Genomic DNA, 72,089 nt, shown 5'->3' with positions numbered 1-72,089 from the left:
CGACCGGATTAAGGTTGGTGAGGGGTCCGTTAAAACGACCGGATTATGGTTGGTGAGGGGTCGGTTAATACGACCGGATTATGGTTGGTGAGGGGTCCGTTAAAACGACCGGATTAAGGTTGGTGAGGGGTCCGTTAAAACAACGGGATTAAGGTTGGTGAGGGGTCGGTTAATACAACCGGATTAAGGTTGGTGAGGGGTGTGCTGCTCCGTGCTTGCGGTTATGGTTAGGTTAGGGTTTGAGGTAGGTTGTCGTTCGGACCAATGGTATGTCGGACCAAACGCATGGACCCGTACAGTTAATATAAAACGCATTATTCAGGCACATTTCAGCCACCTCTTTTACCCATAATAGGACCACTCTACGCAACGTCATCAAACAGCGACGCGCACCTATGGTAACATCATTCTACAGGCCACAGATTTCTGCATTACACCTTTTTTCCCTTTTCTTTCCTGTGGCGCTAGAGCGGCCGGTCGAGCTTCCAGTAAAAGTGAATGCAATGTCCCCAATGTGAGTGTTTCTGATTGAGCGTGGTCAGTGTTACTCAGCGATAAGAAGTTACTAGTTACTGTTAATATTCAATATAATAATATTACATTGATTTGTATTATCAAGAGTAACAAGTTATAATTTCATTGTATTCTCTCTCTCTCTCTCTCTCTCCATATAAACCCGCCACCAAAACTGAAACTAGGGTTTTTTGACCCCAGGGGCTCACTGGGGACAGGGAGGAACTCCTTATATGGTCAGCACACTCTATAGTAGGGAGGATTATCCAAATAAAAAGAAAAAATAAGTGATATTTGAATCACTGAATATACCTTTAACTATCTGAGTTAAAGACCCATAAGGTTCCATTTGGTTACCAACTACTAATTATCTAGCTGGGGATCCCCTGGAACCCCCTCAAGAGCCCCGGGGGTCCTCCTTGGACCCCTCATTGAGAAGTTGAGAACCAGTGGCCTACATCATAAGGGGCAGCTGTTCCATGCCAGGACCTGAGATCCAGTCTGGGGAACACAAAGAGGTCAATGCAGAATTATGGTCATACTGGTCAAAGTTGTTATGTTATTATCCTAGTCTAATAATAACGAGGCAGAGGGTGAGGTAGTTCAGTTTACTTCAGTAGCCAGCATGACAATGACGTGACATGATACACTCTGGTGTTCTGTATATCGAGCGTTCTCATTGGCTCCTAGTGTTAACCCTTTACACAACATCTCCCCCTTTTAAGTAAGAAACATTCCTTTGTTATTTCAGCAATAAACATTCAACAAAATACTTCTTCTTTTCAATATATCCTGAACTTGGAAATCTAAGTAACTTCACATGAATTCACACATGGCAATAACTGTACTTTTGTTCTTTGTGCTTCTTACAATAAATCAACATCAACATTTCAAATCAACATCAACATCTCTTCCTTCTACATCCCACTTCTGACACCATGTTATGTTATTATCCTAGTCTAATAATAACGAGGCAGAGAAGTAGTGCATTTTAATAATATTCTTAAAAGTTGACGTGCATGACAGATAATTAGAATGAAATAAATGCAATTTAATTTAGTGCTACACACAGTGACATTTAGATTTACACGAATAGTGCTCAGTGCTTGAAGGATTATAGAAAGGAAAGACAGAAGCAGGAGGCTCAGGCTAATGCTAATAATGACGGTTACCAATTTAATTTCTAACACCAGCTATCAATTATGACGACTCTAGAGTCTGGAGTCTCGGGACATTGAAATAATGTATAAATAAAAAACACAAGGGGGGTATTTGGACTACTTTTCTGTAGCTAAAGTTAAAGGTACTAAAGGTGCTAACTACGTACATGTTTGTAGACAACCGTCTACAAACGACCGTCAATTTACCTTTTAGCATTGCTCCGGTTAGTATGGAGAGCCTCCGTCCCCACCAGCTATGGGATATTTAAATCCAGCTCCATTGAGCCTCCATTATAACAGGATTTTCAAAGCGCTGTATCAATAAAGCTTTGAGCGCTGTCCATGGTGAGCCGTCGCGCATCCTGACAATCCTAAATCATTTGTGAGTTTGTATCGCATGGCTGAGCACATGTAACTGTTTGTAATGATAGCTAAGGGATATGAGCTATGGCTAAAGAAGACTGTGTTCACAACAACAGCCCCCACCTCACTGAATAACCCTGAAATTAAACAAGGAGCGTACGTGACGTTACGTGTGCTTATGCTACCACCTAGCAGCAGTAATAAAGTGAATAGTACATAACTACTTGAAAATAATATATATATATATATATATATATATATATATATATTTCTTTTTTGTGGCTTTCGCCTTTATTTAAAAAATGTTTATGGAGGGACAGACAGTAGGCTGACAGGAAATGGGGAGAGAGATGGGGGGAAGACATGCAGTAAGGGCCGTCGGGATCGGGAGTCGAGCCCGCGGCACACTGCCAGCCAAGGTGCCTGGACCACTGAGCCATGGCCCAGGCCATGAAAATAATATTAATGAAAAACACGAGGGGGTATAGTCTGGGCTAGAGGGGTATATTAGATTTTATACCCTGGGGAATAAACTGGACTAGCCCAGAATATACCCGTGGATATAAAAGGGGCTAGCCCCAAGTTGCTATAATAATATGGCTGGGGCTCCATTTTCACACCAGCGAGGAACTTCAACGTCCCAGGCACAAAAACAAGTAGCCTACCTCTAAGTACCTGGTACTAGGTAATAATGGAAAGGCTAAATAAAATGAGGGCAGAGCTGTGGCATAGTGTGCCAAGCTGAGCCCGGACTATGCAATGGAAAGATGCCATTAGTGTCAACTCCTTTGGACAACATTCTACATTTGGAGGTATAGTGTGCATTCTGCATTGCAGTGTATCCAGGAGGTGTTTTTGAATGACATTAGTTGACACTAGCCAAAATATGCTGAGTTGGGATTTTGGCTGCTGTATTCATACTGTACATTTCTCTACATAGTTTCTATTCAAATTCTGGCTGGTGTGAACATTTTTTTCACCAACAAGGTCTAAAAAAAAAAATACTACCTGCAGTGCTGCAGGCTAGCTGACTAATACAATTTCCTTTCCTGGTGCTATTCCGCTCAGAAACTGATCCTGGCTTGCATTCTTGACTTACATTCAGATTCAATGACTCAAAACTGAAGCCAAATTAAGTTGTGGTTTCAGAATACTACAGCACAATGTGCTGAGCTATGAAGTTTAACCGCAGCAACACTTTCTGAGAAAACTCAAGGGGATATGTTGGTCACACAGACACACATTTGTTTCAAATAATTGAACAAGCCCATATGATGTGAGTCTAGCCTAATGTATAGATGATGCACAACTCCAGCTGTGCATCCATTAAAAGTGGAAAAGCCAGCTGCCACGTCTCTCTTTCATGTGTTTAGTTAGACATACCAACAGTCAGACACACCATGAGTCAGACACCTTAACCTAACCCTAACCTCACAGGAATAATTGCTTTGAAAATACTATGTTGTAAAGAAAAATCAATAAACATATGTTTTAAAAAAAACATGACAATATTGTCTCCTCCTCTTTCTTTCATATCCACCAATCACACTCCCACTGCATCATGTCTAACAACGATGCCAAGCAAACATTTTGGACCTCCTCCTTCACAGGAGGAGAAGCCAGCAGCCTCAAACGTGTAACAGGCATGGTGACATAAGGCGAGGGTGGTACATTTGGAAGTAACCCATTAGTCAAGACTCCCACTGCAGCACTTTGCCTTCTTTTCTTTTTCCAAGTATTCCAAGTAAAAATAGCAGGGCTGCAGATGGATATTTATAATGAGATGCTCTTGCAGGCGAGCAAAACGAGCAGTCAGGGTCCAGTCAAGTAGAATACAACTCTACACTGGGGCGTCCGAGGGGCACAGGCCAGGGGGTAAGGTTCCTGCCCACTGGGGTGTCCGAGGGGCGCAGGCCAGGGGGTAAGGTTCCTGGCCACTGGGGGTGTCCGAGGGGCACAGGCCAGGGGGTAAGGTTCCTGCCCACTGGGGTGTCCGAGGGGCGCAGGACAGGGGGTAAGGTTCCTGCCCACTGGGGGAGTCCGAGGTGCGCAGGACAGGGGGGAAGGTTCCTGCCCACTGGGGGTGTCCGAGGGGCGCAGGACAGGGGGTAATGTTTCTGCCCACTGGGGTGTCCGAGGGGCGCAGGACAGGGGGTAATGTTCCTGCCCACTGGGGGCGTCCGAGTGGGCCGAGTGGCGCAGGACAGGGGGTAAGGTTCCTGCCCACTGGGGGCGTCCAAGTGGGCCGAGTGTTGCAGGACAGGGGGTAACGGCCGGGCTCCACCGGGCGCGTCAGCGTCGCGTCTCCGTCACCGTCAGGGAATGTTCCCTTTTTAATCAATGAAGGGTGGCTCCACTGCCCGCGTTGACGGAGACGCGACGCGTGCATTAAAATTGAACCGGTGCGTTTTTTGACGCGACGCGACGGAGACGCAACGCGTCCGGTGGAGCCCTGGCGTAAGGTTTCTGCCCACTGGGGGCGTCCGAGTGGCACAGGCCAGGGGGTAAGGTTCCTGCCCACTGGGGGCGTCCGAGTGGGCCAAGTGGCGCAGGACAGGGGGTAATGTTCCTGCCTACTGGGGGCGTCCGAGTGGGCCGAGTGGCGCAGGACAGGGGGTAATGTTCCTGCCTACTGGGGGCGTCCGAGTGGGCCGAGTGGCGCAGGACAGGGGGTAATGTTCCTGCCTACTGGGGGCGTCCGAGTGGGCCGAGTGGCGCAGGACAGGGGGTAATGTTCCTGCCTACTGGGGGCGTCCGAGTGGGCCGAGTGGCGCAGGACAGGGGGTAATGTTCCTGCCTACCTGCTCCAATGAACACTGTCCAAGAGGCAATTGATATTTAGCCTATTTATTCTTTTGTGATGGGTTCCCAGATTGGGGACCCCTATACAAGATTTGTCAAAACTATTAAAAATCTTTGAAAAACGTACACTGGCTAACGGCAGGCCCATGTCCACATGACAATATGGCACAACACAAAAGCAGACGCAGACACTGCCAAAAGCAGCATGGCGGAACAACAACTCATCTAGGATCCTGTACAAAATGAAAGGAAGGGACGTGACTGGACGCCAGGGATGCAGCATGACACTCATGGGTGTCAAATCTCGCACCGGAAGTTTGATGAAATACATGCAGTGAATGGAGCAGGCTGGACCAGCTGATGAACAAACACTATTAATGAACGATTTGTTTGTTATATAATCTTATATAATCTTATATAATCGGTTCAGGAATATAAAAGAAGACATGACACAGGTTGAGTGACAGTCTCTCTGGACCTGAAGTGGGGGCCCAACATCGACACCCTCACAAAAAAGGCCCAGAAGAGACTGTTTTTTCTGTGACAGCTGAGGAAATTCCACCTCCCAAGAACCTTGCTGGTTAATTTCTACACTACCATCATAGAGTCCATCATTACCCTCGCCATCACTGTTTGGTAGTGATGGCGTACAAGGCCAAGCTGCAGCGGGTGATACGATCAGCAGAGAGGGTGATTGGCTGCCCTTTGCTCCCCCTTGAGGCCCTGTTTAGGAGTAGGGCTTTGAGGAGGGCCAGGAAGATCATGGCTGACCCCGCACACCCAGGCCACAGTCTTTTTGCCCCGCTTCCCTCAGGCAGGACGTTGCGTTCCCTAAAGACTATGAAGACCCGACATTCAAACAGCTTTTTCCCCATGGCTATCCAGACCCCCAATGCTGCTGGTCCCCCCCCCCCCCCCTGACCCCCTTCTATCCTCCCTCCATCCCCACTCAGAGTGAATATGGACTGACTTGTACTGTCTGACCTGAACACTTGAACTCTCTGCACTTTATATTTATTCACTATTCATTGCACTGTTGTTGTCTCCAAGGCATGGGGAGAGAGTATGTTTTGCACTCCGTCCGTGTGTGTGTCCGTCCGTCCTTCCTTCCGTCCGTCTGTGTACAGCTAATCTCCGGCACCGTTAACCCGGTCGATGCCAAACTTTGCACACACTCTCCCTGGATGCCAACGATGAACCTCTGCCCCCCATTTTCCAGAACGGCCTGTTATAGCGCCACCATGAGGCAGCTTTTCACATTTTTTACCTAAAACTGCACCATCTGCGTGACACGTTGCATGCACACTCCCTAGAGGCCAAGGACAAACCTTTTACCTGCATTTTCCGCATCTGCCTTTTATAGCGCCACCAGGAGGCCGACTTTTGTAAAACACATTTTTTGATAATACTCCTCCAGATTCTGTCCAAAAATCTCACAAATCGTTACACAGTATATCTATGGTCATGTGCTCAAGTCGGATCTGTCTGATATTTCATATTCCATCCTAATTGCCTATAATTGGCTTTCACAGTTTGCAAGATTGCCCCGTTTTGAACAATAGCCTCAAATCATGAACGCAGCATGCAATTTACGTGAAATCTTTCACACATTTTCTTACTAGGCTGAGGAATATATCCCACCCTTTTCACATTGGCCTGTTATAGCGCCACCAACAGGTTGATTTTTGCAAAACACATTTTTGGAACAAAATGCCTCAAATCGGTACACATGATCTCTGTAGTCATGTGATCAAGACGAGTCTGTTGGATTTCTCAGATTGTACACTGATTGGCTAAGATTGCCTTTCAAAGTTTTCAGGAGTGGCCCGTTTTGTACAAAATGCTGCACATGTCCTGCTCATCCAGAATTCTATCCTCAGAGATGCTATGAGTGATCTGGCTCTGCATTTCCTCAACAAAATGAAAAAAAAAAAATCCTCCTAAACATTTTGCCAAACATCACACATACTCCTATCCTCCTGGTGGAGACCTGTGCCCGGAAGGGCACTTTTTCTAGTTTTGTCCTGTTTTGCACTTGTGCTAATGTTGTAACTGCACTCTGCTGTCCACCAAACCAAATTCCTAACATGTTTACATGTCATGGCAATAAAGGCTTCTGATTCTGATTTCTAATAACTTTCGATGTGCACAGTACATGATTTTATTGAAGCATCTAAACAGCGGCAGATATCGTTTCTGTCTCTGAGGTATTGAGAGATTTGGTGGCCAGACAGGAAGCGGTGGACAGTCTCGCGATACTTGGAACGTTCAGAAACGTACTTTGTTCTCTTTAGATGCCTCAATAAAACACAGTGGACACATCGAAAAGCAACACAGCATGCAATTTTCCATACAATGGTCTCAATCATTCAGAAATAGTGTTTGTTCATATGCTCGACCTCTCAGCTCCATTGCCTCCAATGTATTCCACCAGAGTTTCAGCAGCAGTTTGCCACAGAGTGTGACGAATCTGCCGGCTTGAATTGCAGGGTAGAGAAAATGACGTTGGCGACCTTTCCTCGTAAGCTTCCTTGTACATGGTAACAGAGTTAGCCAATGACCTTCCTGTGGCACTCCCACAGAAGACAGGCAAGACTGTCACACTGCATGAAAAGGACTTGGGAGGGAGAGAGGCCAGTGGGCAGACAGATGGATAATAGAGCCACGGTATGACCAGAGGATCTGTGATGTGTGGCCACAGCACCAGCGGCAGCGCTGCAGGTCGGAAATCTTCAAGGCCTGGAGAGGCTACTCTTAGCAAACATCTCTTGTATAGCTTTTCAACGCTTCATAAAGCTGTGCTAACACCAGTGCATTCTCCTGTTACTCTTAAAACCTGCACGCACGCACACACACACACACACACACACACACACACACACACACACACACACACACACACACACACACACACACACACACACACACACACACACACACACACACACACACACACACACACACACACACACACACACACACACACACACACACACAGAGAGAGAGAGAGATCTCAGATGTAACACAAGTACTGTTCTGTCCACAAACGACCCATGACGATGCGCTGAATATTTTTTTAAGCATGCAGCAGCAGACCTGAGTGAGAAACTCACAGTCCAGTGAATGGAGGAGCTTCAGATAGTCCCTGGTGAGGAGCATTTACAGGAAAAAAGTGCCAGAAAGGCTGATGAAGAAGAGCTATGGTACAGGACCAGAGTGGGCCAACTGAGCCGTTGCCAGAACCAGCATCAGTGTGGTGCATCAGGGCTCCACTTCAAGGCCCAGTGAGCCGCCATCTGTCCCAGGGCTGAGGAGGCCAGGCCAGGAGAGAAGCTCCCAGAGAGCATGTCAGTGCCATATGCTGCTGGAACTACAGAGACCTCCTCCCTAGAATGGCATGGAGTGGTATGGTCTGGTCTGGATTCATACTGGCCCGGTTGCCCCATCACTTCTGGACAGGATTGAGGTGGCAGGAGCGTAAACCCAGAGTTCTGGTTCGTCCTGGCATGGTGTGGACAAGATTGGTCTGTTTTTCTGTGCACGTGACTGGACAGTATGGTAAGCTCAGCTGGCAGTGAAGCAAACCCACACTCTCTGCTGTTGCTGCATACTATAGACATAGCATGGGCTGGTATGGTCTGGATTATTGCTGATTGTTCTAGATTTGATTAAAGATAAAACAGGCGTGGGCATCATTGTAGTTGTATTTAATTGAAAAATATTGACTAAAAATATTAGTCTGGTTGCCTATCAGGGCAACCAGACTATTGTTATTGTAACTGAGGATACTTTGCCGCGCTACTCCTCCCACAGTTTTTGCCACACTCGAGCCATATGTCAAATCGACCGGCTTCAGCGGGAATCTTGTATTTTGCTAAGAGATCCGTTGTATAGTTTAATTGATATTAATTAATTAGTTCTCCATAGACTTATAATGGGAAGATCAAAGACTAATTAAGGCTCCAATTTAAGTATTTTTTCCCTTGGAGACCATAAGCGCCATATTTACAAGACTTGGGGGGAGGTTCATAATAATTATGAAAATTAATTGAAAAGGAATTACATCAGTCGGCCTCATGGTGGCGCTATAACAGCGCACTTTACGTTTTTCCCTATAACTCTTGAACCGTAAGTCATAACATCAAAATCCTTTCCCATCTTTTCCACAGATTCCTTGGGTCATGACACTTCTCCCATATAGGCCACGCCCATTTCCGTCAGGAAAGAAATTCCACCAAATTAGAATTTTCAGATTGTGTCCAAATCTCACAAAAATTACAGGTACAGATGATCTCTGGACCTATCAGATTAAAACATCACGGGCAGAATTTTGATAGTGCCTATCGTTCGGACGTAATCGGCTTCCGAAGTTAGTGGGAGGGGCCTATTTTACAAAAAATGCCACAAATCATGAACCAAACGTCCAATCCACCCAAAATTTGAATCAGATGTCGTGGATGGTTTAATCAACCAAGAGCTAAAAGCAACTCCATTGTCATCCATAGGGGGCGCCGCAAATTTAAAAAGTGTAACCGTTTGTTGCAGAAAAATGGTTTTTGGGGGGATAAATCCCTTCCAAATTACTTACACATGATCACAGGGGTGACGTGACATTCTATTTGGCTAGCAAAATTAGTGGGAGGGGCCTATATGAGGGATTGCGGCAACCACACAGGGGGGGGGGGATGTTCAATTCCTACTTTTTAAGTGTATAAAAGACCTTTTAGGATTAAATACATTATTTGTAAAAATATGCCTACATTACAAGCACCATAGGACTGGCATGTACTACAACTCACAGTACCCTTGGCAATACTGCCAAGTGCCAACCATTTTCCAAAGCACCCCAGCATACCATAGTTTTTAACGCTGTGGCTCTGTAGGAGGCGTGCCGTCTACATGTCTGTCTGTCTGTCTATTGTCCAGGGATAATCCCAGGCCGAGGAAGGTCAGATCAGGCTGAAACCGTGCCCAAATATGGAGTCATACAGTTAGTCATAGTCAGATGTCTGAGATCCACATTGCAGCTATGCTGTTGTTGCTCCCTGTTTTTGTTTTGTTTTTTTCTAGGTTGCCACCATACAGAATGAACATTTACTAGAAGACTTGATGATACCTACAATAAGTGAGGTAGGTAAACCAACACAGGAAAAAAAAGGTGGCATCATGTTTGGTTAAAGTTACTTTACCGCATTCTTTTTGAGGGGCCCTTATAGCCCCTCCAATGCATGGGCTTTCCGAATTTACGTCATAGGCAGCCAAGTCTATGGACTTTAATGTTTGTTTAGGACTGTAAGATTCAACGTAAGACGTCATATGGCTGATATAAATACTGCCCTCGCTGCTACGATTATGACGATTCTTACAATTATGAAAAAATAATTGGCGATTACGTAAAGGTTTTCAACAAATAATTTGGAATGAATTGATGAAAAGTAGGACTTGTGTTTAGACATAACAAGGCATAGCAGTAAAAATGTAAGATATGCAGGAATATACCAGGAATGTTAACAAGGCAAAATGATACAAGTAGATGTAAACCAGAAAGGAAACACAACGACAGACAGAGAATATCACCTGGACACACACAGACAGACACACAGACAGACACACAGACAGACACACAGACAGCTTGGCAGGTAAAAAGAAAAACAGAGAAAAACAAGACAGCCAGACAGACGGGTAAGAGACACTGAAAACCTTGGAAGGACAGAGTGAGTTGACAAGGACAGAGTGAGTTGTATACACAGAAGGAAGGAAGGAAGGCAGACAGACAGACAGTAAAGTAAGGCTGCGAGACTGCAGCAGGTTGTGTGATCTGCCCACATCAGAGACAGCTCTTCTCTGTGTGAAGCTCCGCAGGAAGCATTCCTCCTCCCCTGCCCTGCTCTACAACTCCCACTAGCGTCTGCACCACCACTCACCACCCTGGCTGCTGGAGTTAGACACATAATGTACTAGCACTGTCTGCCTCTTCTTCCACGCATCGCTCTCTGTCTGTACAGTAGCTGGCATGATCTCACTTTCTGCCTGCCTGCCTGCGTGTGTGTGTGTGTGTCTGTGTATGTGTGTGTGCGTGTGTGTGTGTGCACACGCACGTGCGTGTGTCTCTCCCTCTCTCTGTCATTTATTTTCTGATTCAATGGGCTTACTTATACTTGGTATGAATCCCGCCATGAAGCATTAAAATGTATATCTGTCATGTCAGGAGCCACCCCTGCATCTCTCACGTCAGGAAACACTATAGGCTCCTTCCCTCACATTCTACAAATCTCTCTCTCTTTCTGTTCTCTCTGGTCACTCGCCCCCTTCTCTCCTCTTCCTCTGTCCGTCCGGCGTCTGTCCCTGTCCCTGCATTGTCCGTCTCCCACTCACTTCTGTCCTTCCGTCAGACAGTCTCTGTAGCGCTCCCTCCCTCCTCTGTCCGTTCTCTTTCTTTACCGCCTGTTCCTCCAAATCTCTCTCTCTCTCGTCTCTCCCTCTCTCATCCTCGCTGTAACAGACATATTACCATGCCTGTCTATGATTAACGTCTGCATGATAAGACCATATTTCAAGCCTAGGAACACATTTTCTCCTAGCTGAGACATAAAACAAACAGCCCCAGGCATGCGTGGGTAAACATGGCTTTACATATTGCACACACTCCAGGATTAACAGTCGACAGTCAGACATAATCTTGAGGCCCGCCGCCTTGATTTATTATGGACAGGGCCAATAGAGAGGGGGGGGGGGGGGGGGGGGGGTAAAAGAAAGAGAGAGATGCAGAGGCAGGTGGAGAAAGAGAGAGGTAGGGAGGTGGAAACATGAGAGGGAGGGAGACAGTGAGACAGAGAGGCCGTAGGTGGAGATTTGAAAAAGAGGGAGAGGGGGTGCCTGGTGGCTCAGCCAGTTGGTGCACATTATCATTATGCCCCTTTGTGAGTCGTGAAGCCCCGAGTTGGAATCCGACTCCTGTCTGGTGTCGCATCTCTCCTCTCTATGCCCTTATAGTTTCCTGTCTCTGTAATAAAGCATAAAAAATGCTCCTAAAAATATATATTTTTTGAAGAGAGAGGGAGACAGAGTGACAGAGGCTGTAGGTGGAGATTTGAAACAGAGAGGGAGAGGGGTGGGGGGGCGTGAAGTCAGATGCACAGTGCCATGAAACAGCAAGCACGAGGTCAGAAAAAAAAGAGAAGAGAGAAAAATGAACGCAAGAAAAAGTGCAAAAGAAAGTGAGTGAGCGAGAGCCAGCCAGATAGTATGCCTACGTGCAGGAGGAATATTGTTGTGAGAATGTGAGTGGGATGTGCTGCAGACAGACAGAGATGCACGTACATACACAGTGTTCTACACCACAGATCGGCTTTTATAGTCCACAGGGTTTTATAGCACACACACCCCTGGTGGTGGCACTAAGCTCATTCAGCCTCCCTGACAGATTTATGGTTATTCCACCCACCCCCACATCCTTGTGTGTGTGTGTTCAACTTGCCACCCCAGACAGGACTGTCACAGTTGGCCAAGTGCCAACTTTGAACAGTCAGCAAGATGAGACAGCAGCACGGGTGACATCGCGCACACGCGCACACGCACGCACGCACGCACGCACACACACACACACACACACACACACACACACACACACACACACACACACACACACACACACACACACACACACACACACACACACACACACACACACACACACACACACACACACACACACACACACACACACACACACACACACACACACACACACACACACACACACACACACACACACACACTTGGTGCGTGTGTGGGGGACCCTGCTTCAAATCCCAGGTAGATCAGGAAAGTTATGGATTGTAGCTTTCATAACTCGGGCATTAAACTAACATTTCATCAAGCAGCCACTGTGCCTGACAGAGGTCCAACAATTGCCCAGACGCTTTCAGTATAAATTACCAACAAAATTTAGAATTTTAGACAACAAATACACTTTTGAGATGATGGCTGGCTTGTTACCTGCCAAAGTGGCTTGTAGAATAGACAAACCTACCAGCCACAGCCAATATCTACAATAATTTGGCTAGTGGCTCCGTCTCTCTTCGCACGCACGCACGCACAGTACTGCCAGTGTGGGACATCATTTGCCAGGATGTGAATGGCAGGAGACAAATTCAAATGATTTGCAATCAAATAGGATGGCGCCTGGCAGCAACAGAGTGTAGAATACTTCTTTGCCATAGAGGCATCAAGCCAACTAGTCTCACATGAGAAGTTAACACAGTGGATCCACCAAAGGCATGGGATAAACTCCCATCTCCCCTGGATTCATGGAAGTATGGGGTGAATTCCAGTCTTATGTTTATGTGCAATGCAAAGATGAAAGCCTGTTTTACTGAAAATGCCATGCCAATCAATACAGCACAATTTTTAACATCCATCCATCCATCTTCAACCGCTTATCCGTAGTCGGGTCGCGGGGGCAACAGCTCCACCAGAGTGCTCCAGACTTCCCTCTCCAGAGCAACATTAGTGACTTCCTCCTGGGGGATTCCGAGACGTTCCAACTTCCAAGGCCAGTGAGTCGATGTATTTCCTCCAACTGCGCCTTGGTCTGCCCCGGGGTCTCCTCCCAGTGGGACGTGCATCGAGGACCTCCCTAGGGAGGCGCCCGAGAGGCATCCTAACCAGATGCCCGAACCACCTCAGCTGACTCCTTTCCTTTCCTTTTTTAACATGGTACAGTACAGTGTTGCATGTCATTACAATCCAGAAGATGCAAGATGGAGTAAACTCTAATCTTTTTTCCCCCTGCAAATGACATCCATGTTGAATTGCCAATTGCAATATGTCATTACTACTTCTCATGTGAATCTGTGTTCACAGAATCTGTGAAGTAGGGCCAGATCAATAAGTTACAGCAACTTGCTAACTAAACGCTTCACAAAAAGTCTGGAAAGTTAACTTTGGTCGATCAATTATTTCTCCCCTTCAATAATATCAATTGGTATTTTATATCATTTTTATCATTGATTAGTCACCTTTAAAAGAAGGTACGTATAACTTGTAAGGAGTATGCAATCGTGGAATGAGCAACATGCCTAACTAGCTACAGCTCAAAACGAGAGCGATTACCAACATAACCCTTACAATATAACGTCATGCTACTCATGTGTATCACTTACCTGCTGTGGTAGCTACTGTAGCTTTTGGACATGCAGCTTTGTTTGTCACAACTCTTTGATTTGACGAAGACATTTGAGGATCCTTGCTAAATGTGTGTGCATATTGGCCCCTAATATCATAATTTTCTTTACACCCTAGTATTGGTATCAGCATTGGCCCCAAGAATCCATTATCAGTTGGACTCTAACGTGAAGTAAGCTACACTTCTGCCAAACCCTCCTATCCACTGAATAATAGCCCAAGTTTAGCTCATGCTCTATCTCTCTAAGGCAGCTGTTCTTATACCTTTTCAGCCCAGATCCCAAATTTAATCATCCAAGTGTCGCCCTGGGATCCAGGCTCATTAAAGCACACTGGTAAACTTGTCATGCAGGGAAGGACTAGAGTCACAAGAATGGGGTCATAGTTTCAAAACTCAACCCAGTCAGGAAAAGTCTCTTCCTTAATAAAAATCACTTCAAGTTCAGGCAGAGTTCAACCTCCACCCCACTCCTAATTGTTTAAGTTGTAGCCTATGGCATACATGGCCCAGTCATATTCCACATCAATAATGCAGAGACCGCAGCCTGCTAACATCTCTGCCTTTAGGTAGAGGGTCTGCTGAACAAGACATTGAAACAAAAGGGAGGGTGAACCTATCTCAAATGTGTCATGCTCCAACAATGGAAACACATGCACACACACAGAGTACAACACACATGCACACTGAAACACACAGACACTCACTTAATATTAAATTCACACGATACATGAACACACACACACAATGGCTGGTTCTTACCATCACAGGAAGAATTTCTAGAAAAGACTAGAGTTTGTGCTCAGCCACACACACACACACACACACACACACACACACACACACACTTTAGTTCTTTATTTGAATCCACAAATTACAATACATTTTACAAGGAAACAAATATGACAGGGTCGACAGTTCATGTTCACTCAAGGATACACATGGTACCTCCTCCTCCACACAGACAAACTGCCTATAACAGCCGAAACAGAACAGTATTTGGCAAGTTGTTTGGCTTTGCTCTTTGTCATGCAAGCTATTCTTAGGCCACTCATGGTCAGTTTATGCACATGGCATCGATACCCAAGGTTTGTTATAATTCCAAGTAATGGTTGATACTTAGAATGTTTATCTTGGAATGCCTAGTCCATGTACAAATCAAAGACACAGCCCACCTCCAGAATCAGGACCTACTTGTGACTGGTGTCAACAAAAACAACATCAGGTGTATTTGGAATGTTAGCAAAGACATTGCATGCACAACTAAACTAATCTGGTAACACTCTTGAATGTTTATACATTGCTGCACTAGATGGCACATATTTTCGAACTGCATCAGACACTAGGTCAAATTATGGTTGTGGCGAGCAATATACAGATTTTTTGTATGCACTACATCCATTTGTTATGTGTGCGATGGATTCTAGGTGTTGTTCAGAATCATGATGTTTTATACAGAGTGGAGGGATACCAGATTGTACTTGGTTGGTCTCACACACACACACACACACACACACACACACACACACACACACACACACACACACACACACACACACACACACACACACACACACACACACACACACACACACACACACACACACACACACACACACACACACACACACACACACACACACACACACACACACACACACACACACACACACACACACACACACGACCATGAGCAGAACATGGAGTAGTGTCGGTAAATCTTTAGAAAATCTTTGAGGGTAATGTTAAGGGCCTTTGCAGCCAGTCTATTGAATTACCACATAAGAGTAGAGAGAAGCTCTCTGTACTGCATTCCTCAGTAATGGTCAGTCCAATGGACACTCAGGGTATCTACACAACCAGCCTACTCTACCTCATCACTTCAGTGGAAAAAAGGCTGCTATTTACCTTGATTCCTCAATACTAGGAAGGACAAATTCTGTTGTGTTCCCATGGATGAGTCTACATAGTTTGAAATACACATTTGGATTTTGAATGGGTGCATGAAAAAACAAATCTAGTAATCTACATGAAATTAATCCATTTTGATTAGTATTAGATGTTTCTCCACCGAATGTTTAATTTCTGCTCGGTTGTGTCATGGTGTAACTGTTGTGCACCGAAAATAGCTGATCTACAAGCTCAGCAGCTGAGCTGTGTGAGTAAATATTGAGGTATGTAAGTTTATTGTTGGTATCATCAGCCTAAAATGGTATCATCTTATCTCAAATATTTTGTCTGAAGTAGGAAAAGGAGACTCATACAACAGCGTATGCAAATACCATCGATGTATTAGAATTAGTGTGTGTGTGCGACTGTGCGTGCATGCATGCGTGTTTTAAGAAGCAGGGCATGAATGTGCTTCTACTAAAGCACATTCATGCCCTGCTTCTTAAAATCTGGCAAGAAGAGGAAATCCCCATACAGCTTAGAGATGCCTTAATTGTCTCCAACTTTAAGAAGGGAGACAAGGCAGACTGCGGAAGCTACCGTGGAATTTCTCTCCTGTCCACCATAGGGAGAGCCCTCGCTCGGGTGCTGGACAATAGACTCACCCCCTGTCAGAGAACATCCTTCCTGAGTCTCAAAGTGGATTTCGTCCAAACAGAGGCACTACTGACATGATTTTCACTATTCGCCAACTGCAAGAAAAATGCCGGGAACAAAATCAAGCACTATACATGGCCTTCATAGACCTCACCAAAGCCTTTGACTCAGTGAACCGTCAGGCCCTCTGGCTGGTTCTGGCAAAGATTGGCTGCCCAGACAAATATGTTCGGGTACTGAGACTGCTGCATGATATCATGTCAGCCACAGTACTTAGCTGCAGTGGAGACGAAACTGAACCCTTCCGGGTGGACACAAGAGTCAAACAGGGATGTGTCATCGCTCCAACACTATTCTCCATCTTTATTGCTGCTATCCTCCATCTCACAAGCAAGCATCTGCCCCAGGGAGTCAACATCATGTACAGAACTGACAGCCAACTCCTCAACATCAACCGCTTCAGGGCTACGGTATCCATCATGGAGCTGCAGTATGCGGACGACAACGCCCTTGTAACCCTCTCGGAAGAGGACCTACTGTACAGTCCATTCTATCTGTGTTTGCGAAATCATACAAACAGCTTAGTCTGGCCATCAATATAAAAAAGACCCAAATCCTCCACCAACCACCACCAAACAGCAGTATACTGTGCCTGTCCTACCCCCCCAACATCTCCATCGACAAGATGTGGACCACTTCCCATACCTCGGCAGCCTCCTATCCTCACAAGCTGCCATTGATGATGAAATACACCACCGCCTCAGTTGTGCCAGTGGGTCTTTCTCAAGGCTAAGGAACAGAGTCTTTGAGAAGTGCAATCTCCAGCCAAAGACCAAAATCTTGGTGTATAAAGCTGTGGTGCTCCCCACCCTTCTGTATGGGTCAGAAGCCTGGACCACATATAGCAGGCACCTAAAGGCACTTGAGACGTACTATCAGAGGTGTCTCCGGAAGATCCTCAGGATCAGCTAGGAGGATCGGCACACTAACACCAGCGTCCTGGAGGAGGCTGACGCTCTTACCATCACGGCCACCATTGCCCAAAACCAACTCAGATGGACCGGCCATGTTATTCGCATGCCTGACTCTCGCCTCGCAAAACAAGTCCTGTATTCCCAGCTTGTAGACTCAGAAAGGAGAGAGCATCCAATAAACAGGTCCAACCCAAACCCACCACTACATTCACCTGTCCACACTGTACCAGAGTAATCGGGTCCAGAGTCGGCCTCCATCACCATCTGACGACCCACAAGGTCCAAGGAGGACGACAGTCATACTCGGATATGAGTGACCGCCGATGATGATATGTAATATAGTGAATATGTTATTGTTTCAATTTGTGAGATTTCTTTTTTTATACTGATTCCAGTATAACAATAAAAAAAACGAAAAGCAGCGTTACGAGGTTGTCTGGTAACTACATGAATATAAATTATGACTCTCTCCCTTGCATTTTCATCCACACAGGATTGCACTGAATTATTGAGTTGCTGCTTAGGCTTTGTTGTTAAACGAGTCTAGGCAAACAAGGACGAACTGTATTAAAAGCACTCTAGCAATAAGTGAAAGAACTGTTTGATTAAACTGTTTAAATGTGTTCTGTGAACCTTAAAGCCCGATCAAAACACGATCAAAAAGCTGTCTCTGCCACTTAGGCCTACATTGTTGTCGCTTACAGTGCTTTAATATACAGTTTTTAATGATGACAATATACTGTTCAATTACTGCAAGTGTTGTCTAAGAGCCAGGCTGAGCCTGGCTAAATGGATAGAGATTGGAGAGCGATATTTTCTTTTCGGAAATCTGATTCTGATGTGAGGAATGTGATCAGTGTATAATGGGGGAAAGAAATTATTACCCTATGTGAGCAAGTCACAAATGTAGGACAGTCACATCTCCAAAGCAGATCAATTGTTAACGTAAATCTAAAAAAAAAAAAAAAAAAAAAGTTCACAACCAAGAGGTACATAGGCTACACTAATGCAGCTTAACAAGAATAAATCTACCAAACGTAAGTAAATAAATAAAATGAATTACCACAGTTGAAAACATTCAAAGTGTCTTTTGTCCTAAGGCCTCTTTCAATTGTGGGAGGACTTCACGGCCGAAGTGGTGACGAGCCAACCAGACTCGTCTGGAACCAGGCTATAAATGCAAATAACAATAATGGGCGGGACAAAAAAAATGAATACTGAGAGGGACGAGACTAATATCCATACACTGCACAAAAAAAAGAAGCCTCGCGTAGCGATACTAATATCACTGCATGGCATGCAGTGATATTAGTATCGCTACGCGAGGCTTTTTTTAATTTATCATTGCTGTAGTACTTTAGGCTAAACATGACACATTCTCTCGTTCTCCAATACTGTAAAAATGTGTAGAGAATAAATAAAAAGTTTCACCATTTGTCAACTAAAATCTGTAAAGTTTTTCTAGAACAGTCTGCCCACACTGCCATTTTTTTACATTGCTGCTTAGACATAAAATAGAAATCACACCTGTGTGAAGTGAGGGGAACTCTTATCATCATAAATCATCATACATCATCTCATTCCAGCCAATCACAATTTGCATCCTTACTTTTGTCTTCAATGTTTGTGTTTACAGTACACAAACACTCATTCCAATCCATATGTTGATCCTTCCCCATCAATCCTTCCTCTGAGAGGTCTCCCTTTTGACTGATACCTGTCCATTCAAACTCTAGACGGGCCTGCCCCAGGAAGTTATTAGTGCAGCCGCGCCCGGCAGCCGGCGAAAACTATAGTTCTCAAGTCTCAACAGGCCCGAAAAATAAGGTGCCCTCATCAAACCCTGTGCACTCAATACACTGCCACCGCTGCCACCCTTAGATCTCCATATATGGAGATGACCTGTTCTGACATTCCATATGTTGATCTGACCTCATCAAACCCTGTACACTCAAGACACGCTCCATATATGGCCAGTGCACGCGACCTCAGGCGTCTTACTGGTAGTTTCTTTGGCATTTATTGCTTTTGTTTTACTTCATGTACTTCTACTGCTGTTAATTGTGACACTGTTGTGGTTGTGGCACCATTTTTAGTGTGCTATGTGAAACACTTTGTGAACTCTGTTTTGGGAAGTGATGTACTGAACAAATAAATGAATTATTACAATTGATGAATAATACGTCAAACGACGCAGCTGTAAGTCTTCCAAAATGTCCTATCAAATTCCTACAGCGCACTGAGCGTAGTAATCTAAACAGGTCAACCTTTATTTGTAAACCCAAGTGTGCAAAACCACAACGGTCAGTGCTGTATCATTTGAGCCTATAGTGCTCATCCATACCACACCACAATTCTTACAAGATGGAGACTGGCTACTGGCACTGCAGTACAGTATATACACTGTGTGGCTACTGGCTATACAGTATATAGCCAGTAGCCACACATATGAAGAAACAGGCAAAGACACACACACACACACACACACACACACAGTGGTGCAGGTTGGCACTCGTCTTTGCCCGTCTCGCGCCTTCGCTCTACCAACACAATACTGTCACATGTTGGCATGTCACATGGGCACCCAGACAGACAAGGCCGTATTAACAACAACTGGCTGGAGTTCGGGTTGCATCGATGTGTGTTTGTGTGCGAGTTCACATTGAGGCTCAGGCTGCTGTGTGTGCGTATGTGTGTGTATCCGAGTTCAGGTTCAGGCTGAGCCATCAGCGGCAGACAGGCCCTGTCATGTCTCTCTCGTCTGTCTAACACACACTCAGCCTCTCGCCCTGGGAGGTGAGAAGGCGTTAATTGGCAGAGAGTGAGACACACGCAAACGTGTGCGCAGACTGACGGTCAGTTAGTCTCGCCTACGCGCACGGAAAGGAAAGGAAGATAGATGGACCTACAAAACATATTCTCAGTATACTGGTTGTCTACTGTGTGAAGGTCTACACTCTACAGTGATCCGTTCCTCTACCTGGGTACGGTGAGGGGGAAGGGTGCAAGTGACGTGATGCAGATGGACCGAAGATATGGCATGGCAGACCAGACAACATTGCTGCTGCTAATAAAAAAGCATTTTCTAGCTGCACACTTTCATCCTGAAGTCTTATTTATTCATTATTTTTTCATGTGTTTTTTGTGTTATGTTTTTGGTGTTCAGAGTAATACTCTTCTGTTGCAGTTTATCCTGATCATAAAGCACTCTGGGAAAATGAGAGCTTGCCCTTCGTGGGGGGCTCCTGTTTCAATAAAGACAACACCGTGCAGCCCTGGGTTCATCTAGCCATCTGCTCTATAGACAAACAGTCATTAAAAGCTGAACAGTATCAGCTGAGTATCATACTAGAATGGATTCCAAACAAGTTATATTAATATCATAGAAATATAGAAACATTTGTCTAGGATGTAGTTACGTGGGCAGATGCACAGCACACTCAGTCATAAAGGCTATTAATATGGCAAAAGTGGAATGTATAAGTCATGACCCGTTTATAAACACTACAATACACTACGCTTTTGAATCGTAGGGCTGTCACGATTACACATTTAAGTTGACGATTAATTGTCAAATAATTGTGATTAAATTGGCCATGTATTTGGCATTGGAAATTGGAACATGAATAGAAATTACATTTCCGTTTGACTTTTAGGCTCTCTAATAAAAAGGTGCACATATGACAAATAACTGAAATATACCAAAAAATTACTGGCATTTTTATGAATGTTATACTATAATAGCTGAAATAGCTGATCTACAAGCTGTGAACCGATCTTCCCAGATTTTATTTTATTTTATTGATTGAATACTTTATATTAGCCAGAAATGTAAACAGCACTTGGTGCAGTAAGACATTAAGGCTGAAAGGATACCACAAAAAAGTCCAGGGGACTCCATTGTGGTCCCGACTCCTGGACCTACTGTATTGAATTGAATTGTATGTATTCAATTAATGATGGCCTCCTATGCAGTTGTTTGTGTAGCATGGAATGTGATGATTTGATTGGCTGATGTATGAGGATGTATGATAAGAGCACCCCTCACTTCACACAAGTGTGATTTTTTCCATTTATTTTCAGGCTGATTTTCTTGGCAATTCTTACCAGCTGTGGGCAGTGGCAGTGCAAGTATGAGTGACATTTTTCTTGTGTGTAGTTTGTTTGTCCCTTTGTCCTGCTAGCAAATGGTCCCCAGGGATGGTAATATGGTATCAATCAGTCTATCTGTCCATCCCAAACAAGATATCTTAAAGATTACTGTCTGGATCGCCATGAAACTTGAACACATTCATGCTCCCTGGATGAAGAACCTTATTGATTTTAGTGACACCATGACCTTTCTTCTAGCATCACCATCAGGTCAAATATGTGAACTTTGCACACAAGATATCTTGTGTGCAATTAGGTAGATTTATTAGGTAGATTGCAGGTCTTACCCTATTGATTTTGGTGACCCCATGGTATTGGTCGTTGCTCTAGGTAGGAGCTCAGAAAAGACACTTTGCATCTATTTAAATATAGTACTTAATTTGATTGAACTTTTAAGCTCTTGCTTTTGTTTACAATATAACAAATATTCAAACGTGATAATAATGTGTGGACAGGATAGCGGTCTTCATGTGGACCCTACTAAGGGCAAGATAACTTGATGAAAACAGTCAAAACTTTTAACTGTCTCTCTACATACTTGTGCACATGAGCTATACCTATTATTTTTTGTATTATTCAGCCTGTCCAAACCACCTTCAGGAAAACAACTTTCGTTGCCAATACCACAGACTCTGAGGGAAGAAGGGGGAGATGCATAAAAGCATCCTGTCAAGAACAGGACAGTACCTACAGTAAACAGTGCAACAGCCAAGTTATCTGACAACATTCCAAACTCTACTCTCTACTCACTAACTTGATTTCTGTCAGGATTGTGTGTGAGAGAGGTAGTGTGAATGTGAGAGTGAGCAAGAGCTCCAACTCTAGGGAGGCAACTAGACTCGGACACAATGAGAGATGGCATGAGTGAAACAGAAGGAGGGGGGTGCACAGGGACAGACAGGGAGACGGGGTGTTGGACAGACGGATGGCTGAGACAGTGAGCTGAAAACAATGCTGGTGCTTCAGTGCTAGAGAGAGTCTCTTTCTCCCCAAGGTCTCTCATTGAATCTCTGCAGTACAAACGGAGGCAGGGTACAGAAAATCATGGAGCAGTGATGTAACAGCCACCAGCCGGCTAGCCTGCCAGCCAGCCAGTCTAGCACAAGAAACAGACAACACCATACACAGTCATATTGAGTTCAATCCACCAGGTCTTTTAAAAAAACAGTACTGATAAGTCTGTTTGGTGCAGTCGCACTAAAATGAAAGTTAAGGCCGGCAATTTAAGGTGGCCTATATTTTATTAAATCAATCTACACAGTCATTGTCAGAAATGGTGTCTATAACAGAATCACAAGAGCTTCACCATAAATGTATAAAATAATACCAGCTCACTCCGAAATTACAATTTGCAAGGTGAATAGTGGAGCAGCAAAGTGCACCAGGCACAGGGTACCAAATGACTTGATAATGACTGATGATGATGCTGATGGTAGGATGCCAGCCTATGAGCAGCCTATGACACGGACTGTCTGCTCAGCTCTCCTAAACGTAAAACACGAGTGGCACGTCTAGTCGAGTAAGATTTATCATCACATTTATAAAATGTGCTTCCTTCCTACAGTATATAGCTAGCATGCTGCTCATCATCATCAATCACAGGGTAGTCAGACCCAGTTAGCAGACAACATACATAGCTGCAGCTGCCTACTTATTGGTTGCTGCTAACAGCTGGGGAGGGTTAACGTTATATCTCTAAAGATCCAACGACACAGCGCGTGGTTAAGGTAAACGTCATATGCGGTAGAAGAGGACGTGGGTTAACAGAGACAGACAACCAGCGAGCTACGTGAGCGCCGGTGGATGGATGGGAGCCTCTGCTAGCACGCTTGCTACTATACTAGCTCCGCTAGCTTAGCGATGCTGTCTGGCGCAGCTTCCAACTCAAAACAGCAACTTTGTCCGTCTGGCCCAAAAGTGAGATGAGACAACGCACCGCTGTGCTAGCGGTTAGCTTCCACATCCAGCACCCCCCCCCCCCCCCCCCAACCTGTCAGTGGTCAGAGCATTCACCAATACAGCAATGCACGAACGGGGAAGAAATGTTGGCATCACCATACCTGTAAATGCAGTTGCTAATAAGCTCTTGTGGCGTGTCTGCGAAAAGTGTTGTGTTGCTAGACGTCAAGTCCAACTGCACTACAGTGGTTTCCAGTCTAGGCACCAAAACGTGAAGCGCTATACCCCAGTATACTGTACACACTCCATCATACGGAACACTTGATCAATCTTTGGCGACACCTGCAGAGGGATTACAGTATGGCGCGCATCATGCACATTACAGAGACCCCCATTAAACTTCATGCTGTAATTGTTTTAAACTAGACATAGTCACGTGAATCAATCGACAAAAAAAAATCTAATTTTAAGGAAATGTAATGGTAATACACAACTTATGACAACTTTAAATATCCCATGACCGGATAATGGTTCATATTAATTGCCAATGACCAGACTTGCTATACAGCTATAGAGCCTAATCTGGTATTAAGACATTGCATTACATGAAGAAAATAATATCGTGGATGCCGGATGGACACAATGTATTTTACGACACTCATACAGAAATCATCCAAGGACGTCTCAAAACAGTGTCCAGTACAATAGCGTTTTGAGCCCCCCAAATTATGACCTCAACAGCTTCAATTTATGAATCAAAATCACATATTGTTGCAGTCTCACTCTCATGTCTTATTCAGTTGTACAGTAGTTTTTCTGTCTTGACATTAAAAACAAATACTGCAGAAATTAGACTCTCCTAAATCCCAAGAATTTAATGAACATTAGGTCAAATGAAATTGATAAATACATACGCGCGCACACACACTCAACATTTTAAATGACATCGACATTAAAGACATAGGCCATTGGAGGCACACAATTAGAATGCCTTGATGAGAAAATCAGAAACAGCATGAGGTTTATTGCTTTGGTCTTGTTCAGTGTGTGTGTTATGTGTGCTATATTATATATATATATATATATATATAAATATATATATAACACACAAACACACACACACACACGGAACACGACCAAAGCAAATATAAATAAATATATATGACCACAGGCTTATCAGGTCCATAATTAGGCCACCATATGCTATCTAGGCACAGACACTGCAGTCTAAAGGGTTGAAGTCCACACTAGATAAATCTGTTAATGGACTTTGAGGAGAGACCCCCCCCCTAACAATGATCCTATTGCCCGATGGGCAAGGTTTGTCAGAAATGCACACAATAATTTCTATCCATCTGTATTTTAACTTTTTTACAGAGAGCTAGACGATGACATTATGAATTGGGTGAAAATACAAAAGAAACACATTTTTGCTATTTAAGACAATTTTTATTTACTAAAGTAATTGCATTTCAAATGTGTAAATAAGAATAGACAATTGTGCAAATTCTACTACAAAACATACATTTAAAATAGCTGTCATTTGTAAAAAGGACATGTCAAGGGCATTGCTTATTCACACTGAACTTGCTCTGGAAATTCATAAATAGGAAAAGAATGTGCAGGTCACCAAGTGTTTAAAACAACCACTTTCTTTGCACATTGTTTGGCAAGCCACATTTGAATGGATTCTTGAAATTGTAGGACTAATAAAATACATTTATTTCCACTTTCCTACTCCAATTCCTGTTCCCAAATGGATTTTTGGATGTGGTTCCGTCACCCCAGAGCAAATATGGGCATTTACCCCAGAGCCAGAAAAGCAAATGGAGATATGATTGTGTCTGACTGGAAAAGTGATTACGGTATCCATCATGTTTTTTTGCCATGGTAACCACACTGTGCTGGCTTGGCGAGCTACTGAACAAAGACCCCACAGGGGGGGCGGGGGGGAACTCTTTTAGCATGTAATAACAATCACTAACCATCTTAATTTTTCAGGGAGCTGTTACGATCATGACTCAATTACTGTAAGTATATCTGGACTGGCTGGTAGAGGTTTCACAGGTTGCCAGGATACAAACATGGCCCTGACAGACTGCCATGCAGGTGGGCACCATTTTGACAAGAGAGCATTGGCATAGAAACAATGCCGATACAGTGAAGCAATAGGGGACTGTACACGTCTGTGAGATGTGGTGTATATAGACTGCAGTTGGTGGCTGAAAACAGATTTATCTCAGAAATTAATGTTTATTTAGGGACCGGAATAATGGAATCATCTTGCAAACTAAGCTAGCTTTTCTGAATACCCCAAAATCTCCACAGTTGCATTACCAACCATGAGTCATTCCTGTGAGACTAAACTGATGTAATCCTCAATGTATCACAACTGGTGTTGCTGGTGCCTAAAGCCAAAAATAATTCAAGATAACGCTGCATTGATAGCTTTAATCTTTAAATCAGTTCTTCTCGGAAAGCATCTAGTCGTGTGATGGGTTATAAATTCTCCTCAACAGGGGCAAAGGCAACGACAATGCTGCCTTTTGACCCGACTCGGGGCTTAAGCAAATGCCAAATCTAGAGTCAAGTGACAAAAATCATTAGCTCTCTGAAATGCCAGAACACTGCAGACTAATTGTGGGCCAGTCAAACAAAATCATTCAGCTTCAGGCACAAACAGACCAATAATTGTACACGGGCTGGTTGAGGACACTTATTTAACTAGCCAACGTGGATGGAGAGAGGCAGCCAGGCAGACAGGTCAGGGCACTGGCAGCACACAGAGTCCCAGGCTGTTCCAGCTAATCAGCTCTAGTCGACATTGTTTGAATGTCCACACATAAGACATGGAGGGGGAAGGTTTGAGTTCCGTTCTTCATGCGACTCGGCTTTGCAGTGTAACTATTTTTCGTCTTCTTCTTCCGTCACTATATCTGTCTTATGATGAGTCTTACAGAGGAAGGCACCCACCCAAAGCTAGCCAGCCAGCAGGCAGAGGCGGGTGGTTATTGGTGAATTCAAGGTAAGGCCTCACCGGTCAGCTGAATAACGAGACTTCCACTTGTTTCTGACTGGATGAGCAGCAAGCCAGCGTGTCCGCCTGCCATGCTCGGCTTGAACTGGACTGGCAGCTTGAGATAGTGCTGTGATCTGTGAGGTGTGGGAAAAGAAGAGTGATAGTGAATGAATGAATAAATGTGTATAACCACGCACATGCATGCACAATCGTGCTTTCATGGTAAACAAACACTGGTGAATGCCTTGACACACAAAGATTAGATTAAGCGCTTACTGTTCTATACTCAATGGAAAATAGCAATTGGATGTTTAATAAGGTAATGTAAAATTAGCATCATAATATCTTTCCACAAAGCTGTACCCCTCCTGTACCACAGACCGACATCCACAGAGCAGTGCAGCTGGGTACCTGTGGCTGCCAGGAAGCACTTCCCCAAGGCCCTAGTTAAGCAGAGCACCAGCACTCCCAAGGGGTGTGTGTGCTTACAAACAGTCTCCTCAGGACCCAACATTTTACAGGACACCTCACAGGGGGATTTAGCAGCAAGAGAGTGATATCACACAAACGCCACACCAAAACGGTATTTTGACCGTGTGTATCATTTATAAATGATTATATAACTGCATAGGAGTTGCTAAACAAAACCTTCTGTGAAACACTATAGACATGAGGTCTAATTTGCAGAGAATGATCTAGCCTTTACAACCCAAGGCACATGTGGGATGTAAAAATCACACCCGTGTGAAGTGAGGGACACTCTTGTCGTCGTACATTGAATAAAAAAAATGAATATACTTAATTTGTCAACTTATGTTATCTTTTAACCATGATAATGTTTAAAAAAAACCTCATCTTTTCACCATGATCAAGTAAGATGACAACTGAATATATGCGATATATACTGTGTACTGTATATATAAGCCCCGAGCTGAATTAAAACAGTTGCACCGATTTGCTCAGACACATATGACTTATTCATTGTCAATGGCATTTAATGTTTGTGTTAGGACAAAATAGCCGATTTGCTCGTCCACATATGACGTAAATTCTCCTTTCATTGTCAATGGCAAATGTGACACGTGTTGGGACGAAAAGCTGTATATAGGAGGGGCCCCTCAAAAATGGAGAGAATGTGACCAAAATAAGCTATTAGTCATAAATCAATTATGGCTACTATTGTTCACCAAGGCATAAATCAGGTAAAAGGTAAAGAACATGTTCTGCCAGTGATAAGGTCCACTTGACTCACCTTAGGGCATATTTGGAATGCTTGACGTAGAAAGGCTCTCTAGGTTTTACAAATGTCAGCTGCAAGTCAATTACAAAAGCCAAACGTCAAACATCAAATCCATGCAAAGCATTAAGACAATGAGTGATTAGGGGTTACTATATGTATCATTCAAAATCCATCATGCCACGCCATCAGTAGTTTCAACTAAAAAGAAAAAAATAGCATCTAGTGAACACAGATCACTGCCTTCAATGGCTCCAAGTGGATAATGTATGCCTCACCTCATGTGTGTCAGAGGAGTTGTTGCGGATGTTAACCTTCAAGGTGCTGGACTCACCCACCCGTATGGCTGGGAAGGTGTACAGGTCCTGTTGGGTAAACACTCCCCTCCACGGTGCTTCCTCCTGGCTAAGGAACCAAAATTATAACAGCTGATTAAAAGACAGGTTTCACAACCTGATCAACAACACCTGACCAATAACCTTAACTGGGTATATACTGTATATTGCTGAAAGCATATGACATCGTAAAATATTTGTCCTAGTTGCCCCTATTTATTGCAGTAATTCTGTGACAAAGTGGCATATTTTCAGATGCAATTATCACACAGACTAGCATATCAGTACCTCACAATTGTATCTGTTGTTATTAGTTAAGCACTTCTTACCCAGTCTTGACACCAGAGGCTTCAGATCTCTTCCTGGTCTTGACTGTGGCCTCGGTCTTCACCAGAGAGCAGTCTCCTTCCTGCGGTCCATTAACTGGATCCGTCTTAACCCCCTGCAGACAGACCACAATAAAGATTGAGGAACTGGGCTAATAAATAATATAAATCATAAATAACAAGCAGGCAGTAAGATTTGAATTTGTGATTAAAATGTTGGCAAGCATTGTAGTACGTATATATCATATATTATGGTCACACTTTGTGACCGCAACTTATATTATGCATGTTAACATTATATTAATAGCAAATAATCTCCAACCAAAAATATTTTGCACCCCTCGATGAGCATTTTACATGCACAACTAAAAGAGCCATTTTAACCTACTTTTGTAGAGCAATCTATTTGACATTCAACTCACTGTGTATATTCTTAAGCCAACATGCTCTATTCCAACATAACAAACCAAGCCTGTAGCTCCTATCTCAGCAGGCCCATCAAAGAGTCAGCTTTGCTGACTTGTTAAAACTTCAATTAGAACAATGTGATATGCATTAGTACTACTCTACATTCCATTGCTGGCGGGAAGAAGCCAGCCATCTCCATTTTTCAACTTTTAATTAATCACCCTTTACATCTGTGTAGGTTTTACAAATATTGAACCAATGAAAAGTATTAAAAAAAGCAATTAAACCTCCTAACTCATTGGATCCTCAAACTGTCTGATATACCTATACGGAGTTAGGCAGTTTGTCCCCCATTGATTAGAATGACGAAGTCTGACGGGGGGGACAAATTAATAGAATGACGAAGTCAGACGGGGAACTATCTTTAATAGTCAAAAACCTTCTAACTCACTTGAGCTGTGTTTGGGTAAAGGAATGGTAATATAAAGGTAATACACATTCAAGTATCTGACAATGTATAGTCACAGCAGAGATAGGAGGATTTTGTATAATTATTGTTGAATCTAAAAACACAAAAAGTGGAGATAAGAGGCTTCTGCCCGACAGCAACGATATATACAGTAGCAACATACATTTTTTAATTTTGTTCCCCTACAGAGAACAGTTTAGAAGGCATTTGTAGAATTGGCCTCAGGCCTAAATGGGTTACGGTAAGGAACTAAGGACGGGGAACATGTTCACCATGAAACTGAATGGGTTACGGTAAGGAACTAAGGATGGGGAACATGTTCACCATGAAACTGAATGGGTTACGGTAAGGAACTAAGGATGGGGAACATGTTCACCATGAAACTGAATGGGTTACGGTAAGGAACTAAGGATGGGGAACATGTTCACCATGAAACTGAATGGGTTACGGTAAGGAACTAAGGATGGGGAACATGTTCACCATGAAACTGCCAACCGTAGCATGGTGTGGTTTTCAGAAGGAAGGGCGCGCAAAACAGCAACACCACGTATCTTGTTTATGAGAATGTAAACCAAAGTGCTGACCGTGCCACAGAGTTGGAAGCGGATCCTGGTCTTCTCCTGGGGATCAGACAGAGGATGACATTCCAGGTCCCAGAATTGTGCATAGTCCCCTCTGTCCCTGGGCAGGAATATGAAGGGAACCTGAGGAGAGTATTTAATAGGAAAACAGCTCAGATACTAGACATCGGCAGTTTGACCTGTGAACCAAGCAATTGACGCTTCAGCAGTATTGAGGGGTCCTAGAAGTGAAACTGTAATTAAAGAGAGGGGTTTAAGTAATTCTTTATCTTTTAACATACTTAACAAAGATAAGAAACTGGTTGGGCATTCTATCATTTCAAACTCTTCTAAATGGGTTAAGTAAACTACAGAAAAGAAAGTTTGATCAACTACAGACCTGTTGTACCCTATACATCGTTAGACCTTCCAATCCAGGAGCTACCTCTGTGTCTCATTAGTTGTTGTAAATTGCTATACATGTAGCTTCTTTTCTTTTCATTTTTTAAATATAATTTGAAGGTTTTTGGAATGTGCCTCAGGTCTAAATGGGTTAATAAACAAGCCAATAATGATGTTGGATTACCTGCATCTTTTCCCTGTTTCCCAGCATACCAGAGACTCTGGAGCATCTGAAGGCTGTGTAGGTGGCACGGTAAACATCTTCACTATTGTCAACCCCCTGAGGAGAGAGAGAGATGAACCACAGCTTAACTTCAGCCACAACAGAGCTGAAGCCACTGATGCCGTCAACCACAGGTCAAATACTAGATCATGTAAGATAAATTACCCGCCATAGGGCCATAGCTAGTGAGGCTATAAAAGCAGAACAAAAAGACAAGTAAAAAAGAAAAGTAAAAACAATAAAGGGAGAAGAAAACTGCAATGTCACTTCCATAATGGACTCCAAGTGTGAATATAAGGCATTAAAAAAAACAAAATAAATACAGTACCTTGACATATGGAGGTGCGAATGATGACAGGTACCACCTCACTTCCTGTTCTCCATTTTCCACTTCAAGCTGGGATTCTGAAGAAGTATAACACATCCATCCATTAAATTCTTAAAAAGGAATATATTTACTGCAGAGAACTATATGAAGACACTAAAAGGCATGTCAGTTTTTATTAATCTCAAACAAATATACTGTGTGATTTAGTTAATATATATGATTAAGATTTTGGTTTTGTCAATCTGTCTGAATCTGCGCGTTACAATGAGTAAATAATGCTATTAGTTGCAGAATTGTGACCAAATTTGACTGAGGGACTGCCATTGGATTTTTTTAAAATTTTAGTTTTGTCATATGAAAGCAGGGAATCATAGCTTCAAATTGACATATTGGTTGTTCAGTTTGACCCACCAGTTTTGGAGATATGGCTTGTAGAGTAATGTCTTAAAAACATGCCATGGAAAACTGTGCAAAAGAAAAAAATGTAGGTGATTCTTCATGCATCCAACGTATCCATGTCTGCCTAAACCTACCTGAGGTTTCTCCTGAGGAAGTGGGGGGAAAGATGATGGTCTTGTTAATGATTTCCACCAAGTTCTGAGGCATTTGTGGAGTCGGCGGAAGTGGAGACGACTGAATGTGTGGCCTGACCACAGGCAGTATGGGAGTGGCTGCCTGAGCAGGTAGAGCTGACAGAGTTGGGGTAGCTGGGGCTGCAGATACATCTAGAGTCAGGTCCTGACGGATCTGAACCTTGATGAACTGAAAAACATTTAAAACAAAAGGCCAAGGCCTTAATTACATATATTCCCATGGCAGGTGTTTGCCTGACCCAGTTATGAAAAGCCATTTATGACAGCAGTGACAAAATTCCATGCCAATAAGCACTACACCAACCATTTTTATTCTGGTTATCTCCCACCAGCAAAGGATAAATGGTTTTATATTCATTATAATTACCCTGAAAATAATATTATCAGGGTTTAAAACCAATGTACTAGGCTGTATGACGCCACAAAAAAGAACTGTATCCTACAGAAACCTTGCAACTCCATACAGAAACCTTGCATCTCCAGTTTTGCCTCCATTTGACTGTTAATACAAAATGGTGACTCCACATCTTGCACAACAAGTTTGCGTGGCACAAAGCCAAAATCAATGCAAACACATCTTCAGTGTCAAAAATACATAATCATCACTGAGGCAATAGAACATGCCATGATTCCTGATTAGTTGGCCGTCAGATGAAGATTTAGTGGCGTCTAGCCGTCTACCTTCTGGTGGTCGTCACACTGGACATAGATCTGTCCACTCCACGGTAGCAGGGAAGACTTGTTTGCCAGGGATGGGTTGGGACTGATCAGAATCTGCAGGTGACACCTATGCAAACAGAAAACAGACTAGAGTGGAAAAGCTAAAGAATTACAGTAAGTCACATAGATAATGCAATAAGGCCCGAGATTGTTCCTGTAATTAGACCTTTGAAGTTTGCGTAACATGGCACACTCTAAAGTAGCCTAGATGACTATCCTTTGGCAGATGCCAAGGGACTGTTAAATCCGTTGTCTGAGAGCTGCACGAATGACAGCAATGCATTAATCACACATAAGGAGCACAGATTAAGGTACTCCACTCAGATTACAATTTGTCTGAGACATGTCTTACATACTGCAGTGTATGCCTGGTCTGCTGAGGCAGTGAGCGTAGCATTCTTTTGGTTCCTTTGTTTGGTTCTTTTTAAAAAGATGTTTTGAGAAAAAGTCAAGGTCCAAACATGAACCGAAAATATCTCAAATATGTGGTACACAGAACGCACCTTAGCCCAACAAACTGAAATGAGAACATTAACGTTTTCTTACTGAGGATCTATGACTCCATGCTGAGGGGTGATGGTGAGGCAGTGGGCGGGCCAGGAAAGCTCAAAACTCAGCTCTCTGGATGTGTTGTTCTGGATCTGAACCTGCCTGGTATTGGCTGCACCATCTAAAACAAACAGAACGTGGGTTGCCATTACCTGCAGCTTAGGATAGCAGCATTTTAAGACAAATGCTCCAGAGTTTTTTTTAAAACAAAACAAAGGCTGCATTCATTTCAGCAGTATTACTAAAACAATGGCATGGCAGGGTTCAAAAATCGACAACTTCACCAAGGGCCACTTCACCCCCTTTTGCAACCAGATCTTATTTTAATGATGTTTGGGAGATAAACACTTTCCTGAGGTTTCGATGTGGGTAATATATGTTTTTAGATATTTTATTATTTCAAAGTGTCTGTCTACAGATACGGGTCTCACTTCCTTCCTGGACTTACATCAAGGTAGATGAAATGGAGGTAAGGACAGAGACGTAATGTTCACTATCATGCAATTCCGGAGGGAAGATTCGTTGCACCATGGGAGCCAAACTACACCCGGACCCGGAAGAAATATAATGCTTTGTCTGCTGTGTTGCTTTTATGTGTGTACACTGTGTAATTGTACAGAGGTATCTAAAGAGCAAAAAGTCAGTTTCTGGACGTGCCAAGAATCGCAAGACTGTCTGCCGTTTCCTGTCTGGCAGCCAAATCTCACGACACCTCAGACAGAAACCATACCTGTTGCCGTTTAGATCCTCAAATAAAATGATATAAACATTATAACATGCACATCGAAAAGCAAGTGATTAGAAAACAACCTGTGACATGTCTTCTTTTATATTCCTGAAACGATTGTATGACAAAGGTCTCAATTGTTCAGAAATAATGTTTGTTATGAGCTGGTCCAGCCGGCTCCATTCACTGCCATGTATTCATGGAACTTCCGGTGCGAGATTTGCCTCCCATGAAAGTGTCATGGTGCAGCCCAGTCACGTGCCCAAGACCATGACCTTTTATTCTCCAAGCTTCCTTGGACTACATGTTGTCTCAGTAAGACAGCCTTACTGCCTTACAGACTACATTAATTTTTCTGGCCATAGAGTGCACATTTCTAATTGTGCTACTGTTATCTACTATAAATACTATTAATTAACATTGAGTTTCTTCCAGCGGTGAAATGTCCCTTTAAGAACAGTGAATTCAGTTTTCAAAACCAACAAGTTACACTTTAATGTATGGGGTTCTACTCACTGATGCTGGGAGCAGCAAGGACAAGCTGTTCAGGGTGAATAGTCCAGGACTCCTGCTGCCTGTCTGAAGACACTGCAGTCTGAAGAGATGGAGAGGCAACTGTCACATCTGAAAATGTGTCCCATTATAGAGAACCAACAGTCCATTTGAAAATAGTTACCTTCAGAGAATGGGGCCCTGCCATCTTCAGGGCTGGTCCCTGGGGGCCTTTCACTGGTAACACGTCCAGGGACACATTACCATTGGAAAAACTGGGAATTATATGATTACGAAATTAGCTACCAGACAGATGGAAACGCAGCACATGAATTTAGATCATTTACATGATATGAAGAAGTCTTCCAATAGTCAAATATACCTGTATGACAAAGAACATTCTCAGACTACTACTGACTATTAGTCACCAGGTAAGTTACATGCTACAATTCTGGTGATCAGTATATTTATTCAGTATATTTATTTAATTTGAGAAGTCAGGTTGGTTTACGTAAACACGATATGAAGGACAACACCTGTCTGTGTCTGAGCCATGCATAGCAGAAGGCTGTATGCTCTCAAGGTGGTCACTCTCTCCACAGTCTGAGCCATCAGCGCTGCCCAGCACAGACACGACCACCTTACTCATATTCCCATAGAAGAGCTGGACTTCATTGGGTCTCTGGGGAAGATCATAGGCTGCAGGGACACAATACACAAATCTGTCAAATCCAAGCAACCAAACACTGTTGATTCTTCACGTGTGTGTGTGAAGAATCAACTATCGGTTAGGAGATTTACAGTTGGGTGCAAACATAATCGACATGCGTTAGTCCTCATCAGCCAGTTTGTACCATCCTTGAATTCGTCGTATTGGCAGGCATTCATTTGAATTAGTTTTTATACACAAAAGCCATAAGATGTGAATGATGAAATAACATACTGGCGATTGTCTTACTTCCCATGGAACATCATTTCAGCATATATGTTTTGTTAAACGGGACCTAAAATGGTTCTTTCAGCTAATAACTCACCCTCTGCAATGTGCTCTTCTCCCAGGAACTTCTCTTTGAAGTCAATGTTTTTCAGCAGGCTGTTCTCAGACAGAACCTTCCTTCCGGCCTCTGGTTTGCTCTGCAGCAACCTGAAGGACCAACACACACACACACACACACACACCACTTCAGTGAGACAAAGCAGCCTCTTCTCCACAGCAGGAACAGCTGTGGAGAATATATTTGTTGATTCAGTAAAAGAAAAGAAAAAGAAAAATGCTTTTATTTATTTTTGCATACTTGCAATGAATGAGGAATCAGAAGAAAGCAATTATGTGATTAATGAAACTGGTTGCCTTTTTTAGTCCTACAGTGGAAACTACAAGTATTGTAGAGTTGAGACAGTGCCTCCTTATTTTATTTTTTCAACTTAAACACCTGATTGAAAATCATACCAGCCCAAAAGTGCAAGAATTCCAAATGTAGTGGGAGCCCCAGTGTTACATTAAATCCCTCTCTATATTACCTATGGCAGAGGCATTTCCATGATGAATGCAACAACACACTGACCCCCAATTCTCCAGAGACTCAGACCAGTTGAAATAATAATTTCAGCATAGAAATGTGAATGATATATGATATGATATTCTTATGCATTAAGACAGTTGGAGTTGTATAAATAAAACATTCACCACAAACAGCTCTGAGCAATCTCTGTATGGAAAAAGAGCTAGAAGAGTTGATCCCAACACCTAACATTAACCCATAAATGAAAAAGAAGACAGTTTAGAGCAGTTTGGTCTGACCTCCTGTACTGCAGCCTGGACACTTCGTCTCCACAAAAAAGACAAATAGTAGCCAGAAGTTCATTGGCAGACTGACACAGGGATTGCTCTCTTTGTGTGGACTTCATCATAACCGTAATCACCTGGAAATGGAAAAATACACACACACACACCCCCGTAATCACCTTGCTTCAAACATCACCTTCAAAATTCAAACATCATTATGCACTACATATAGGCAATATGCAGTACTAAGAGGAAATAAAGGCAAAATGCTTAACAAATATGTTTCCCCCCCACTAGACTGTTTATCTGCTATACCGGTGAAATACTTGCAGTACAATACTTCAAAGCATGTCTATATGAATTCTAAAGTACACATTTTGTCCACATTTTACACACATCTCCATTTGATTTAGGTAAAACAAGCACTGCAGTCCCATGTTCCATATAATATCCTTGTTCCTACCTCTTGCGTCCGCTCCTTCAGTACAAACTGTGAAGGGGCGAGGCTAATGACAGAGGACTCCATAACGGTGCGGTTCTGAATGTCGGAGTAGGCCATGGCTTTGATGAACGCCGCCCTGGAGCCTGTGTTCCTCACACACAGACACACCTTGCTGACCCGTCCAGTGGCAATGCCCGTTAGCGTAGCAATGTAGCCGTCAGCCTGTTTCCTTTGATCCTCTAGGATGATGTTACTGGTGCCGCCATACCCCGACAGGGGAATCTAACCCAAGATAAGACGCCATAAAAAATAAAAAAGGACAGTATAAGATACAAAACTTTTGCAATTAAAACAGAAGGCCTTTTGCATAGGCGGGGTAAATGGCAGGGGGTTGATATGGAAATGAATACACAGCATGTACAGAGGAAGAACTGGCATTTAGCCGAAAGAAGAGCTCAAAGGAGACAAAATATGCACTTGTACGTAAAATGTTTTAGACAAGAGTGTTAGACAAGAGTTATGAAAATTACATCCCAGCATGCGATGCAGAGCTGGGAGGTGGGTTATCATGTGCCAAAATGTATTGTATCTATGAAAATTAAAACACAGCATGAGCAACATGGCTGGAAGCACTCGTATCAGCAGAGCAAGAGAAAGCAAAAAGGGGCGGGTGTGGGCGTCTGTTATACAATGTAAAAACCATTGAAATTTCCATTATGTCAAAGAATGAAGGCAGCAGTCATATACACTAAGAATAAACAGGAAGCGTGCCAAGAACACCACCAATGACCAAGTTATTTAATGTCGAGCTGAAATTAAAATGTTTTAACCAATTTAAAGCTAATCCTCTGTTACATCAGACAACTATTTAGTGCCCACAAAAGGTTTTTTAATTAAGTAATTTTTGTAGTTTTATCAAAAATCCAATCTTGATTACTTCCTGTAGTAAAAAAAAAAAAAAAAAACTTCAATGTTGCCCTCCGGACTAAGATTAATTATGTTACAGCCCCCAGCACTGTGACTGGCTGAGACGCACAGCTCCTGCTCAATGTCATGTCCTGCCTGCCTACTAGGAAATACATCCCAGACACTCACAAAATACCATTTCAGCTTGACTTGAAATGTTAAGAACTAGCAGTACTAGGAAAGAAAGAATATGATGACTAGCAGTACTACGAAATAATGAATATGATAATTATGAGAACAAAAAAGGGGAAGGAGGGGCTCGCCTTTTTCTTATTCTTCCATTTTGCATCTCTTTTAGATAGACAGAATACTCAGAATAAATAACAGCCTGCTTCTCACAGTGAATTTGACCCCCGGCTGCGAGGGCCGGGCTCCGGACTGTTTGATCTCCAGCTTGGCCAGCATGCAGGCTACTCGGGTGGGAGCGAAGAGCAAGTGGACTGCCACATCCTCACTGGGACGAATGGACAGCTCCCCGTGTCTGGTCAAACGCTCCTCTGCACTGAACATGCTCTGCAGCTGAGGGACAAATGTAATAAGAATCAGAGTTAAAGAAAGAAAAGCAGGTGCGCTTCCTCTGGAAAGTGCCCTTGGTTATAAGGCAGGGGTCTGCGAAGAAGGCTGTGCCAGTGTTCTCAAATAAACATGAGAAATTGCATCCGAGCCAGTCTTGCATCTTTTATTTTGCAGTGCCGCTTTTTCCATTTAGTTGGTGTATCAGTTAAGTAATGAGAATTATAGTCTTCATTTATTGCATATTGCTCATTTGGCATCAATTCAATAGATGTGTGGCCCAAATATAAATGTAATGATGTTTCTACCATTAATACTACCACTGGTAATAATGTGCAGAGAAAGAAAGACTTCAAGAGTTGGATCAGAACACATTTACTGTGGTATGCATCATCTTAGTTTGACCCACTGGGATCGCTCTCCAATTTGAACATAATGTATCATATTATATTCATGCTTTTATATTCATATTTTTATCTCCACCAAGCCAAAGGCATGGGGAGAGAGTATGTTTTGCACTCAGTCCTTTTTAACAGGAGATTTAAGACGTTTCTAACTCATGTCATCATGTCAACGTCGCAACACAAATAATACAAACTATGAAAAACTATGGCATCACATTATCAAATGAAATAGTGTTGTATAAAGTACTGAACTTTATTCCTACAAAATCACGACCGTACGTTCACAGTGAATGAGTTTCTGCCAACCGGAAGCGTTCCGGCGGCCCAAGCTGAACGCGGAAGTGTCGGCTGCATAGAGCCTATTACCATCCGAGGCGTAAGAAAAAAAATGGCACCCTTTTCACATTGGCCTATTATAGCACCACCAGGAGGCCACAACCTGACCTGGCCTGGTGGAGACCTGTGCCCCGAGGGGCACTTTATCTAGTTATCATTCTTCTCTTAATGAAGCAAAGATTAACCATAAATGCATGCATAGTCATTAAGAGAAGAATGATAAATATATAAAAAAATAAATACATGAACAGGCATTTACCTGGAAACAGTCTTGGTCCTGACCTCGGATCAGCAGACGAAGCTGCTGTGTGGTGTTTGGAGAGTTGTTCCTCAGCACCAGCTTCTGTTGCCTGAGAGACAGAGACAGTTCCAAGCTTACAGTTATGCACAAAAGATAATCACCTAACTCCAAAACGGAGGTGCTCTGAGAATCCTGTTGTCTTCTTATTCTCACCAGTAGCATGGGGATCAAATCATGGATGGATCCGTTTAACCCATTTTGACCTGAGATCAGATTCTAAAAATGTCTTCTACATCCTGACAGTTTTCTGAAAAAGCTATGTTTCTGTCAGTCGTTCTTCGATTTTTCAAAAATAGCAGACCTACAAGCTCGTAGCGCGCCACTCGGTGGCGCGTTATGAGCTTGTAGATCTGCTATTTTTCAATAGCTAAAGAACAACATAATGCTAACACCAAAAGGGGTTCCCGCCCAGAATGGGTTAAACCCCTGCAGGACCCATGCAGCATGTAAGATGTTTGATTTTATTTTTCCATGGCTTTCTGTACACCACTAATCTTCAATGAGTAGAAATAAATGGCGGATTATCTTGAAATGGCTTGTGAGAACAAAACATGCCCCATGGATCCCTGTTAGTCCCTTCTCATGAATAATATTAGAAACCTCTAATGGAATGGAAGCAGACCACCAGGCTCTGGGTTTTATTGATAGTTTTCCAATGAATAATTAATATATCTTTACAGTATTTGCGAGTGTTACAAATCATAGACAACATAACGGCAGCAGCCTTCTGGGATTATGCCGTCTCTAACCAGCACCTGAGAAAAGCAATGCACAGGACCTGGTCAAACCTAAAATACAAAACAAACCAAAAAACGAACGGACACAAAAATATATACATACACAGCTCTTCCCAGAGTGACACCTCCCCAGGCCATGAACTGTTTGTTGGAGAGGATGGGGAGTATGTCGCCAGTTAAACCAGGGACCGAGGTAGGGGCAGAAACGGGGGCAGGCTTCTCGTAGTCCTCCGTCATCACCTCTCCTGTCAGAGATACTTCATACTGAGGGCCGGATGGTAGCACCAAAATAGTGAGCAGGCTACAGTAGAAACATAAGACAAGAAGGCAGTCTCAATTAATGTTCAAAGGCCATAAACTGAAATCTATACATCTCTCTCTCACACACACACACACACACACACACACACACACACACACACACACACACACACACACACTTAAAGAAATAAAACTAAATGAGAATTGGTGTACCTCTCGTGTTTCCTGCTGCGCTGTGCTGTAAAGGTGACCACAATGCACTGCTCCTCTCCCGCTCTCAGAAACAGCTCATCAGGAGTCACCGAAAAACACTCCTCAGCATCACTGCTCTGTGGAGCCAAAGAAAGAGAAAAAGATCACAGAAAAAAGGGGTTGAGAGAGAGAAGAACAGAAAGGGGGGAGGGGGGGGGGGGATGTTGAGAAAAGTAGAAGGATGAGAGAATGAACAATGGTGATAAAGAGATGGAGAAAGAGATGGAAGGAAGCAAGCAAGGAGAATGGAAAATTAGGGAACCGCAAGACAGAAGACATAATTAAGAGGGAACCACAAGACGGATAAGAGATAATTAAGAAGGAACCACAAGACGGATAAGCGATAATTAAGAGAGAACCACAAGACGGAGTGAGAGAGGAAGACAACAATAGAGAACACACAAGAGACACATTTTCAATAAACCATCCCACAGCAGGTGGCACAATCTGTACCAAAATGCCACGCTGGCTTACCCAAATCCCACATCTAATAAGAAAAGCAAAGGTCAGAATTACCTTGAGTCTTAGCTGCACGTCAATGTTGCCTGCATTCTTTAATGGCAGAGTCTGTTGACTACTTTTACCCACCGGAGCAGAGAGGCTGACAGTCTAGACAAAATAAATAGAGGCAGTCAAGCAGTTCATTATCACCACAGTATGGGTCATGACAAGTTTAACAAGTAGGACAAGTTTAAAAAGTAACAAAAAGTTTACAATTTAACAAAAGGCAAACCATTTTACATTTACATAGCCGTTTAATATAAAACATTAACTATTAAATACATGATTTAGGAACCTTGCTAGAGTAATAAGACCAGAGTATTTCAGTTATTGGGATGGATCTACCCAAATCAGGGCAGTATGTTATTACAGTTATTTAATTTGTTCAATGCAAATCCAGCCAAAATTGTTTTCAGAAATCTTGCAGCAGTGTTTGATTCTTTACATACATAAGTTATGTAAAGAAACAGTTAGCAACACAATTCTTTTATTTGTTTCAATACAAATGTGAAGTATTTCAGGAAACTGATTCAAGAGGCGTTTTTAGAATCGGCCTCGGGTCTAAATGGGTTAACCAGAGAGTGGTTCTGGGCCAAAGATAAGGACTTTGGATATTATCTTCCTTCAAATAAATAGCAAAAAACTAGTCCTTTATATATATTATTTAAAAAGTATGACGTATAATGATCTTTAAGTCCATGATCACGGCACAAATGTGCATATTGGACAAACACTTAGAGCATGCAGTCTCTAAATTAATTTACCTGTAGGTCTTTAGGAGCATGGACCCTCGCAGTCCCAGACCTGGCTCTGAGTGGAATACTACTGATCACATGACTTGGACCTGGACAGTCCACCTCAATGTCCACTCGAGCGCTGTATTCATCAGCCGGTCCCAGTTCTCCTGAGGAATGGAAGCCATCCGAGTTAGTATTAGCAATTAAACCCGGAGTTTTGTCCATTAAAAAAATATATTTTATTAATAATCTGAATTTATAAAACTACAGCAAAGTACTATTTATTTACAAAATATTTAAGAGACTACACACATGGCATCAACTGACATTATGTGAATGCAATGCATTGAATCATGCATCCCTTTGGTTGAAATGTGCAAAGTATGGACTGTTCATTCAAAGTCAGAAACTGTGGGATATAGGACATTACCTGAAGATGTGGTATAGTTCTGAGGTGCCCTGAAGTGAACCCAAACCAGAAAGCTCTCCGGATTCTGGGAAAAGTGAATGACAGCAGTCCTGTGTTAAAGGTTTCACTAGTATCTATACAAGCTAAATAAACACCAACTAGGTGGACTGTGAGTATTTTAACAGACAAACCTGTCACTCATTTTCACCCAAATATTGTTAGTCAGATCTCAGTCATATAGCAGTTGTTAATCAAAAACTAATTAAAAAAACAATGTAGCTGATCACTTAGGAACTAAAAACCTGGGGCATTTGGGTGGCACAGAGGCAAAACACTTGACCGCCCATCTCTACAGAGAGTGAGTGATTGCAACGTCACAGCAAAAAAGTCTCCCTTTGAATAGTGGGCTCTGATTGGTCACCCACAACTCTGGGATGAGCGAAATATAATTGTGTCAGATCAATCTCCACAGGGACCGTTTTTTTTCCTGTGGCAAATTCATCTGGTTTCCAGGCTAAAACAGAATGTAAATTTCATTCACAATGTTCAACGACAGAAACGCAATTAAAGTCGTTAGTTAATCACAATCATTTGAGAGACAATCAAGTCAAGTAAAAGTTCATAACCGTGGCAGCCTTGGGCTATGCTCACCTCTCCATAGCTGGCATGCATCACATGGTTCATAACCGTGACAGCCTTGGGCTATGCTCATTGCTCACCTCTCCATAGCTGGCATGCATCACATGGTTCATCACAGATGGGGAGGACTGCTGGGTCATGTGACTTGTCTGGACTGACCCCTCAGCTGTCATGGCCAAAGGGTCCTTGGAGAAGGTGAAGCATCGCCAGGCTGTGGCATTCTAAAGACATGAGGGATGGAACAATTAGTAGGTTGTACATGTATCAAATGTATATTGGTTTGGTATCTTTGTCTTTGTAATGGTGCTCACATCAGCAACGAACACTTAAGAACCTGGCGGCTGCATTTTTACACTGTACAGTTTTGCATGGCAAACATTGTATTCACTTACTGCACTGATTACCAGGCGGATGGGCACGGTGGCATGAGTCCTGTTGAGAAGTTTTAGACGAAGGGATTTGGCACTGCCACCTGACAGGTCCCCGAAGTCCAAACACCCAGATTTACCAACATCAACCTGATAAATTGTTTTATTTTAGATTAGATGCAATATAAAGTCAAATGTAACAGTTATTTTTCAAGCCATGAGTCAATAATGTTCTGGACGAATATATTCATATGCATTACTCATTACTGCTTTCTGTAAACAGTAAAGCTGCTTTCAGACCTGAATACATATATTCGCCTCAGTTAGTCCTGTTTGTACCGCGCCAGGTCACACCGCGCCCGTTCGCGCAATTCTCGTCTTTGCATTGACTTTGTATGTAATCGTGTCGCTCTAACCATCCAAGTCTGAACGCACCTTTAGAACTAGCAAATAGGACAAAGCTGACATTAAGCTCAAAAGTGGATGAGGATCAAGAACATATAATATTATACAATATATTTTTTTGTTTACAAAAAAGATAATTTGGTAACAAAAATGACAGCCTTTAAGAGTCCATCTCCATAAATCAATCAATTCAATATCTTTGAGATATTGAATTTTGTTGTTATACTTCATGTCATGTCTATGAATTGATTGCATAGGGCCTAAATGGAAACAAGACCGCAAGGACTTTTTTGAACCGAGTTTGACAGTACTCTGCACATAAATGTAAAAAACAGAAACAAACTATTCAATCAAAATAATATGGTCAACAACCAGAACCACAGGTCACTCACCTCTAGTGCAGGGTTCTCAGCCACAGCAACAAGCACCACCCTTTTGGCGAAGACTTCGGCCCTCGCAGCGACCTCCGAGTCAGCCGAGGCGGGCCAGGAGGAGACACTGAGGACACATTGGTAGACACCGGCCTGGGGCGGTATGAACAACACCTTCTGCTCCTCTGTGCTCTTTGGGCCAATGATCGTCTTGTTCTTCACCATCAGCCACTGATAAGGCAAGCTGTCCACCTGGAGGGATTGTCATGGAGTTTTACCGTTAGCCTTGATGTTCTGTGTTTGAACTCAAACCGTTTTAGTGAAGTAGTGAGACTGGGCCCACTTAAAAACGGATTGAAGCTGGGTCGTTGAGTGAAATGTAGATAGTTCTGAATGAAGGAATCGCCATTGCAAGTACTTTCTGGTTCACCGAACTGAGAAATTGGAAGTGTTTCAGTATAAAGGTTTGAAAAAAGGTTAGAATAATCAAACACATTCTGCACCATTTGAGTTTAGTATGTTGTTTTGTCAATGTTTACAATATATCATGTCTGTGTAATTTTGAAAGGTGAAGCTAAACACAGTTTAGCCCATTATAGCGAGGAGAAAATATTTTACTGTATTATAGCTGATGCCACCTTATTCCTGGTTTTCAGACAAGGGAAACGGTAACCTTTAGAAATGAAACTATTTGATCTTCAGGAAAAATGAAAGAACCCCAACTGTTGGCATAATTAAAAGTGTTGTACCTTAAACAATTGTACTAACTTAAACACCTGATGTGGTAGATGATACTGCATCATCACAGCCTTGATTGTATTACTGCTTACGTTCTAAAATGTTTTCAAGTGATCAAATATTCATCCAATTTATACCAAATGTATTATGTTGCTAGTTATCGGCGAGTTATCATGATTAAACAGATCATTGCGTTCCAAATAGTTCTAATCTGATATAGCTAAATGTGACCAAGATTTGCCTTTTCAATTTAAATTTATTCTTCTAAATCTTTCACGCTTGTAACGGCGGACGCTGCACAAAATAATTTCCGAAGGCATTCGTTTTTACAATTCACTAAAAACACCTGTGACTGCTCACCTTTTCTCCATCAATGGCCAGGCTAGTGACAGCTATGGAGACCTGCTGCCATCGCTCAGAGGGGTTGAAAAGACTCAGGGAGGTCTGGGAGGCGATGCCCACACAGCAGGCATGAGGGAAGCGCAGCTCCTCTGGTACCACCACCTGGCCTGAGGACATGACAACAGGTCAGAGGAGAAGTGTAGAGCTGACACCAGGTATTGTATAACGTGTGACATTGTCTTTGAAATTGCATCAAGGTTAGGAGTTACAATTCAAACACCAAAGAGTAAAATGAATAAGAAAGATGATTATTACCCCTGCTGAGATGCAAAAGACAAACTAACTAGAAAAAGTGCCTTCTGGGCACTTTTTCACTCCAGGAGGATAGGAGTGTGTGTGATGTTTGGCAAAATGTTTAAGAGTAATATAAAACTTGTATTTTTTCTTGTTTTGCAACAATTTTCTTCATTTTGTTGAGAAAATGCAGAGCCAGATTAACCATAGCATCTCTGAGGATAGCATTTTGGATGAGCAGGACATTGCAGCCTGGGTCCCTGCCACACAATATGTTCAGATGACACTTTCGGAACAAAGGCAAAATATATGTACATGTAAAATCTAACAGATCTGTGTTGAACATGAGACTATAGCGACAGTGTATACCGATTTGCGTGATGTATGGATAAAATCTGTGCGAGTAATATAAAGAAATGGGTTTTGCAAAAATCGGCCTGATGGTCACGCTACAACAGGCAGATGCGAAAAATGTAGGGCATACAAAGTTGTACACAGATCGGTGCAATTATAGGTAAAAACAGGAATTGGCCTGTTATAGCGCCACCATGAGGCTATTTTGAAAATGTTTAAGTGGCATTTTTTCCTCTGCCTAGTGGGAATGTGTTTGCATAATTGCACGGAAATCGCACGCCGTGTTAAGATTTGAGGTAAAATATTGAAGTAAAAAAATATTGAAGTAAAAAGTAAAACCTTTTCCTACTTCAGATTGAGACGTTCACAAAATTGTGTTTTCATTCAGACTTTGCTGTATAATTACCAAGACTGTCTATTTCTACCTTTAAGTTCTTCAAGACCTCCAGTCATCCATGGTCCGACACCATGCTGACTGTAAGGTTTCCCCATCAGGCCTAGGTCCAGCTGGTTCTGATGAGGTCTATGGAGCTGGTGGTACCCACCAGGCCCAGAGGTGGTGTGCAGATGCCCCAGAGAAGGTTCGCCGGAACGCATGCCTTTAGTAGATCACAAGCAACAACATTTATTACATTCCAATTACCCAGTTTCACCTTCATGTCCCACTTCTGGTAGAACAATTTGCTATTACTCGTGACATGAGAAAAATAAAGGGAGGCTCCGCACACTCAGATCTGCACACAATCAATGTATTTATTTAGCTAGATCATGGGAGTTGTAGTTCTCAGTGAACTACAAGTCACCCAAAGACACTAAGTGTCCATTTAGACAAGAGAAAACATCATTATTTACAAACGAAGTAAACAAAAAACACGTTTTTTTCAGCGGATGAGCGGTGGTTCTTTTTACATTTTTGTCCATTACTCGTGAACAAAAATGGAAACAGAACGTGGACATACCTGAAGTGGGCACACTGTAGAGACCGTTCCCTGTTGCTCCCACTTGGTAAGCCCCAGGATGTAACAGAGCTTCAGATCCCAAATACTGTTGTGCCAGCTGGGAACTGAACAGAGAGCGGCCTGTGAGGAGGGACTGCACAGCTCCATGGTGGGGCAGGTCGACCATGTTGGCACCCTGGGGCTTAAAGCTAGGAATGGGCACATAACGCAGGTCCTCTGAGGAGTAGGAGGGAGGCATGCCAAAGCCACCTCCAGGGTACACTTCACTCGCCTGGGTTGAGATTGAGCCGGCAGCCCCCCACTGCTGGGAACTCTGAGGGGCTACAGTGCTGCCAGGCTGCTGGATGTTGAGATTGCTGGAGTAGCCTGAATCGACTTTAGTCAGCTGTCGAACACCAGGCTCAATGAGGTGCTTGTGGTGAACGCACGCTTGTTGGAGGTTGCTGGTCCCAGTCCCACTACAATGACAGTTACATTCACTCTGGCTACGACTGCAACTGAGAGCTGAGCCGCTGCGCAGGGGTTCTGGGCTTTTATACGCGTGTGGTGGTAGAGGGTCAAGACTTTTAGACTGGTGAGGTTGTAGCTGGTCACGGCTTTTGGACGGACTGGGGATATCCAGGTTTGATTGTGCTTCTGGATCCACTGGAGGTGTTGGACTAGCCCTGATAATAGTGGTGCTCAATTCCATGGTGTAGTTACCGGTATTCTGCAGAAAATAAGGAAATGGAGGCAATCATCAAAGGCTTGAATTAATTTACAATGTCAAATTGTGACACAGTGGTGATGCAGTTTAGACAAAACACTGCAGCTTTTAATGCTAAACACCACAGCTTTTAATGCTAAAGGAGACATGGCCCAGATGGCCTCCATCAATTTAAGTTTTGCTTTTGTATTTCCATTCATCTAAAGTTTGGCTGCAGACAACGGAATACCTACATCAACATAAATAAATACAAGTACAAACAGCTGCAACAACTAGAGGCAGCCACAGAGAGCATAGTCAGTGCCAGTGGGTACATACATATCCCAAAACGTGTCACATCCGAAAGAAAATGCTTACCAATCCAATATTGGTAGCTGTCAGGTTACAGTCATCCGTTTGTTCTATCCATTTGTGACCCTCTCAACATTTTTGAGGGGCGCTAGCCCCTCCTATACACAGGTTTAATGTTTGTATTTAGTCAATGAGTCAATGAGTTTACTAAACAAACTTTGAAGGGAAAGTTTACGTCACAATGTGTCGTTTACGTCATATTGTCTCTATTGTTAATGCCGTTTAATGTTTGTGTTGGCACCGTTTGTTTTACATCACCATTACATCACCTAATCAACATGAGTTAGACTTTAATATACACACACGGGTGTGATTTTTTTTAATATAGAGTATAAGTTGTATACATGAATAGCTTATGAACTTCAGTTCATAGGCTATTAATTGTGATCATGTCAGATTATACTGTATATTAGGGTGCCTGGTAGTGCAGCCAGTTAGTGCACCAACCACATGCTCCATGTGAGTCACTAGGATTCCAGTTTGAATCCAGCTCCAGTCATGCCTTGCATGTCTGCTCTCCCTCTGCCCTCCTTTATGCCCAGTTTATACCCTCTCATAGCTAAAACATCCCATAAATAAACTTCAAATGGATATGACATTTCTACTTGAGGTTATACGTCAGAAAACAATGAATACCAACTTTGTCTATTTCAATCAAATGTGTGGGTGAAACACTGAGAATGCAACCGTTGAGAATAGAATCTGTTATTATTCTTTGCTTGACGCAGTGCAACCTGAACTCAATGCAGGCAGTGTTTTCAAAGGAAGCATTCCTTGCTTCCTTTGAATGGCTGACAGCCAATGGCAATGCCTAATGCCCGATGGCTTTAGGTGAGCAGGTCATAATGAGACATAGAATATTGATTAGTCATATTTAATGACAATTTAAGGCAGCTGGTATGTTATCACCCATATTATTTTACCTTTTTCCTCTCCGGTGTGGGTATAACAGTGCTGTCATTCATTGAGATGTATGTGAGCCTGCTGAGGCTGGGACTAGAGCAGGTGGACTGTGGGGAGAGCTCACAGCCCTGGTGTCCGTCTGCCAGACCTGCACTGGAAGGGGGCGATGACACCGTCCTGGTAAGAGAACACCACAGGAAGGGAATGCCACAGATCATGAGTACATGGAATAAAGATAAAGAAAATCTCACGCCTGAAAACAGATTAGGACTTTTGTCGGTCCGAATCTGTGATGAAAATAGCCTAGGAAATAGGTCTATTGTCAGCACAAGAGATGCTTCTATAGACCAATTCAGAAACGGGTCTCATGGTCGCAGCTTACGTATTTCCTGTAGGCGGAGCCGACATAGCTGCAGTTTAAACCTGCACCTCTTCTACTACAGTGAATGGTAGAATAACTGATGTTAGTCTGCCTCAAACATTACTCTTTTACCTGCTTTTTAACACTAACACTTACAAAGATCTGAGCCATAGAGTAATGGTTGAGACAAAGCAGTGGAAAGTCCTGAAAGATACATAACGTCGGTCTTACCCAATACCCAATCTTTCCGTTTTATGAACACAAGGCTGCTGTACTTAGTTTATACCTCATACTAAGCATTTAAAGTATGAGGTATAAGTACAGCAGCCTTGTGTTCATAAAACGGAAAAACTGTTGGAGCAGCCATAAACTACACAGGTTCATCCTGGTGTTCTGGGCATCTTTGTAATGTTAGTGTTAGTAAAAAGCAAGTAAAAGAGTAACGTTTGAGGCAGACTAACATCAGTCACTCTGCCGGTTTAAACCACAGCTATGTCGGCTCCACCTACAGGAAATACGTAAGCTGTGACCATGAGACCCGTTTCTGAATTAGTCTATAGACTAATTCACAGAGGGGTGCCCTGGGCACGGCCATTACTGAGGTGTAATCCATGGAGCAGGTGCTCCGTAGGCCAGGTGTAGCTAATCAGTGCTGCTGCGCTTAATGGTACACCTCAGTAATGGCCGCACCCAGGCAACCCTCTGTGAATTTGTCTGAAATTGTATAGAAGACATACTGGGCTGCTGTGGAATCCCAATGACTGAAATCAGTCATTAAGACTGAGAACTTTAATCACATTAGCTCAAAACCAGAAATGGCATTAAGGAACACCTTTTTATATTTGCTATTTGTGAGAGAAATACACAAGGTATTTTTTGCCACACATTAGCATCTCCTTACATTCACAACAGTAGGATTTAGGTCTGCAAATGTCTGTTTAAAAGAACAAGGACACAATTGATATTCCATCAACTCAGTTTGCAACCAATACAAATTTGTACACACTCATGTAGCATACATCTTGATCAAATCCTTAATTTGATATATTTGTAGTTGAACATGAACAGATTGCTTTCATGTAAGAGATTATGTGAATGCAGTACCCATCAGCACTGGGGAAAGTTCATGTATGAGATTATGTGAATGCAGTACCCATCAGCACTGGGGAAGGATGTCTGACTAGGAGAGGAGTGGGTCAGCGGAGAGGTGGACGGTCTGAAGTTACGATGGGTCTCCTCCACACCAACTGCAGAGGGCACGGAAGAACTCTTAAACACTAGTGAACAAAGACAAGTGATGTTAATGATCAGTCAGTGAGCAATGAGCATAACCGTTATCCTAGAAGGAGGGGGTGCACACGCAGATCCGACACACCAAAGGTCCGAAGCGCGGGGACATGCGATGCGAAAATGCGATGGTCCGACATGCGCTGCTCCCGTGCTTGCGGTTATGGTTAGGGATTGAGGTTTCGGATCAATAGTATGTCGGAACTAAAGCCTGTACCCAGAAGGAGATGACAGATTTTGAGATGAATGTGGAGATAAGTTTTCTGTCCGACAGCAGCGCCTGACATGAAAGGTATAACAACGTATAGGTGTTCCAGGTCTAAATAGGTTAGCTGGACTCACTACCGGATACATGTATATATTATTTTTTAATTTTAACGATTTGGAAATCTGGTAGCATCATCATACACACTACAGGATAATCTTATAAGATTATTTCATCAGTCTTTCTCCCGGTGTACCCGCTGTACCGTTCCATACAGTAGCGGTTCAGATAAATGTAAGTTTACTTTGAACCCACCACATGCTAGTGGTTTTAACAGTGGATCAGATGTTGACATAGGCTTTCACATTTCACCTAACAGTCTATACCAAAACCAGAAATTACATGTAAAGGTTATGCAATGCAGCAACCAACTCACCAAATTGATTATGTGCTTGGGGGGTTTGGCAAGAGAAGTCAACGTGTTTCTCCACAGAGATTTGTGATGACAAAACACCTACAGCACTCCTGAGTGAATGTTTCTTCTCTGGAGTAATGCTAGGATTGTCTTTCTGCTGCTGGCCTGTAACCCTCACCCTCTGGGTAGGGGGAGAGGTGGTTTTTTGCAGGCCCAACTGTCCTTTCCTCATGTTAGGAGAGGTTCCCGGTTCACCAGGAGAAATCACATGGTTGTCCTTAGTATGCTCCAAGGTTTGTAAGGAAGACCGAGTGTTGTTGCATACTAATTTGCCTCGGTTTTCTATCGAGTTCCTGTTTGATGTGCTCGGAGTCCTTTCGTCAGTTTTTGCAGCAGCTGCAGAAGGCTTAACAATGGAGGGCTGCCCCGAGCCCACAGACCTTCTAGCCGAGCTGGACCGTAGTGTCGGTATGCAGCTCGCCTTAGGCCGAGGAATAGAGCTTCTCCTTTCACTTTTACTACCTGAAGACAATGCATTTGGACCAGATCCCGACTGGTGTGTTGTAGTACAGTTGGCGTCTTTTGTCTCTCCTTTGCCATCTCTCTCCTCACCCTTCCTATTTGAGGGCCCTTGTTTCAGATGATCTTCCGCTTGCTGGGCATTCTCCTCAACAAGAGATCCACCCTGAGACCTCCTGTGAGACTTGTTGAGGTTGTCAGCCCAGCTACTTAGATCAAACGTGGTTTGTGCAACTGAGGCATCACCACTGTTACTACTGCTAGACACATCAGCCATTCTCAGGTACTTCTCTATGTCAAAGGCACTGAGCTCGCCAGCACATGTGCTTCTCTGTAGTGTGTCCAGCAGGGCACTCCGGTCCAGTTGAGAGCAAGTCTGGATATTGGACAGAGTAGAGGCAAAACTATGATTTCCATCATAGGACGTTTTAAGGGTCAAGATGTAAGGACAGCTCTGATACAGATTATAGATCCATAACCAATTAATTAATCTCAGTCTTGCTTAACTAAATAATGTATTGCAATTAAAAAAAGTCACCCAAAAGTCACCCAAGGCTGATTTTGTTAAGATAACTCACATTTTGAAGTGTGGCGGCTTGGTCTGCAGCTCCAGCAGGCCTGGGCTGATTGTTGGCTCTGCTCCTCTTGGACAGCTCCAGGATCATGGCGGCCAGATGAGACGGGTCTGCGCTAATGGAGGCGTCGGCGATGGCTGAAGCGATGGTGCTGATACTCAGCAACAGATTGCTGTTGGTTTCGTTGGGGGAGACGTAGCTCTCATTAGCCAAACCCGAGGCTCCAGAGTAATTTGGCACCACACTGGGTTCCGAGCGGTCCTACAAATTGAAATAAGCATGGTAGATCAGATCCTGATTTTAACAACAGTATTTATTGTCCATTACTGGGAGTCAACAAGGACTTCGTACCTTCGTTTTGTCGCAAGGTTCTGGATCAGTATCACCTTTAGGTGACATTCGATCACCTGGTGCTTCAATCGTCTTATCCAGGTCCTCTGTGGGGAAGGGAATTGTAATTAGTATACGGTCAAAATGGCAGCATTTTATGTATTAAAGATGAACATACAAATCTGAAGTATTACTTTCATAACTACAACACACCTGTAAAGTAATCTGAGGAATAACACAACTGTAAAATCATGTGATGTATCATTACTTCTACAACTAGTAAACAAATGTGAACACACCATGTTTCAGAGTTTTGTCTGCTTCACTCTGTTCAAAGGTGCTGTTGTGAATAGATGAGTCTCTGGACGACAACTCTGAAGGACGGATCAGAGGAAATGGTTCCCTTTTCTCCGGAGATGTGATTATGTACCCAAAGGAGGGCTGGAGAGAGAAATAAATAAATGTTTTACTGATCATAGTTGTCCTCTTCATAACAATTTATGACCCACTAGCTCAAGATAATAGCTCAAAATAGGACCAGAGAAAACAAACACGGCAACAAATTCCTGATGATTCAATTATTCATACAGATGAATGCTCTCTTATAAAATCCAAAGCACAATAATATATTGTGCATTTCATCTGCTTGCTTACAAACGTTACCAAATACCAATAAAAATATCCACGATGGGAGCAACATTCTGGTGTGCAGATTTTATTATATCATGTATGCACACCCACCAGATAGATAAGAGTACACACCAAGGTTATAATAGTTAACTAAAACAAAAAAAAACGAAAACTAGAATTAAAAAAACATTTCAGTTAACTGAAACTAAATAAAAATAAATAGAAAAAGATAACTAAACTGAAACTGTTCACAAAATGAACTGAAATTATAGACAAAATACCCTTTTAGTTTTAGTTTTGATCAACATTTATATGCCTTTCGGTCATTTATAATATTATAATTCGTTTTATTATTGATCTGCACCAATAAAGTGTAGACATGTCCCCGCGCCTCCTTCCCTGAAAAAGCGAGTGCAAAGTTAATCCTGCACCGTTTTCCAACTTGGGATTTAAAACACATTTGAGTGTCTACAGGTACAGTAGGAGCCCTATACACAAAGCAACCAGAAAAATATGATAAAATAGGGCTCTTAGGCCTTTAGGCTATGGTACAAACCAGAAACTCCAGTTTGTGAGCAGTGGCTGAGCATTGTGGAGGAGATATTTGTAATAGAGAAACCAACTCATACATTGAGAAATGGATTGAATATAGAACAGGACGACGATGGTGATGGTAACAATGCACTCATTAATGGACTGGAATACGTTGCTTATTAATGATGTATATGAACCCTTACACTGTGACTGTACTTTTGTTTACCTGCAAATAAAAAGTAACAAATGAAAATAAAATGGTTTTGGAGTCACTCTGATCTAATAATACTGTAAAATGCCTACAAATACAACAAAATGACTGCTTAACTAGAGCTGAAGCCAATCTTAGAAAAATCTGAAAGACCCGTTTCGTTTAATGACTATAGAACGACCGCAACCATGGCTGACGGATGGACAGACGGATGAACAGACGGACGGACAGGTTCCAAACCTAGTCTCGGCCATGCCTTTTGGCCTGGTGGAGACAATACCATGTTTTTACCCAGTGACTTCATATTCATGTGGATTCTGGAATCTATGATTCTCTGGTAGTCCTAATATCTACACCTCAAAGCATCAGGAATGACATTGTTATTGTAGTCTATTCTATAGGCCCATACAGTCTAAAATAAATGCAGTAATGCTGTATAATTCACAACAATTTGTGTGCCGTTCTTAATGAATAATCATCAATCAGAAGCTATATGGAAAACAATTTGGTTCCAGTCAGTCAAAATCGCCACACACTGTTCAAAAAAAGTAAATAAATATATGAAATTGAGAATAAGCTGCTAATTGATTCATTAAGTATTAATTTAGAATGTCACACAGTAGTGTATTGTACTTACCATAGAAGGCTTATAGAACAATATTGTCATTCGAGCTGTTTTGAGCCATAGAGAAATGGGGATCCACTCATAATTTATATGCCACATGGGGTCCGACACGTGGCATTGCGTGCGGTTAGGGTTGGGGACAAATTGGACAATGTTAGTAATGGGGCGAGTGACGCAAGCTTGCGTCAGTGGCACATCAACATGAAGCTCTGAGTGCATTTCCTCTATCACAAAGTAAACCATCAAGTTTTAGCCATTTCTGGGTCATGGCTCTCTTGAGTGGATGTTGTCTATCCATGTCCAAATAAATGACTCACCTAATGCATGCTCGTATGTTTAGCTGTTTTTGGATGAAGAAAAAAACTAAATGGATGGGTGCTCAAAACATATTAGTGGTCCCTCAGGAGGCACATCCCAGTAAATTCAATGGGAGCTCGAACAAAAGAAATAAACTGAAAAAGGAGAAAGTCTGCACACCGTTTTAAAAGCTTTACCAGAGCAGAAAAAAACATATCGTTGCTGTCGGGAGGAAACCTCATAACTCAATTTGAGGTTTTTGATTTTTGGCATGAATCAGTGCTATTGAACATGATCATTCAAGGCACTAAATGATACCATGTCTCGCTAGATTTGTTTTTTTTATGTATTTGCCACTGTTTACCTGCATTTTTGCCATGAAAATAATTGTGTAAGTGTTGTTGCTTTCATGATCAGCATGATAAAAGGCGTCACTCACTTCACACAAGTGTGATTTTTAAACTAACCACAATCATGGACAGAGAGGAGAGGCTGAGAAAGAGCAAATTGTTATTCCAGCATCAACCAGGAGAAGAGAGTTCAACTGACCCTTTTGACCCCGTCTTCATCACTGCCAGTCCCGAGACAGCCCATGGCCTCAGAACGTTGTCCGAAGAACTCCCCTAAGGAGAGACGCAAATAGCTCTGGTTCCCCCTATCAAACTCAGACGACACCTGGGAGGCCCTCATCAGGACGTGGCTGTTGGAGGGCAGCTTCCAGGAGGTGTCCGCTAGAGTCTGATTACCACTGGCTGCTTCTATCTGCTCCTCCTGAAGGAAAGGGACAATTGCAATATTCACAAGTTAACACCAGACAATTAAAAGCTATGTACTGGATTTTGCAGTAAGCATGCAAGAGTTCCAGTAAAAACGGCTAACGAACCTGCATGAACTGGTTCTCTTTGTCAAACTTCTCTTGATCTTCAATGATCTTCTCAAGGGCATTACCTGTATATGAGATGAAATTAGTGTCAGTAAATGTTTATACCGGTAGTAGTTTTAAAAAATAAATCACACCCGTGTGAACTGAGTGGTGCAAGGTCTTATATAGCCTGATCAGCTGTGGTCTGACGTCACATACTAACCATAGCAACCATGCTCGTTTTTTTGGTACGAACACGTGTACACGGGTACAAAGCCAGTTGTTGGAGTGGTCTGCACCACTCAATAACCATAGCAACCATGCTCGTTTTTTGGTACGAACACGTGTACACGGGTACAAAGCCAGTTGTTGAGTAGTTTGCACCACTCAAAAAGAATCACACCCGTGTGAAGTGAGGGGCTCTCTTGTCTTCGTACATCATCCAATAAAAAGTGAATATACTTCATTAATTAATTTGTCAACTTATGTTATTATCTTTTAACCATGATACAATGTTTTTTTTTTAAAACGTATCTTTTTCGTATCGATTTTATGCGATTGGTTAGCCTATTTGCTCGTCTACATAAGACGTACATTTTCCTTTCATTGTCAATGGCATTTAACACAATCCATGCCAGTACACTACAATAGAAACACAGACCAGTGTCCAGCGTTTCTATTTTTTTTTAAGACGCAAAATGACATCCTGCCACAGGGGGTTATAGTGCTTAAAACGTAACCTGTCGTTCCTTGGCTTGAGTTAATGTTTGTGTTGCCACGAAAGCCAATTTGTTCAGACACATGACATCATTTCTCCCATCATTGTCAATGGCAAAAGTGAGATGTGAAGGGACGAAAAGCTGTATATAGGAGGGGCTAGTGCCCCTCAAAAATCACACCCGTGTGAAGTGAGGGGCGCTCTTATCATCGTACATCATCATGATGTAACATGTCGATTTGCTCAGACACATGACGTAAATTCTCCATTCATTGTCAATGGGAATTTAATGTCTGCAAGACGAAAATCCATTCTACACCAATAGCTGAATATACAGTAGGGAGGGGCTAGTGCCCCTAAAAAAAACTGAGGATAGATAAAAGCATCCAGAGGCCCCACAATCACAAACTGGTACTTACATCCAGGAACAAAGTCCTCGCTCTGAAAGTGGCCAGCATCCTCTGGTACATTGCCATCAAATTCCTTCTGAAAGGAAGAGTAGTAGGCCAAGTCCGTCACCCACTTCCCCTCTTCATTTTGGTACACCACACTTTGAGTGGCACCTAGAGAGAAGAGATGCGCAATGCAGTGACTTCACACTCATGTAAACAACATTCCTATAGCAGGACTTAACCAAAATGTAGACCTGAAAACCTACCTATAAATAGTGTTTTAGTGAAGTTGCTTCTAGGCAACCAGTGTTGTTCGTGCTTACCTTTATGTACTGTAGTATAGTAGAGCAACACTCAACACTATATACTAGAGCAGTGCTATTTTTGGCACGCATTTTTTTAGTTTTAGTCAGTCTTAAGTCATTTGGACGAAATGCTTCATTAGTTTTAGTCACATTTTAGTCATTTCCATCCTTGATAGTTTGAGTCTAGTTTTAGTTTATTTAGTCAACGTCAGATATTCGTCCTGAAAAAAGGGCTGTTGACGTCGTCATTTACGTTATGGTCATGCCTGGCGAAAACAAACACGGATATAGAGCAAGGACTTCCAAGGAGAAGAATGTCTATTACTACCTACAACTACTTTTAAAACCAAACCAAAAACACCAGAAACTTTGCTCTCTGACCTTGCTGAAACTCCTGTTCCAGGTTTTCTGGACAGTGGTTCCAGCCATCATCGGAATCCTCCTGTTCCTGGTGGAAGCTCTGTGAGAAATATTTGGGCTCCAGGGAGGTGGATAGGAGGTTGTTCTCGTCCTCACTGGTGTTGCCTGACGGCCCAGCCGCTCTGGCATCACCACAAGGTCCCCCCCTTAACCCTAGGGAAGGCCTGGTGCCGTCAGGTTCATCATAATCATCATCATCATAGTCAGGGGGCTGCACCTTAGGGACAGTAGGTAGCACAAAGGTTAAAGCATTGAAGTAAAATTATCCAAATAACATAATTGAGCATGGTAATAGTCATTGCAAGCAAGTTACATAACTCCCATCCCTTCTACTCAGAATTTAAATGTGAATAATGGGTTCAAAGCTAGCTGCAATTTGCAACTCTAGATTTTTTTATAATGGGATGAATCTAGAGTTGCAATAGAGAGTATGCGCGTGACATCATCATCAAACCCAGAAGTTGTGCAGGAATGCCTACTAAGTGGCAAAAAACGATTTTCTGGCCTTGCCCGCCCATGCATCCAAACAGAAAAGTCCTATCTGATTGCATTAAACAACATTAAACAATGTTAAACTCACTTTGCCTGTTGCTATGCCACTCGATTTGCCACTCGATGTGCCATTCACTTTAAGCATGCGCATACCCTCTATACCCTCCATTGACTCCCCATTCATCCAATTTGCGTTTGCGATCTGCTTGTATGAAACAACGTTAAATTCACCAACATTGCAGCTCTAGGCCAAGCTTGAATTATCCTCTTTCAATCTGCCGAGCTTTTGTTTTATAAAAATCCACCGTAGACATGTTGTGAGCTACTTTCTGTCAAATTCTGTGCAGGTGATTCTTTTTCTAAGTGTTGGAGTTTGGAACCACTCGTTTTTATTAACGGGTCGTGCTGCTGCCTCCTGCATTATGTGCAAATTCGAAACAGGTGGTACTACACAGGGCCGTTCAGTGACTTCGACAAGGGCTTCCAAAACACTTAGAAAAATAATCACCTGCACAGAATTTCTTGTCAGAAAGTAGCTCACATGTCTATGGTGGATTTTTATGAAACAAAAGGTTGGCAGATTGAAAGAGGCTAATTCAAGCTTGGCCTAGAGCTGTAATGTTGGGTGAGTTTAACGTCATTTAATACAAGCAGATCGCAAAAGCTAATTGGATGAATGGGGAGTCAATGGAGGGTATTGCAACTCTAGATTCATCCCATTATAAAAATATCTAGAGTTGCAAATTGCGGCTAGTTCAAAGCATGCTCTGAGCAGTAGTAAGCGGAGGAGTGCAGTTATTCTAAAACTTGCATGAGGGTCATCATGTTAAAAAGGCTTTTCCAGGGTTGTTCACATTAGATCGCCATGGTTACTCAAGAGGTTAGAGTATAGACGTTGTGGGCCCTATATTTGGTCGATCAGGGACTCCATATTTGGATGTTGATGACTCACTGCAACATCCTCATGATAGGAGTGAACATAACCAGTGTATAAAGGTAAGTGTGTCCTCAGTCCAGACAAACCAACACCTCCTCCCTCAACTATGATGTATTACAGTTATGTGAGCCAATCGCTCACATAACCAAGACAGTTCATACACATACAAAGGATGAAGTTACCATTTGCTGCCCTCTAGTGGCCAGAAATCTGTAATTGCAGCTTACACCTGTATCTACATTCTACACTAATAATAATAACATTTTCATGATTGGATATGTATGGATGGGACTGTAAACAATTCCATTGCCATGTGATTTATGTCCTTTCGTAGTGTACCTTGGAGAGGTGGAAGCTACTCTGTGTGGCCTGCAGGTGGCCAACTGTGTCCTGAGATCTCCAGTGTCCCGCAACACTCCAATCCAACGCTGCCTCTGTAGCAGGTCCACCTTGTGTACCGCCCATGGCATCCTGGGAAGAATTAGGACCAGTTAAAGTGGTCATTTGCATTTGGCAAAATGTCATAAGTTATTGTCTACACAATATGATCTAGTCAAAGAACGTTAATGATGACAAACTCTGCACACATGCCCACTGCATTCTCGTGGTGCATTGGTGAAAAGGGTGGGTGGACCTCCGCCAACATTTGCTTCTACTCTTGACAAGACAGGGTTAGTGTAGAGCTATAGCCCTGTCTTACAGCAGCACCCACCAGGACCTCCTGTCTGTCCAAGGTCATGCTCCAGTTGACTTGAGACGTTCTATGAGATCCCCCTAAGGCCCCCAGGGGGTAACTGATCTCTCCTGTTCCCACGGGACCCACACGGTCTCCCATCTGAAACCACACACACACACACAACCACACACACACACACACACACACACACACACACACACACAACCACACACACACACACACACACTTTAGAAAAATACTTTAGCAGCCAGACATTTTGGCAATCAGGTCATTCTCATATATACTAGCTGCTAAAGCCCCCTAAAATTCCCAAAGAGCCCCACAAAAATCAGCACGTGCAAATAGTTTCCTTGCTAGACAAAAAAACACTTCCATTTCCGGCGAACGACACTATTGGATTTACTCACGGGATATAGAAACTGCCATTTCAGTAGTATGAAATGCAATAAAGTAGCAATACAAAATGTAATTGCTGAAAATAACAAGTGTGTATTGAACCACGGAAGGTGTACTGTACTGTTCAATATCATACAGAGAATCGTATACTAATTTCCTGCATGAATCAGAGATTCATGCAGGGATTCAAGGCAAGACTAGGATATTTAGCACTAGTGTTGATTAGAGCATCTCTCGCTACCTCAGTGTGTCTGGAGAAGCCATTTCTTCCAAGTCCTGCCAGGGTGTTCGGATCACTAGCCTCGTCTTCTCCAACACCACTACTACCCACAATCCCTAGCGCCCGCAGGACATCATAGGTGGACTGAGTGGCAGTTGGAGCGTAAGGGAGGGTTGACACCCCTCCGTCGTTCCCGCTATCCTCACTCCCACTGCTCCCATCCCCGCCTCCTCCGTCTCCTGATGTTGTACAATGACAAAAAAAAACACAAACAGGTGCTAAGGGTTAGAAATCACATGTTGCCTTGTGATGCTGTTGTTCATCAATGAGATCACAGGATTACTTTTTTTCTTTTTAATCCAAGAGTCCCAATGCACTGAAGTACACAACGTACAGCATTTCTAATGAAGATGCTGAACGAAGGCTCCCTGTTTACTTGATGTTGACGATAAATGCTCTTCTAAGTGCCATCTTCAGAACTGGCCTTATTTAATGTCTGCTTAATCTCAAATAACTTAAATATCCCAAAAGACATTAATGATCGTAATGTCTGCCTTTGTATGTAATATTATCAGTATGTAGGGGAATCAAGCCTGTTACCTGGTGGGGCGGCCATAGCTAAATGGGTAGAGGCCGCCTGGGAAACAAAGTCCCTAGGTTGATTCCTTGCCCGGCTACATGTTGAGATGTCCGTTAGTAACATAGGCCCTATTATTGTTCTTCCCAATAATAAACTAGAAAAAGTGCCCTTCTGGGCACAGGTCTCCACCAGGAGGATAGGAGTGTGTGAGATGTTTGGCAAAATGTTTAGGAGTAATATAAACATGTTTTTTTTGTTTTAGTTTTTTGCAACAATTTTCTTCATTTTGTTGAGGAAATGCAGAGCCACTCATAGCATCTCTGAGAATAGAATTCTGGATGAGCAGGACATGTGCAGCATTTTGAATGAAACGGGCCACTCCTGAAAACTTTGGAAGGCAATCTTAGCCAATCAGTGTAGAATCGGAGAAATCCAACAGACTCGTCTTGATCACATGACTACAGAGATCATGTGGACCGATTTGCGTGAGATTTGGATGAAATCTGTGCTACTAACATAAGCAATGTGTTTTGCAGAAATCGGCCTCATGGTGGCGCTATGACCGGCAGATGTGGAGGGATGCAGGGACAATGTTTTTCCATGGCCTCTAGGGAGTGCGCATACATAAGTTGTATACAGATCGATGCAGTTATAGCTGAAAACAGGAATTGGCCTGTTATAGCGCCACCGTGAGGCTGATTTGGGGAAAATAATTGTGGCATGTCGTCCTCGGCCTAGTGGAAATGTGCGTGTATAATTTCACGGAAATTGCACTGTGTTTGTGATTTGTGGCATTTTGTTCGAAACGGACCAATCGTGTGAGCTTTGGAAGCCAATCTTAGCCAATCAGGATGGAAGATGGGAAATGGTGCCGCTCCGTGTTGATCACATGACTATGGAGATAGTGTATAACGAATTGTGTGATGTATGGATAAAATGTGTACGAGTAATCTACATAAATGTTTTTTGCCTAAATCGGCCTCATGGTGGCGCTATAACAGGCCGTTGAGGAAAATTTGGGGCAGAGGTTCGTCGTTGGCATCCAGGGAGTGTGTGTGCAAAGTTTGGCATGGATCGGGCCAACGGTGCCAGAGATTAGCTGATAACGGACGGACGGAAGGACGGACGGACGGACGGACACACACGGACGGAGTGCAAAACATACTCTCTCCCCATGCCTTCGGCCTGGTGGAGACAATAAGTACTGAAAACGTGAAGCTATCCCGGCATAGGTAGAACCAGTCCAAGCGCAGTGAAGAAAACCCTTTTCGCAATATTGTAGCCACTATCCAAAAAGTAAAAGGCATTTCCTGAGAACGTAGCAGATGATTGTTTTTTTAGAGGGATGCTAGCTATGTCCAGCTTTGAGGGTCTGTGTAAACACAAACATTGAAGACAAAAGTGAGGACTTGTGTAAACACAAACATTGAAGACAAAAGTGAGGGCGCAAATTGTGATCGGCCGGAATGACATTTGTGATGTTATGATTGGTTGAGCACGGAATGTGATGTATGACGATAAGAGTGCCCCCTCACTTCACACAGGTGTGATTTTCTTTTCTTTTTCTTTATGGGAAGTCAGCCAGTTTCATGTTTCTAAAACTTTCCAGAAAAAGTTTATTGGTTTCTGAGTAAGCCTGCCGGAAACCAATAGAAGACTTCAGACGTAACCTATTCTCTGAGATAATAACGGAGGCTGGAGGGTGAGATTCCTAAAAGGGGTAACTCTGTATGCCGTTTACCTGTGACAGGGGGGTTGATGACCTGGCCTTCGGCAGACCGTCTGTGTTCAATCCCAGTCTGAGATTGGCTTCCGCGTCCACTAGAAGGCTCGTCATCAGAACTGCCTCCTTCCAAACCCGGTCTAAAACTGGGACGGTTACTCTCCCCAACCTGCTCCAAACAATGAAACTGTATGTCAATACCACCAATTTACTTATACATATCATGTGATAAAACCACAGCAAACCTCCTACATAAGGTATTCTGATTCTGTGCAAATGTAGAAACAACGATACATCAATAGGCAATGTACACCAAGGGAAATCTTTCATGCTGCTGCTCAATCTGAAATACCTCACACTCATTAATATCTGGTATTGCCCAGCACTGCTATTTCTTGTAAACATGACTGTGACCGTATGTATTCCGCATGTGCAATAATCATTTTCTCCTATACCATTCTGCCCTACTACACCACCATATATTATACACCATGCATTTCTAAACTCCCACCAGCTGTCTGGAGGTGCTTGGCAGCAGCAATCTAGTCCTGGGAGCCTGGCTGTTCCTCCTGGCCACCTCCAGTTCATCTTCGGTGTCCTCCTCATCACTGGCAGGACATGAATCCATGCCTGTTGCGGCCAGCCGCACATCAGGCATCTGGAAGTCATCCTGGAGTGACAACACACAGAATTATATAGCTGTGAAAGTTACAGTGAAGAATTAGCGAATGACCATGTATGTCTGATCACCTGATCATAGTCATCGAGGAACTGGTATCTGTTCTTCTCTGGTTCTGCAAAGCTTAGGTTTGAGGCAGCAGCATCAGAGAATGCCGGTAGTCCCTACAAACCAATGAAGACAGAAAATCAACATATTTTCTCATTCAGAGAAAAACTGAATAAAGTGAGTAAACGCTGAGTAAATAATGTACATTGATTTGTCGGCAAAGTGAAAAATAAAGTGAAGAACATGATGAGCAGAATTGAGGAAAGGGATATAGAGAAGGAAGAGGAAAGTAGAGATAGGCTTACTGCAGCAGGAATCTCCTGTCCTTCCACTCTCCCTCTCTGCATGGCAGGAGGGAGTAGTTTATTAGAGTACAGCTCCAGCTCGTCATGCAGATTGTTTACATCAATGTCATCATCTGTGGACCAAACACACAAGCGGGTTAATATCTGTAGGTGAAGCCACGTTCATTAACCTAGCACTCTCAATCATGCACAGTTCTCCACATCTACGTCTTCTCAAAATACGCTCAACTGGATTAAATATTTGAAGTACTACTACTACTATTACTCTCCAGTCTCCATTGAGTCCATTCTTCAGTCAAGTATGATTTAAGAATTCAATGCCATGTAATTTAGTAGCTGTGCAGAGCCATTAAACAAATTTTGAGTAGTGAAATGTGTCACTCATTCAAATAAAATGAAGAAATACATCATTCATCATACATCATCATTCCAGCCAATCACAATTTGAATGTTCACTTTTCTGTCCTCAATAGGTACTTTGAGCACCCCATAGCGATGGTTTGATTGGCTGAGCAATCAAACCATTGCTATGATTCACACAAACACACAAAGCTGGGCATATGAGGGGCTAGCACCCCTCAAAATGTTAAGTTGGGTGGGGTACCTGTGAGGTCACTGTTTATGCTATCAAAAGACATGAGTTTCTCATTGGCCAGGAAGCTTGAAACACTGCCACTTAAACGGTTGCTGTCTGCACCTTCACTCTCTGGACTGTCATCCTCAGCTGTGGCAGGCACAGTCTTGGCCTGCATAGATTGCACCAGGGAGAGAAAGCATGAATGAAACATACTGGGAATATTTTCCTCAACATTGGTCTATGGGACAACATCTCACTTTTGCTTCTTGAAAGGTTTTAATTTTTAAGGTTTAACAACCATTGAGAGAAATGGTTGACTGAAGGATTAAACATGAATCAGACAGACAAAAACATTGATAGTTAATTCTGACTCCTGAGACTCTTACATCGAACTGTATTATCAGTTAACAAGACACTTGACCTTTATGGGAGCTACTGCTCCTAAGGATCGGTAAAAGGCAAGTTGAGGACATGGTTTGCGTCGTAAACCATGTCCTCTGCCTTAGGAGGACTTTGCGTTGTATGACCCAGTATGTCATTTGTTCTTGTTAGGTAATGTTTTAGGATGCCGCAGTAACACAAATACACCTCGAAAAAATAAATGTATCCATTTATAGTACTGTATGTTGTCAACTAGCCTTTTATTGTAAATACATACGTAATGAACCTGTATGAAAACATTTAGAAAATCATGTGGTACCTTATTTTCTGTTACATCCTTATATCCAAACTTGGCGAATGTCAGCAGCCCAGTTGAGATATCTGGCAGAGAAAATACTAACAGTTTTATTCACGTCTACACTTTTTTTTTAGCTCTCTATGACACATAACAGGGATGGCTAATGCAGATCAGTCAGACATCTTGCTCAAAAAGTACTCTATTATTACTTTTATCCACAGCATCAGTGAGATCAGGTAGGGAGAGCTCCAGGAGAACTCTAGCAGAGTTATTGCCTTGGTCTACCTGCTGAGCTCTACAGGACCATTTCTTACCAAGTTCTGTGGGCCTCCCAGAGAGCAGGCCCGTCTGTGTGGGAAGAGGGCCCCGCATAGGCCCTTTGACTCTGGACTCACTCTCATCCAGGTCAACGTTCACCAACATGTTTGAGATACGATGGGCTGCTAAGAATACATTTGCATCCTCCCTGCGGAACAGATCGTTTAGAAGAGCAGCATGATCAGGGGGAAGAAATGGAAATGATAGTGAAAATGAATGGATGAAGCTGCAAAGACAGTAGGCATGGCCCCCACCTTCGGAATACTGATATAGTATTGATTTCAGCTGACCAATTCCAAACATGACCGACTTGAATTACTTCAGTCTATATTAGTATTTAGTTTAATGACAAATATTACATTTGTATATAATTCAGGGTATGCGCGTGGCATCATCATACCCAGATGTTATGGAGGAAGGCCAGTACTGAGTGGCAAAAATCTACTTTCTGGCCTTGACAGCCCATACATCCAAATAGAATCTGATTGCATTAAACGTTAGACTCACTTTGCCACTCGATTTATGCATGCACATACCCTTTTTTTTAAGTCCACTGTATTTGTATTTAAATTCATAAAGATAACATAACTTTAACAAAATGCATTTGAAATTAAATAAAAATGTTACTTTTGATTCCAATAATATGCAATGTGGCCCCCTGGAATGAGTTTGGAAATAATGTGGCTCTCCCCATCAAAGTTGCCCACCCCTGCCCCCTGGCAAAGCATGCAGAACAGGCAAAAGACAATTTAGATACTCACAAATCATCTTTGAAACTGAGTGCAAACTTTGCCTGATCTCCAATGGCTGACTGAGAGCTAGCCGTTGACATCTGACCTCCCTGCAGATATGAGTTCTCAGTGACCGCCCCTCTGTACAACAGAAACAGGAGTTAGTTCTAAATAGACACACAGCCGATCAGCAAGTCTAGGGCTCCTGCAAGTACTGACGACTTAAATGGCCTTTTTTCCTTCACTCTTCATTCATGGGAAATTCTAAATCAGCTGATCAATGCCAACTACACCTCTCTCCTTAGTTAGCATGTGGACAAAATAAAGCTTGAGTTGTACACTAGACTTTTTTTTTTATAATAGTGCTCTCATGTTTCCCAGTTACTACTGTGTATGCAAGACACAACTTTGGTTATGAATTGTATTGTTAGCTTCCAACTAGTCAGGTTGGCTGGTGTTTGAGCAAGTGACACAAACACAACGTGAGCAGTAGTGACTACTAGTACCAACCCAAATCCCTCCAAGCCAGTGAGCATTGACCCACCTGTTGTCAGCCCCATCTCTAATTTTAGCCACTGTAGAGGCAGCTACTGGAAGGCCTGGGCCAGATCCCAATGTCACATTCCCCAGTGTGGCACGGCCAATCCTGCCCACAGAGTTGTCTAGGAAGCTGGGGAATCCCTCATCCTGGAAGTTGCAAAAACTGTCTGCCATGGTGTGAAATGGACGGGAGACAGCCAGCTGTGCAGTGGCTCAAGTTGACTTCATGAGAACATCATTAGGAGCACTGCAGAATGAGGAGTAGGATGGCACAGCATAACAAAATACGTTTCAATGATGCACAGAGATAATGTAAAACCACTGTCTTAAGTGTCATCACAAATTCTTTAAACGCTTACTTTCTAATGCACCATGCAGTCCACAACAGTCACTGTGAAACAGTATTATGGTGTCAACCTTGACAAAAAAAACCTTAATATACATGAATGTGTGAAACCATGACGAACATTGTTATGTACCCTGCTGTCTAGCAAACTGGCTAACAGAAAGCTAACAGCTAAAAACAAATGATGTTGCCAAACTCACAAAGCTAATTCCTGAATCGTGATTTCCCATAGTCATTGAGCCTCTACTTAAAAGTACAATGAGATACAAACACATGGGTTCAATTTAAAAAAGGCGGATTGCAAACCTTCAGTAATGACCAAAGACAAGAACATTGCCTCCAATCCACTACAAATGTAATGTAAAAGTCGTGCGTGGAGTTCAACTCACTCAATCTTAAGAGTTGAGATGGAGGCACGGGACTACGGTTCAGTCACCTTCGATCCAGAGTTTAGCGGCTAGCCTAATATTAGTTGAAGGAAACCAGAAGGTTGGGTTACTCCTCGTTCATTCGGATGCTGCTACATGATTCTTGTCCATAAAAAGCTCATTACAAACAAACCAAACGATGCATTAGTTTGAGGAATCTCACGCAGTGTTCAAGTCAAGATATCCCACAGGAAGCCCGCGCGAGCGTCACTTCGTGTAGGCGGGACTTGTGGTAGCTTTACACAGTCTTGATTGGACAAACACACTGAAGGGAAGGGCGTTTTGAATTACTATGGGGCATCGTCACTGTCACTCTGCTGCACTTTGCCCGGTAGGTACCGCCCTGGACCAATTTGAAAACATCGAAAACATTCATTTCATTGATTATCAAGGAGCCAAGGAGCCTAGGGACACACACGACACGACATGAATGGATGAACAAGATCGTTATATAGTCCTTTACACACACACACACACACACACACACACACACACACACACACACACACACACACACACACACACACACAGAATGTGGAACGCCCTACCAACGGTCATTAAGACATGCAAATCCCTTGACTCCTGACTCCTGCAAAAGGAAAACTACCTGACACATTGGAAAGAAGCAACACAAAAGCAGCGTAAACTAGAATGCTATCTGGCCCTAAACAGAGAATACGCAGTGGCAGAATACCTGAGCACTGTGACCGACCCAAAACAAAGAAAAATCTTAACTAGGTACAGACTCAGTGAGCACAGTCTTGCGATCGAGAAAGGCCGTCATAGGCAGACCTGTATCCCGAGAGAAGACAGACTATGCACCCACTGCACACAAAATGAAGTGGAAACCGAGCTACACTTCCTAACCATGTCCATTGTACCAAGACATCAGACATCTTCCCACAGATTACAACCACACACAGAGATTTTGAAAACATGACCAATGACAAAAAACTCCCATATCTGCTGGGCGACGTACAACTATGTGCAAACACAGCAGCAAGATTCGTGAGTTGCTGTGATAGGAGAAGGATATCAAACGGAACACAACCACCCTAAAGACTAATCATTGTGTTTTTGTTTTGATTGTATTGCTGTATTGTTGTATTGTGCTTTCTGCTTTGGCAATGTAAACGTATGTTTTCTCATGCCAATAAAGCCCTTTGAATTGAAATTGAATTGAATTGACTCCTCTCAAAGGGCACCTACGGATGGCTGCAATTTGAAACTGGCCCCCGTAAAATCTGAATCCCCCACCCACCCGTTTCCCCCTCACTGTATGTTTTATTTCCCCCTTTACCTCCTTTATGATGATGTGTATATTTGTATGACTGTCTCTAAATGTTATGATGAATTGAACAAGGTTGACCCTCTTGTAAACAAGTCTAGTGCTTTATTGGTCGTCCACTCACAGTTAACAGTTTTTTGTATTGAGTTGTGCTTGAAATGTACTGTAATTCTGTAAATCAATCACACACACACACACACACAGGGGTGCCCTAAATTGTCGTCAGTGCTCAACCCCTTTGCCTTTTTAACTATTTTGAAAAACATTTAAATTGTTCAACTAGCCGATCTACATCAACACGTTGTGAGCTTGCAGATTGTAGCCTATACGTATTTTGAACTATTACAAAAATCAAAATAGTAAAAAAGGCAAAGATGTTTAGGGATAAGGAGTTTAGCACTGACGAAAATAGGGCCCAGAGTCTTTGATAAATATGTTATCACCAAGTCATGTAACAAGTGTGATGGATGCTAGTGCTAGTCAAGTGGACAGAGTTCTTGTTGTACTTGTAGGCTATAACCTTAGAGTATATATGAAAGGCTATAACGTGTTTTGCTGGGCAGCTGTAGGCCTACTTAAATAGCAGGCAGCTGAGCTGCCCACTGAAGGAAATTAGGAACTATGTCATGCATTTACATTTTTGCACTAGATGTAAAATCTGAACAATTTGTGGAAGTGGAAATACAAATAGCATGATTGTTTTTTCTTGTTTGAACAAATAAGTGCCCATGTAAAATAACCAGTTTCCTCCCCAGAGTCAGTGCTTAAATTATGACCCCTACCCTACATAATGATTCCATGCCTACAACTGTATTATGTGGTGCATGTCTTACTCCCAGGCAGAAAGCATCAAAGGAATTTTGGCTTAAAGCCATCTTCAAATACATCAGTGTGATTCTGAATCGGGTGCTATTAATGGACGTTGGACAACAGTAGCTGCTTCACATGGTTAGTCAGTCATTTACAAAAGCTTAGTCAGATGATATCATGTGAGCTTTATTATTAGTTATTGAACTAATAATAAATCTCACATGATATCTGACTCATCTGGACTAATGTCCATTGTGCACTAATATGTGAGACGTGTTGTATCTCCCATTATATAGAAAATCTTTCATGACCTTTCTAATCTAGCCAGATTATTGAGAATGCATTGTAAAATGTAACATTACATTAAAGGAGAATTCCATAATATAAGGCGTTGCCTTTATTTGAGGTTGTTACGTCCCCACCAAAGAGGTCCAGGTGCTATTTTGTGCAAAATTGGCTATTTCCTCTACCATAAGCCCTCAATGGTGGTTGGGTTTTTGTGCTATTCGCTTATGGTAGGGGAAATGGCCAATAATGCGCTTTTGCACAAAATAACACCTAGACCTCTTTGGTGGGGACGTAACAACTACAAATAAGGTAAGGAAGCCTTCTAGTATGACTTACTTGTCTTAATCCTCTTTACCCCGTCGAGGGGCATAGGGTGTCCACCAAAGCGCTCCATCTTCTAGTATGGAATTCTCCTTTAAACACACTGACGAATCAACCGTCAAGATTTCTGGAAATCCAATGTTCCTGTCGTTTATTTTATTATTAAATGAAATAATCATGGACACACAGAACATTGGAATACAAAGCTGTAGTATTTAAAGGTGCAGTCTGTTCTCTCAGGCCAGTATTAAAATACTTTATAGAATAGAATCTTTATTGTGCATGTATAAGGGTTCTCCCTTCTAAATATTATACATACATTACATAGTATTGCTATTGCTTGTTTACCTTGGTGCACCAAACACCATAGTATAATAAACAAAGTAAAAAAAGAAGAAGAAAGGAATATTCACCAAACTAAAACATGAGTTGCATGTCCCCACCCAAGAAAATGTAAAACATTGGGGGAAAGAAAATGACATCAAGCATCACTGCCCTTCAGCCTCTGGTAAGGGTAACAATGCTCTAGAATAGAGTTTGTGCAGAGGTGTCTGTTGCTGAGGTTGCATGGGCTCAGTGTCACAGTGCTCTATGAGGGAAGGAGGAGGCAGCAGGAGACCATACCTGGACCCAGCTCTGGGCGGATCCAGTGGTGGAAAGAAATACCTGGGGTAACAATGGGATGGGTGACAAGAAAGAACAGAGACACATGGACAGGGGGAAAACGAAAACGCCATCATAGTAATACAGAGGCAAGGTGGAAATTAGTGGGGGGGGGAATACATTGAAAGTGTGTTATATGATAAATGTATGTTGCAAGAACAGGAAATAAAGACTTGTTGATGCATGTTTAACAGAGAGCAGATAATGTGACATAAGTGAGATTTATTTTCAGGGGTCAAGTGGTGTTTATATGAAGAACTGTTAGCGTTATAAAATTCACAGCTGTAAAGCACAAAACCATGCCGTACTCATGCTAAGATACCCTCTCCTTCTCCTCCAGGTAGAAAGTGTGCATCACCCATGGTCTTGCATTTCTAATCCATTAGGACAAATGGCACATGCTGATACCGAGAAGGCATTATTAGTAGTAAGATGCAGAATGCTGGTATATCTTCGGAGAGGTCAGGTGCCGCAGGGGAGGGGCATAGGGATTTCTCTTGCCAATCCTGTGTGCATGCAACAAGCAGTAAAATAACACATTATTCCAAACACCACCAATTCAAGCAGATATTATTCAAGAACACCTTTATACAAAGTAATTTTACATTTACAGTACATTTTTTCAAATGTATATTTAGTTGCAATGTTGATATCAATAGGATAAAGCAATCAATTTAAACTCAAAACAAAAAATAAACAATGCCCAGTCTTTAGTATCCTGCTTAGCAGAGCAGTGTAAATTCCAAGCACCACAAGCAAGGGAATGTGAGATGCATTCAGTCATACTTAAGTCACAAGGGTGTTTAGCTTGAATCTAAAAAAAAACAGCCACAAACGTCAGCTTAATTCTCACTGTCTGAAGGATAAATCCTGTCTACATGCATGCCATTATTTTTATACAAATTGTGAGCCATCCAATTTAGTTTAACATCTCTCAATTACATTTTCATACATCGCTACTAATGAATGACCATTTATACATTCATACTTTGTGCATTCATTCCGTCCTCCTTGTCTGTTATTGCAGTCAGTTAATAGGATTCCAATTCCACTCTTCCACTCGGCAAAGAGTTTGGCAACGGTTGATGCCCATTTACGTTTAGTCAATATGTAAATGAAAGCAAAGTAGTTTATATGTGATGTAAATATTTTAGCATTGGCTAGATACTCTAGTAATTTCTATATTCACATCTACAAAACTAATGTTCATCATTTTCCAAAGTTTACATTTACAAAATTGATAGTCCAGAACAATGACATTAAAATTACCAAATGGATTGAACCTTACGCTGTAACATGCAATGGTAGAAAAACAGTGAGATTAGGGAACACCAGCTCTTGTGGTGACAGCCTGTTTGGTGGAAGTCAGAAGCCAAGCTCTTTGCATGAGTGCAGCCTTGGGTCAGTTTGGGCCCAGTAGTTGTCAGTGAGCGGCTGTATCAAGTCCCAGTCAGTGTGAGGCATTGTGAGACATCAGCTCTGCTGGTTGAGTTGGGTGAGTGGCGTCAGGCGTACCACACCACCTACCTTCCTGCAGACGTCCCATTCAGAACATTCTGGGAGGTCTGAACGGAAGAGCCCAGTACGGTGCTCATGGCGGTTGGCTGACCAGAGGAACCACTCAAAGGACTGCCATCTCCCTTCAGGATGCCTGTGCACTTCCAGTTGTCCATGTAGTTTGCTGCAGAATGAGAGACAGTGGTAGTCTGAATAGCACAGCATCTTAATTAAATATGCTTATAGCTTTGCCCAATAAGCTAACTGTGTTGGGCAAAAGTAATAAAAACACTAGGTAATGACAGTGACACCTCCACTACATTTAGTTTCTTTGAATGGGGAAAAGATACTCATTCAATGATATTTGTCTCCACCAGGCCGAAGGCATGGGGAGAGAGTATGTTTTGCACTCCGTCCGTCCGTGTGTGTGTGTGTGTGTGTGTGTGTGTGTGTCCGTCCGTGTGTGTGTCCTTCCGTCCGTCCGTTACCAGCTAATCTCCGGCACCGTTAACCCGGTCGATGCCAAACTTTGCACACACACTCCCTGGATGCCAACGATGAACCTCTGCCCCGCATTTTCCAGAACGGCCTGTTATAGCGCCACCAGGAGGCCGACTTTTGTACAACACATTTTTTGATATTACTCCTCCAGATTCTGTCCAAAAATTTCACAAATCGTTACACAGTATCTCTATGGTCATGTGCTCAAGTCGGATCTGTCCGATATTTCATATTCCATCCTAATTGGCTATAATTGGCTTTCACAGTTTGCAAGATTGCCCC

General features: G+C 42.7%; 2 protein-coding genes across 4 annotated transcripts in view; both read right to left on the bottom strand.

Moving 5' to 3' along the window:
* Positions 1-25,021: 25,021 nt before the first annotated feature.
* On the bottom strand, positions 25,022-66,682 carry cep192 (centrosomal protein 192). Its single transcript, XM_079504624.1, has 52 exons — positions 66,401-66,682; positions 65,670-65,912; positions 65,156-65,266; positions 64,391-64,542; positions 64,098-64,159; positions 63,425-63,566; positions 62,821-62,933; positions 62,539-62,631; positions 62,300-62,458; positions 61,807-61,957; positions 59,507-59,724; positions 58,873-59,007; positions 58,512-58,643; positions 56,705-56,960; positions 56,046-56,189; positions 54,930-54,994; positions 54,596-54,817; positions 52,049-52,190; positions 51,771-51,856; positions 51,423-51,680; positions 50,347-51,220; positions 49,572-49,695; positions 48,078-48,234; positions 46,098-46,806; positions 45,564-45,737; positions 44,509-44,657; positions 43,432-43,662; positions 42,659-42,784; positions 42,347-42,487; positions 41,649-41,712; positions 41,246-41,385; positions 40,497-40,589; positions 39,942-40,057; positions 39,571-39,768; positions 38,689-38,779; positions 37,516-37,695; positions 36,232-36,492; positions 35,784-35,905; positions 35,017-35,126; positions 34,519-34,681; positions 34,167-34,257; positions 34,007-34,085; positions 32,761-32,884; positions 32,176-32,281; positions 31,435-31,663; positions 30,902-30,978; positions 30,535-30,630; positions 29,973-30,092; positions 28,515-28,627; positions 28,129-28,255; positions 27,866-27,924; positions 25,022-26,747 (listed from the first exon to the last, which is right to left on the bottom strand). Exons 2-52 carry the CDS (start codon positions 65,837-65,839, stop codon positions 26,615-26,617), a joined length of 8,388 nt encoding a protein of 2,795 aa, XP_079360750.1. The 5' UTR covers positions 65,840-65,912; positions 66,401-66,682; the 3' UTR covers positions 25,022-26,614.
* A 2,584-nt stretch (positions 66,683-69,266) lies between these two features.
* seh1l (SEH1-like) overlaps positions 69,267-72,089 on the bottom strand; it is a 10,456-nt gene continuing 7,633 nt past the window's right edge. The window contains exons 8-9 of one of the 3 annotated variants that reach the window (XM_079504820.1): positions 71,337-71,490; positions 69,267-69,812 (exon numbers count right to left, since the gene is read on the bottom strand). In XM_079504820.1, coding sequence (XP_079360946.1) covers positions 69,635-69,812; positions 71,337-71,490 — 332 coding nt within the window. In that variant the 3' untranslated portion in view covers positions 69,267-69,634. Of the gene's footprint in view, positions 69,813-70,011; positions 70,316-71,097; positions 71,491-72,089 lie in introns of those variants that run through there. The other 2 variants (XM_079504821.1, XR_013790301.1) reach the window with 2 other exon arrangements.

Source organism: Electrona antarctica (assembly GCF_951216825.1).
Source record: "Electrona antarctica genome assembly, chromosome: 6".
Classification (NCBI taxonomy): domain Eukaryota; kingdom Metazoa; phylum Chordata; class Actinopteri; order Myctophiformes; family Myctophidae; genus Electrona; species Electrona antarctica.
Note: the sequence above shows the minus strand (reverse complement) of the source record. Positions and strands in the feature narration are given on the sequence as shown.

Coding starts and splice junctions, on each gene's coding strand:
- cep192 (XM_079504624.1), bottom strand. CDS start 65,839: ATGGCAGACAGTTTTTGCAACTTCCAGGATGAGGGATTCCCCAGCTTC. Junction 46,807..48,077: donor CCACACCGGAGAGGAAAAAG/GTAAAATAATAT, acceptor TATTTTCTGCAG/AATACCGGTAACTACACCAT. Junction 34,258..34,518: donor CATGGCTCAGACACAGACAG/GTGTTGTCCTTC, acceptor TATAATTCCCAG/TTTTTCCAATGGTAATGTGT.